This window comes from Neolamprologus multifasciatus, chromosome 22 (assembly GCF_963576455.1).
Source record: "Neolamprologus multifasciatus chromosome 22, fNeoMul1.2, whole genome shotgun sequence".
Taxonomy (NCBI): Eukaryota; Metazoa; Chordata; class Actinopteri; order Cichliformes; family Cichlidae; genus Neolamprologus; species Neolamprologus multifasciatus.
In genome coordinates, this window is record NC_140459.1 from 29,436,528 (window position 1) to 29,508,616 (window position 72,089).

Genomic DNA, 72,089 nt, shown 5'->3' on the forward strand with positions numbered 1-72,089 from the left:
AAATCCTGCTGCTTGTTCTGCTTGTTATTTGGGCTGTGGGCAGCTCCAGCTGACCTGTGCTGACCTCTGGCTGTATGTGCTGCACACACTGAGCCGATGCTCTTCTTTTCAGGCTTTGCTTTCGGCTTCCTCCTCCTCCTCCAGAGGTCACTGAGAGAGTGCACCTGCGCCCCGGCACGCCCAGAGCGACACATACATCCATGTTAAAATTCAGAGAAGTTAACAGTGCTTAGTCTGTGTGTGTGTGTATGTGTGTGTGTGTGTGTGTGTGTGTGAGAGAGAGAGAGAGAGAGAGAGAGAGAGAGAAAGATGTGGGGTTTGATGTTTAGTCGAGCGAACCCCTTCATTGTGAGATGCGCGGACAGGTTGAAGCCTCGACAAGCTGTGTGCCGTCTGTTGAGCGTGCGAATGTGGAGAACCGGCCCTCTGACAGTGAGATAATTAGAAACGTAAGCATCGGGCCGTGATTTCGTTCAGTCTCCGGGAGGATTTGCAGCCATTTCCTCGCTGCCTACCTTTGTCTGATCACCACTCCCTCTCCCCTTCGTGTCCTCTGGCACCCTGCTTGACCTTGTATTATTCTAATTATTCTCATTACAGTGTGGCTTTCAAGACCTCCTGCAGCAGGTTCTGTGCTAACATCGGAGTCTCGGCCGACCTTGGAAACAGCAGGAGGATGATGGCTCATTTAAACGCGGCCATCCTCGATTTGTGCGCGCGTGTGGGAGGACGAGGCAAGGGGGCGGGGAGGGTGGGTTGCGGGCTCACTCTGGGAGCTGGTTTGTCTTCTGCACAGGTAATTAATACGCTTATTAACTCCTCTGCTCAGATTATACTCAAAACCACAAGGAGAGAGTGGTGGGGGCGGAATATCTTAATGGAATTCGTGCTGCTTTAACTCACAGGGTTGAGCTTGATGGAGGAAAGGGGGGAGAAAAAAGTAGTTAGGTTTAAAGGTGACTGAATCACTGAATCATTTCACTGAGTGTGCTGTGTTTATGGCAGAGGTACGCATACGGCACAGTTGGACACGCTGAAGTGTGCTTAACCTGTAAATGAGGACGAGATCTTGTATTTCACTGGAGAGTGACGAGGGAGCTGAAATGGGCCAAAAATGGCATAATCAGTGGGTTAGTTTGCCAGGCAGGAGAAGGTAAACAATATTCAGTGCTGTGAAAAAGTATTTGCCCCCCTTCTTCATTTCTTGGGGGGGGGGGGGGGGTTGCATATTTGTCTGTACCTAAATATTTCAGCTCATCAAATAAAGTTTGCTACCACACAAAAATACATTTATTAAGGGAAACAAGATATCCAAACGTACCTGGCACCGTGTGAAAAAAGTAATCAACCACAGTTTTTTGGAGAGCTGAGTTCAATTTTTCTAGCCACACCCAAGACTAATTACTGCTAGACCTGCTAAATCATGAAATCACTTACATAGAACCTGTGTGACAACTAAAGTAGGCTAAAAGATCTCAAAAGGCAAAAATCTGCCATAATCTAAATAAAGAGCTGAGAAAGTTATTAACATCTATCAGTCTGAAAAGAGTTACAAAGCCATTCCTCAGGCTTTGGGACGCCAGTGAACCACAGTGAGCCATTATACACAAATGATGAAAACCTGGAACAGTGCTGAACCTTCCAAAAGTGTCCAGCTCACTAAAACTACTCCAAGAGCACATCGACGACTCATCCAGGTGGTCACAAAAGAACCCAGAACAACATCAGCACTGCAGGCCTCACTTGCCTCAGTTAAGGTCAGAGTTCATGATTCAACAATAAGAAAGCGACTGGGCAAAAATGGCATCCTTGGGACAGTTCAACAAGAAAACCACTGCTGACCAAAAGAAGACAAAGGCTCGTCTCACATTTGCCAAAAAACATCTTGATGATCACCAAGGGAAAAAACTGACGGGAAAACAAATGCTTGAGTTCCGTTACACCCAGTAGCGGTTTTAGATACGGGCGACACGGGCGGTTGCCTGGGGCGGCATCGTAGTGTGGGGCGGCATCACGGGCATCGGCAAAAAAAAATGCTCGTACTCATGCTGCCCCGACGTCATGCCAGCGCATATTGGGAATGTCACAGGCACAGTGTTGCCAACTCCTTAGTAAGGAAAATCGCTATTGGCTGTCCTAAAAGTCGCTAGAAGTCGCCAGATGACGTCATCACCTAATTTGCATAATTTGTCATGCTAATGTAATTGTAACCTACGTTGTTGGAGAGAGAAATAACATCGTGGAAGAGACATAAAGTGAGTAAAAAACGTCCTAAATGCAGTTAGAATTTATTTAGAACTACAAATTAAATTTCTTTTAGCAATTATTGTTTTTTAATGTCACAATTCCAACCCTGCTCCTTTATCTGGGCCTGGAACGGCAAAAGTGACCCGAAATTGGCACTCTAGTGGAGTTAATTTGTGTGTGAGAGTGTGTGTTTAAGTAGTTTTAAACCTTGTGGTCCACAAAACAGCATAACAGTAAAGGAAGAACTGACTGCATTACAGTCAATGTGGGAGCAGAGGCTTCGCTCATGCGCGATTCATTTGCCGTTTGGACGCACAGGTGTGAACGTCTCCTGCCCTGATAGCAGCTGGGGAAGGACTATCCTCTCCCTGGGAGCGCTTTGGCACGGGTGAGGCGCCCACGGCAGCACCGCTGCTTGTTGAGAGTAAGAGCGATTTGCGTGTTCACGTCAAAAAGTCGTCATAAATAAGTCTCCAATAATACCAGAAAAAGTCGCCAGATTTGTCGCTAGTCGCTTAGAAAAAAAGTCGCTAAGGGGGTCTGAAAACTCGCTAAATATAGCGACAAAGTCGCTAAGTTGGCAACACTGCACAGGCACCGATAGGTTTTTTATCGCCCATTTGCTGGGAGTAAGGACGCCCTCCGTTTGCGAGGTGCGCCTACTGCTTGCGGCACTGGGAGGAGAGGGCGGGGCGGCGGGGGAGTCTCTGGTGGCTGGAGCAGCATGTAATAACCAACTCGCCAAATAAAACAAAATAAAAACAAACCAACAAACACGAAAACACCAGACATTATGATACAGACTTATAATTTGCACCGATGTTTTTTCGAAATTCTATACGCGAAAAGTGAGCGCGAGAGCCCTCGGTGCGCCTGCTCGCTGCTGAAGTCAAAGTAAACTTTATTGTCATCTCCGCTACAGTCCAGTATATAGAGAGACGAGACGACGAGGCTCCAGTTACAGCAGTGCAAGTAAACAAACAATAAATATAAGAAGAGTAAGAAAATAAATACACACTTTAGGACTCGGGTAAAGGATCAATAACAATTTAAAATTTATAATTTACAGTTTGAGTTTACACACACAACCCGTCGAAAGGGGGGGGGGGGGGGCTGCTTCCAAATAGAGCACATTTCATTTATAATGTTGTAAATCCAAGCCCATTATATATTCATGATTTGAATCCTAAGTGTGAAATCTCAGAAATGCACCCTAGACAAAGTGAATCTGTGAACTAAGGTGTAGGTGTGTTAGATCATGTTGTTGTGATCCTCAAGTTGGGGGATTTGTGTTCATACTGGAGTGCAAAATTAAAACCAAGATGGACAAGAAAAGTTCAAAGCCATCAGGTCCTCAGTTTAGAAAAAAGAGAAAAGAAGAGGAGGAGAAACGAGCAAAAGATACAGGTAAGCAGATGTGTGATTGGATAATGGCAGGTCACCCTGAACCAATCAGAATCAGAATACTTTATTAATACCTAAGGAAATTATGTGCGTTACAGTTGCTCCGAGAAGAAATGGTAAAAATAGCAACAGTAACAGACTAAACTCCAAACAATACAATATGTTATAGATTTTAATATTAATTAGTCATTGTCAGTTGTTGATTTGTCCTGTTCTCATTGTATGATGAATTATGATGGCTGTTTGGTAGCTGTTTGCATACTATGAAAACTCTCTCTCTCTTCATATGTGTGTGTGTGTACAACAGCTTTATGTTAATGTCCTTAATATGTTTTGTCTGTATGTATGTGTGTGTGTGTGTGTGTGTGTGTGTGTGTGTGTGTGTGTGTGTGTGTGTCTTGGGGGTGGGGGGCACCAGAGGGAGTGTTCGCCCAGGGCGCCAAACAGGCTAGGACCGCCACTGGTTACACCCACTATAAAACCAACGCAGCATTTCGTAAAAGTAACCTCAGTCCAAGAGTCAAACATGGTGAAGGTTGCGTAATATTCTTTTGCTCCCTCAGGACCTGGATGACTTGCTGTAATTGGTGGAACCATGAACAGGAAATCCTGAACAACAATGTCGAACCATCAGTTTGTGCCCTGAAGCTCAAGCTCACTCGAACTATGCAGAAGGAGGATGATCTAAAACACACCATCAAGTCCACCTGTAAATGGTTCAGATAAATGAAGTGGAGGTTTTTGAGTTGTCTAGTCAAAGTCCAGACTTTCATTTTGAGATGCTTTGACATAACCTTAAACATGCCATGCTAGTAAAAACGCTCCATGTGGCTAATTAAAACAATCCTGCAAAGAAGAGTTGTCCAAAATTCCTCCACAGGGGTGTGAAAGACTCTGTCATTGCTAACGTATAATTACAGGTCTTTTGTCAAGAGTGGGAGAACCAGTTATTAGGTTTAGACACAGTTACTTCTTCACACAAAGCCAGGTAAGTTGGATAGCCTTTTCCCTTCAATAAATCAAATCATTATTTAATCACAGATTTTTTAAAAACAGTTTATTAGTGCCTAACATTAAATATGTTTGTTGATCTGAAACATCTAAGTTTGATAAATATGCAAAAAAAAACAAACAAACCCCAACAAACCAAGCTGTTTCATGCCGAGCTAACAGAGGCTGCAAGGTGCACCTTGCAACACGACTGTTACGAGGTGCGAGTCCAGATAGCGAAGAGTTCGTCCACAGAGTGAGGGGTTAACTCGATTCCATTTGTATGTGCAGATCACTTATTTGCATTATGAAACGTGAGCACTGAAGGCTGAAGCAATCCTACTCAAAGGCAAAGAGGCATCCACGTTGGAATTGAATCGCTTGCTTTGCATTGCTTTTGAAGATGACCGTTGGTTGGCAGGGTCCAGTTACCTAGGTAACGATCAAATCTCTGGTCACCACAAAGCTGCAAATTGCTTCCTGTTTGGATGACCCTTATGAACTAAAAGCAGTTGAAGTGAAGTCACTTTGAGGTCCATTTGAAAGTCGTGTAGACATCAAAGTGGAAGAACCTAAAATAGCTAAATTTAAAGCAATGCAGTACAAGACCTGACAGCAGGTTTAGTGGGTATGAAGACTAAATGACAAAAGGCTCAAAGAATGGATAACAGATGCCATACTTGTTTCTCTCGTCCGTGTATATCAGCGAGGAATAACAGCATTAAAACCATTGATCTAATATTTTTTGAGGTCCCCTTGTGCTGCCAAAATGGCTTTGACCCATCAGGGCATGGACAGAGGACCTGTGTTAGCTGATGCTAGTAGCCCATCCTTTGTACCTCATGCTTGATTTGATTGGTATGTGGGGAGTTAGGAGGCAAGGTCATCTTGGGTGTGTTCCAATAGATTGCAGATTGCTGTAATTGAAGTCTTAATTTGTATAAAAGCACAGAAAAACTTGTTCATGTGAAACACTGTTAGTCTGTTAATGCTTTTGTCCAGATTTTTCACCAGGGGAATTTATGGACCTCTGTTTTGTTTTTTAAGCATAACTTTCATGTCTCCGAGCAGTCCATGTCCATGCTTTATTAGTCTGTTTCCTCAGTGAAATAACAGGGCACACAGACTTTCACATTCTGTTCTCACCACATGACCCCTGTAGAAATCCATAGAAAATATAGTTTTTAGTTGTTATTTGCTGACTTTGCCAGTAACACAGACTTTACTGAACTGCCATTCCTGGATGAGGGAAAGAAGCTCAGGGGATTTGATGCATAGAGCTCCACAGAAGTCTGCAAGACATTGCAGCAACAAAATAAAGCTTTCTTTAAATTCATCGAAAGTACAGCCTTGGCCGCTGAGGCTGGATGGTCCGCCTGGCCTCACTACTGTAGGAAGCACTGCAGGTAGCTTTGAGAGTCCATTGAGAATGCAGAGTTTGAGCCGCCCAAGGCCACATCAGACCTCATCAGGCCAGCTGTCTGGATCCAGGTGTTGTTTGAGTCGAGAGGGTTCACCCTCTGCTTCGCCCACAGCTCACGTTGGGTGTATTTTTACTCAAGGTATGTGTGCGCATTGTTTGTGTGCTCCTTTACTAAAGGCCAAACAAGACAAATTCGACTTGACACCCGAGCAGGACCGCGTAACCTCGACGTGAGGAGGGGGTCGAACCTGCCAAACAATCAGGTTAACCAAAATGACAGCACAGTGATGGAGGACTTGATATGGGAAAAGACAGAAAAACTCCCCGAGGGATTTGATTGATGGTCTTTTTGTTGTTCATGTGAACTGGCGTTAAAAACAAAAAATCTTTGAGGTGAGAAACAAAGTGTTGCCGGTTTGTAGTCACGAGTGTATATCAGCTCAGCGATTCCCAGATTATACAGAGGGAGATGCTGCAACAGCTTCAAAATATGACTTTGTGGAGAAAACTTTGAAAACAAAACAAAACAAAAATCTCAGTTTCTTTGCTTCCAGCAGAAACTAATCCTTTACCAGCACTGTTGCCGCGGTTCTGTCCGAGTGTGTCATGAACCCTGCTTTCACATTCATAATCCCGTTTGCTGATCTTTATATTTTCTTGAGCGTTTGGGAACATTTAGTTCTTATCATAATTTTGTCTTAGTTTTAGAGCTTATTTGTTCCCTCAGTGTCAACAGCTTGAAAAAAGAAAGCGACTGGACTTCTTTAAAAGAAGAAAGAAAGTTGCTTTCTGTTTTTTTCGAGCTCTGAAGACTGCCTTGCCCTGGATGACTGAGTAACTACATAGACTTATTCCGTCGGTATTCCCCATCTTATCCTCTTAGACATTTTCCCCAAATCAAATTTTATGTGTCTATGTTTCCCCATTTACTTACAGCTTTAAAGTTCCTCTTTTATTTTGATATTTTTCTGTCTTTTGTGCCTTTGGTTTTGCTTCCATGTGTCTCCTTATCCGGACTGAGTTAGTGTTGGGGTAGTTACTCAAAAATAGTAATGTATTACACATTACTCCTTACTTACAAAAAACGAATTCAGTGAGTTACTTCATTATTCACTGGTGAAAGTAATTTGTCACACTACTAGTTACATTACTATCTCGTGACCAGAGACCATGCAGCGTTTAAAGCGTGGACGTACTGACATTACTTGAAGTTTTAGTCTGTAAAAAGTGACAAAAACATTAGCGCCTGCTGTACACTCTGTGTGGGAAGAAAACAGCGAAAAATTAAACTTCAAATCTGAGCAAGCACTTAGCACGCCACCACGGGAATGTGAAATTCACAGAGAAACCCCCGCTGCAACACCGGGCGAACCTCCACCTGCCCCACTCCTGCTAAACAGGTGACAATAGATTTAAGAGCGACAGGACTGCTGCTGAATCTTTGATTTTATTTATTTTTTGCTGCTTTACTTGCATCTATTTGAAAGAGTGTAAACACAAAACATTATTTTATTTTGTATGCTGGAATATATAGAAAATAGGTTTAAATGTTAAATAATTTCTTCAAGTCAAAGACAGTTGCATATAATTAGATTTTTTGCTTAATGCAATGTGCATAAAGTTAAAAGATGAAAACTAATAAAACAATTTTTAAAAAGAGACTTTATTTATTTGATTACATTTTATATGATGGATTATGCAGAAAAAATAGACCTGGGCTGAAAGGTCTCTTGCTTTATTACGTATTCAGGTTGTGTATCATGTCTTTTAAAAGTAACTAAGTAACTAATTACTTTCAAAAGTAAGTAATCAGTAAAGTAATGGTATTTACTTTTTGTAATCAGTAATTAGTTACTAATTACTTTTTATTACCTGAAACACGCTGTCCCATAATTATCAGTTAACAACATAAAAACACACAAACACAAATCACTATCCCAATGCTGACACACATACACTCTTTCTTGCTCCCACCGCTCCCTCCCTTCTAGACCACTTTCTTCTGATTGGCTGCCTCTCGCAAACAGGTTTGAACTGACCATGACAAGCACATCCCCTCTCTGTGACATCACAAAGAGCTGAAAGTAGAAAAAAACCCTGAAACCAAGCTTTTAGAACAGTCTGAGGAAGGAGCTCTCAGCTCACAGGGATTACGCGCACATACACTGACCTCATTAGTTGAAACTTTGGTCACGTTTAATGTGAGCATCCATCACTGCAGCGGTATACATATGAAATAAAGCAAGGAAAGGAATAATGGGTCCCCTTTAATAACTAGGGAGTGAGCCGAATGTCACACGGATGTGCTTCTTTATCGTGGACGGCTGCAGAAAGCTGAGTCAGAACATGAATATTGTTCTTGGGGAGCGAGCAGGGAAATGTCTCCTCCCTGCAATTACAAGTTTCCATGAATAATTTTTAGCAATATGTGGAGCGGAGAGGTGATAAATTGCATTCCTCTGCATTCGGTGCGTGCATGAAACACTCAAAGCAAACGGGGTAATGATGCAGGGAGGGTGGTGGTGGGGTTGGCGGTGGAGGTGGCGCTTTCCTTTTTCTGATTTGTCTTCAAAGTTCTGTCTGAAGCATGTGTCATTAGCTGGGAAGAACCCGATCGTGTCATTTACACGCACATGCACACACACACTTCATATATATGTATATATACACCACGTAAGGTAGTATTTGATCCCAGATCTTTAGCTCTGGGGAACACAGTGGTTTTTTTTACTGTTTACATGAACACATGTCCACACCCACACACATATATACAAGCGCACAGCCACACACGCTCACGCCTCGATCAAAGGGATCCCTGAAAAGAAGAAGCTCAAAGGCAGGGCTTCTCTTTACCCCTCTATTTCACCTTAAAAGAATACCTGCTTTGAAGAAGCACCATGAAGAGGGATGTATCATTCACAAACATTTAAAAAAAAACTGAATGTGGGATGAGTTACGGGTGCGTTTGTGTAAATGCCCCGAAGGTAGAAGGCAGGTGAAGGGTAAGAAAAAAAGAAAGAAATTCTCAGTAGTCATGACATTTCATTACAGAGCTTTGACAGTTAAGAAAAGGCCTCTGATCTCCATCTACAGCCAGCCTTTGAAGGCCTCGATGCATTTCTAATTATTAGTGCTCTAAACCAAGTGTGAAATCCTCTTTTGGTTTTGGAGATTACTTATAGTATTTGTGCATTTGAGATGCTGTTCAGTGAAGAGAGGCGGGAGGGACCACGGTCTGAGATATCAAATGGGCTGAGAGCCCTGTTTGATGTTGCTGTGTTACTGAGGCAGCAGAGTCTGACCGTGACCGTCCAGCTGTGGAGGGTCAGGAGAGCCTGAGTGGAACGCCAGAAGATGAGTCTAAAGCAAAATGAGTGTAAAGCATGTCATATTTTAAAGGAAAAGAAGATATTTTGAAGAAAAAAAGACCCACTATTGGTTCTGGTTATAAATATTTCTGGATTCAGACTTGATACATGCTAAATGGTGAACTGGAAGGAATTCATGATGGTTTTTGGTAGATCGTTCTGAACCCGTAAAGCTCATCACAAAACCACTAATTATCTCTATATCCAGTTCCAACTCAGCGTAATGTCTTTCTGATGACACTGGAAAGGGCAAGAAAATCAAGGCAGGGATGGGCGTGATACAGAAACTGTTGAGCAGAAGGGATTCCCTTGGGGTTAAATGCCTCTACACTCTACCACAACTGCTTGTCCGGTAGTTTAATGGGACTGGATACCACAATCCCACTCAACTACTGTGGTTCTCTTTTGTCATTTCTATAACTACACAGCCACCACATCTACTTTGGCAGCCAGCATTCAGTTGGCAATTTGGATCAAACCATTTCTTCTAAGATGTAGTTGATAAAATGTATAAATCCTTCATACAGGGACTTTGGACAAGGAACAAGGAAAAGAGAGAAAAACAAACTTCAGAGCAGAAAACATAAATGCATATAATAAATATCCTGAAGTCCCATTAAAATTATACAGATCACTCTCTAGAACCGGGGTGTCGAACATCGGCCCAGCAAAGACTTCAGTCCAGCCCACTGGACAGCTTTGGAAAATGTGAAGGACTGAACAGAGTTTCAACTTTCAACTGTATTTTTGTAAGTTTTACATCTGTTTTATTCATAAAAATCATAAAGGCTGTAAAACCCCTCACTACGCACTACTTTTCTCAGACAGGCATGAACATTTTCACACTTTTCTCTCTTTTTTAAAAGTTCAAACCTTTGTAAAAATTAAAAAATAAGTCCAGTATTATAGAATGAAACCAAAGATCAAACCCTGTTTTCAGGCTAGCGCAGGTGCCTTTGACGGTGCAAAACGTTTCGTTGACATTGTTGGGTTTGTTGGGGAGAAAACTTACAAACATACAGTACAGCACTTCAGAGTCACACTGCTTGCTAGTGATTGAAGATTTATGTAAATTTGACCAGCTGAACGCATTCTGTACTGTACAGGAGACACGGCACAGAGGAGATTGATTGACAGTGGTCTACAGCCAATCAGGAGACAGAACACAATGCACTGTAAAAAAAAAAACCCGAACAAACAAAAAAAACCATGCAAAATTGCACAGAAAAAATCTGCAAACCAGCGAGGCCACAGAAGGTGAACTGCGTTATAGCGAGGGACCACTGTATATTTACAAAATAACACAGTTTTTGTCGTGGTCGTATAATTTTATTTTGTTGTATTTATTCGCGACACCTTAAAGGCCGCTCCGTGAAAATATCGTCTGACATTAAACCGGTCCGTGGAGCAAAAAATGTTGGGGACGGCTGCCCTAGGGAGTTCGCTCTTCAACTGTAATCCTGTTTTTCAACGGCCAGATTTAGCATCCAGTTTAATATCACAGTGAAGGGTTGAAGCTTACTGACCAAGCCAGCTAGTATTAGATTTAGCTGAAAGCGCCACAAGTCTTACACAAAAATAGACTCATGTCTGGTTTATACACACAGACAGATCCTTACACAGTGGCAAATATCAAATTGACAAACTAGAAGCTGAAAAACAGTGGGTGGTGACCTTGCATCCATCTTTTATATACAGTCTATAATTTTTCCTCCCCTGACAGCATGAGCCATGGGGCAGACTATATAGTCTGAGTATAGAAGATGATGTATTAGATAAGCCAGACACTTAAGCATTAAGTTCTCAGTGCTCATATTTAAACAGATACAGCAAAAGCCTTTAGAGTGTAGGATTTGTGGCGTCATCATTACCCTGGTTAAAAATGAAGTCATTCACCTTTTTCTATAACATACCCTCCGTGAATCAATCAGCTGGAAATCGACTTCATTAGTTGCCACTCAAAAATAATAATCCTGCTCTTCTGCAAGGAAAAACCAGCCACCGGCGGATGTTGACATAATATAGTCATACTAATAAAAATCTGCACGTAGGACCCGTGAGTGCAGCAATGACCCACTTCATTATTAATAGAATGAAACTGTGTTCACACAAGGAGATGGAGACTAGTAAATTCCATCACGCTGACAGTTAAAGTGTGCCTACAACACAATGAAATCTTCATTTCATCTGGTTTTGGCACCACCGCCCTGCCCGAGAGCCAAAATATCTCCCCCAGCCACTTTACTGTTTGCTTACTGATGACACAGAACCAGAGCTGAATGCAAACCGTTACTTAAAGTCCTCCCAAAGGTAATACAGGATATGAAAACTTAACGAGCCACGGGGCATTATGATAAGATATATATGTCTATAAACACCTTGTTGGCTTTTCATTTGGGTCCGATGAAGGTGGCCGGGTACCATAAATCAATATTGTACGTATACCTTTAGCAAGAGAGTGCTAAAGAGAGGACTCACATCAAAAAGTGAATAAAAGAGAGGGAAAGCCCCTGAGTGTAAAGCACGTTCTACATATATCACATACAAGTGCCCACCTTTGTGTGCACACACGCTGACAAATAGAGGGACTCACGGAGAAATCAGAACTTTGATGAAAACAACAAATGAAAGCCTTGAGTGTGAGTAAACAGACTCCTCTGCCTCCTGGGCTAAGAAATGGCCTACTTATTTTCGCCACAAATCACAGCGGTGAGACAGACATATCAGATATCATTACTCTTTAAAGCTTTAATCCGAGTGTTTGGGATGTTGGCAAGGTAGTAGGTTTACATTATTTTGAGTGTCAGGCAAAAGTCTTGTCCCCTGGCGGTTCAATCTAAAATGATGTAATTCGCACTTAAACTTGCTATTTTTAGTGCACTTGTGTGTTTATGTCAACTAGTACTGCGTGATATAATGCTCGAAAAGTTTATTAAAGGACCTTGTCTACTTCTCAGCCTCAGTAGCAGGAAGGGGAGGGACCCAGCACGCTTTTAACCATGTAGAATCAGGATGTGTCATCAGCATCGACAATTACTCTAATGCTAACTATCATCACAGATAAAAACACATTGTGTCTTGTAGTGGTGTTTGCTGTTTATACATCATCAGTTTCCATCTTCTTAGTAGAAAGAAGCTTACATTATCATGTACGGTCAGAGGCACGTAGAGTTGCAAATGTTCCCAAAAATCAAGTTTGTAGCTCAACATCTGCGCTTCCCATAAGTGTGCAACTTGTTGTGTTTGATTTGTACTACATTGTCCAGATAATGTACTACACAAGTAAGTAGTGTACATAGTGTACTACATGAAAGTGTGCTAACTTAAATATCCAAATTGAAACATGCTATGTATATGCTGCCAAGTGTTTAAATCTGCATTGCTTAATTTTGTGGCACTAAGGGTGGAAGAGAAGCAACTGACACATCCAGCACATACAGACTAAATTGACAGTCGCATTAGAGTTGGGCTTCTGGCACCTGATAAAGCCAAGTGTCCGTTCACTGCTCTGTGAGTTCAGTTCAGGACAGGGCTGTTAGCTAAGAAGCTAAAGTAACGTTCCTTAACACCTAACTTCTTTTCTTGATTGTCCACCATTTGGGACTATGCAGGTTTTCTTATTTAAAAAGTGCCCACTGCTACTGAAATACACTCATTAAACCATTCTGTGTGCATTATGTGATCATTAGTCAATGCCATCTCAAACTGCTGGTTACTGTTGTTCAGAGTTGGGAAAAGGTACCACTGCTGACCAAGGGTGTAACTTTGTGTTCAACACTGGGGGGTTAAGATCCCCACTCAGAAGGATAAGGGAAGAGTCTGGGGACAGGCAACCACACCATACTGCCAAAAGCATTAGGTCGTCTGCCTTCCCACGCATATGAACTTGAGGGGCATCCCATTGTTAATCCATAGGTTAGTCCAGTTTTTGCAGTTATAACAGCTTTGAGGCTTTCCACAAGGTTCAGGAGTGTGTCTATGGGAATGTTTGACCATTCTTCCAGAAGCGCGTTTGTGAGGTCAGACACTGATGCTGGACCAGACTTCCAGTCTGCGCTCTAATTCGTCCCAAACGTGTTTTATCAGGTTGAGGTCAGAACTCTTGCAGGCCAAATAATTTATTCCACGACACACTCGCTTATCCATATTTTATGGACCTTGCTTTGTGCACTGATTCACAGTCATGTTGGAACAGGAAGGGGCCATCCCCAAACTGTTCCCACAAAGTGAAATATTCCAAAATGTCTTGGTATGCACATGTGGACATGGGAGAACACCTGAATTCAATGATTTGAATGGATGTCTGAATACTTCTAGCGATATAAACAGAGTGCAGTGATTTGCAAATATCACGGATCCATATTTTATTCATAGTAGAGCAGAGGAAGCATATCATATATTTCAACTGAGACATTTTACTCTTTTATGAAAAATACTGGCTCATTTTGAATTTGATGGCAGCAACACAACTCAAAAAAGTAGGTATGTGGCCCTATTTGCCACTGTGCAGCATCCCCTCTGTTTTCAACAACAGTTCATAAACATCCGGGAACTGAGGAGACCAGTTACTGGACTTTTGGAAGAGGAAAATGGTCCCATTTTTGTCTAGAATTCTAGATCAGGACCTATGACAGGATCCAAATTACTTGGACATAAAGTACTTCTTTATTTACACCAAAATGAGCTAATACACTTTTTAATAGAGGAGGGGACAGTGATATATCTGAAATAGCACAGCAAGAGTGTCACATTACTTATTTACTGAAGCAAAAGATGTTGCAGAGAAAATTAAAGTTTTTGACTGCTGAGTCTTTGGCATTTCCCCCTGTTTTTGCAGTACCAGCAGAATATGTAAGTAGCCTCACTAATAGCTTTTCCTTGGACTCCTGTCTCCAAGTAGTAGAGCTCCAATTCTAATAATAGTCTAGAGGTATAGCATAATGATACACAAAGAGGCAGGCATTTTTCTTTAACAAAACAAAGGATTTGCATCAAAAATCAAAACAACCTGTGTATAAATTTTAACGATTTAGTGTTACTTCAGCATTTCTTTGGTTTCAATTCCTCTTCTGTAAACCATCAAGAAAAATAACCGCCCTGCCGAAAGGATGGGGGTGTAAAGAAAAATCTTGCACAGAGGTGAAAGGGAGAGTTGTTTTCTGTGGCGGCTGAGCGGTGAGGGAGGGATGGGGAGTGTAGAAGGGTTGGGAAGAGGTGGGGATAGAGGAAGAGGAAGGGGAGTGGGGTGGTGTTACAGACCTAAGCAGGTGTGACAGTTCTGAAAGCTTTCATGGGGAAAAAAAGGTTTCTCTGGCCTTGTAGCGATGCTAAACTGAGCGTGACCCTCAGACTGAACCCAGCCATCTTTCTCGCTCACTCTCACTTGCTTTCGTGCCTAAACCTCCCAAGAACAGGAAAACCCTCCTCTGACAGTGTGAAGACTAAAGGATTTAAGTGTACAAATTCCTATTCTCCTTCTATTTGTCCTGCCACCGATTTCATTCTATCTCTATTTTCCCATTACCATCGTGGATGGAGGAAACATACTGTAGAGATAAAAGCTTTCCATTTACAATGGGATATCATCCATTTAGTGTCTCTTCTAATATGATGGTTTCCAACATGATTACATTTAATCAATATGCATTGAATTATATTGGTTTTATGCCAGATACCAGCCAGAAGACATTATTGGAGCATGATATGGGAGGTTTTTAGCAAGCAGCATTTTTCTAGGAATTTGTGTGGCAAAAAAACCAACAGTCCACTGCTCCATACTGAAATACATTTTGACAACAACATGACTTATTTATTCTAAATTCATGGTCTGAGAGGATGGATCCTTTAGTATTCCTCTGAATTCTCATCAACTTCTAACAGCAAGTCACACGTTTCACTAGAATCTCAATAACTATATGGAACTGCATATTCATGGTTCTCAGATGATGTATCGAAGTTCATTTGGTAACCCTGTAACTGTTTCTCCGGTGCCACTGGGAGCTGTATGGAAGAGGATTAGGAACACTAGGGAAAAATGTGGGGATGTGTTTTTTTCAGTCATGCTAACATTTACCCAAAAGCACAGCTGTGCTGAAGTCCAGCTTCACTGAGGCAGTAGTCTCCAAGTCCTGTTATACTGCAGTTTGTAAAAACGGCAGTGAAACCTGCCATAAGGAGCTGCTAAGAATTTCATTAGTTTGACTTTTAGTAGAGTTTCAGACTCCCATGATGCTCCAAATGCTGTTTCACATGCTCTTCTGCCCTAACACGGATGAAACTCCAGGGGAGCGCTGAATTCTTCCCATTTTTACGAATCTGTGGGGCATGAAAAATGGTCAGATGGAAAGATGTGGAATAGTGATGGCTTATATAAGCCTAACCCCAGTGTTTACCTCCTTCCATCTGCCCCTGTTTATCCCAGACTGTGGCCCTGTATGTTAGGGGACATGGGAAGTCCACACGAGCAGAAGGCAAGAGCACAAGCTATCCGATTGGAACTCCTCCACCTGCCAAGAGAAGTAACTCTTCCTTTTATGAGCCAATTGAAATTCAGCTCACAGGCGATCCATTCTGTCAATGACATGAGGAGTCAGGACAACCTTGCAACCCCCAACACTAATAACACTGTAATGGTCAGAGATAGATCAAGCTGAGCGCTGATAGTTAGAGCAGGTCTTCGGCCTCTCATAAGTGTTGACTGCAGTCAATTTTTGCCTTCATTTGTTTTGAGCAGATGCATGCCTGGGTACACCTGCGGTCGATTGTAATAGTTTTCAGTCCGGCGGCCGACTGACAAATGATCTGCAATTTCAGCTATTCGCTCAGAGGATCTACCCAGGCATAATGCACACCACTGTATGTACTCAAATAACCAATATACAGGAAACCGCCTTCTTTTACTTTGCATGGACCAGTCAGCTGTACCCTCTGACACCATGTGCTCCACAGAATGGCACTGGGTTCATTACCGCTTCCAGAATCAATCCTTGAGCTGTTTCTCCCAGACATTAGGCTCACGGCTGCTTTTCGCTCACACATAAGTGTTTTTGAATCAATAGACAGCTGAGAGGAAAACGTGTAATTCGACTGAGAAAGGGTTTCTGTTGACAGACCCACTTTAAGCTGCACAGAGACCCGCTCCTTGTCGTTGTCGTCACTGTCACTAAGGGGCAGTAGAGAGCCTCAAATGAACGCGGCACATCTTCAGGGCACACTATCTTCACTGAAATTCTGTTTACTAATTAAACACTGTGGGTGTCATCATCTATTATTATCCCGTTCACACCACTTAATATACAACCGATGTTAAAAGGTCCTGTACAACAGCACATAAGAGATAGAATATTTCTATTGCTACATATGTATGACTTTAACTGCACAGACTGTATTCTTCATGTGAGAAAACTATAATATCCACAAGACAGATTGAAGTATTGTGGCTTACTTCTACAGACATCACAGCAAACATATGAGGACATATTTTAAAGCATGTGGCCACTCTTGAGCACCTCTAGTTCAGCAGGCCACCCTATTGTATCTCTAAGTTTCCCCTAATTTAAAGTATGGGGTGGAGGGTGTGGGGGAATTGAACACCTTGCGGGCAGTCTAGACGTTTTTATTATGACAGTAACTCGCTCCAGAGCGGGCACACCCATATCACTATCGAAAATCTGATAGTGGGATTGTCGCTCCTGGAGGCGGCGCATCCGAACAGCACACAGTAGGCGGGGTCAGTCCGGAGAAGTACGTCCCTCTGAGCTCACTTCCGTCGGTTTGAGTTGGCTGTTCTTCCAGCGCCTCGCAGCTTTTGTTCTCCCGTTTCCAACTAGCCAGCGCTGCTGAGAAGAGGGAATCAACCAGTTGGGAAGCGGCAAAGAGTAACGGACCCGTCGGTCGCACAAAAACGCCACATGCAAAGCGCGGTCTGCAAAGAGGATACGCGGTTCTCCGTAGTTACATAATTGGACTACTTTTTCCTCCCCGTATACTGTTGGGTTTATTTTTCTCCACGCTTTATTTTTTGCACCGAAACTGACTGCCCCCCCCCTACACCTCCAAACTCAACAAAATGGAGAACGACGACAAATATCTCCCCGAGCTTCTGGCAGAGAAGGACAGCCTGGACTCGTCGTTCACGCACGCCATGAAACTTTTAAACGCGGGTAAAGTACTGTTACACTGTCTTTATTTTTGTTTTGTTGTGAATTTTTCCACTGTACGCTTTATCCTCTGGAGTTGAGGAGAGCGGCGCCATGTGTTTGCGGACGGGACGTGAACTACCCCGTTCACCGCTACGCGGAGACGAGGTCCTATTCATGGCTCAAAAACAAAGAAAAATACGTGTGGGCGTTAAAATCTGTAGTTAGTGAACGAATAGTATCTGAAAGAGTAAACCGCTTAAGGCTATCGCTACACCACGGAGGAGCTACACTTTTCAGTTATTGCGACTAATATCCGCTTCCTCGCGTGCAGCTTTTGTCGCACCTGCTGTTTTCTGTAACTGTCGGTGCTCGTGCGAGTTTAAACTTGGGCACGCGGGCTGTTTCCGTCGTGTGCTCTCGAGTCCCTGTTGATATTATTGCGCAGCAGCCTGTGAATGTGCGCTAGTGTCCAGGAGCGGGGGTCACCTCAGTACTTTAAAGCCGAGAATTGGCCTAGCAGAGGTGACAAAGAGCCTTTAACCGCGATGCTTGCCGATGGCCACTGCTTAAGTGTCCTTGAGCAACAAAACTGCAGCCATGGCCGCCCCGGGACTGCTGCCTTGCAGCTGTGCTGAAGCTAGGACAAGTGGACACACACACCTACCTAGTAGTACTGTGTGAGTTGGTCAGCTATCCCTAATACAAAAAAAGATGTTAAAAGCTAGCTATGACTGCTTTATATAAACAAATGTGATTATTTAGTTATGTCAGCCATTGGCCATGTGCTCTGTCAGTAATTGTGAGCCATTTTCTAAAACTGGTTTTATTTTATTTATTTGCTTAACTCAGGTAGCCCTGGTGATAATGAAGTTGACCGTTTGGCAAACGTGATTTGGCGAATCTAGGCTGCGTGTGTGAAATTTGGAAGCGTGGACTAACCAGGAAGACAAAGTGTGTCAGGGTGTGCAGTGTGGATGGGTTCCCTCGGTGAAACATCTACTCAGGCTTCTCCTGATCTGCAGCTGGTAGACTGTGGTGTAAGCTGGCATGTTTGCACATTGAAGGCTCGGGAGTTGTCACAGTCAGGAGGGCGGAGGTGGTTTGAGATGGGAGTACTGCAATGGGTGCTGGAGGGAGAAACCAGGTGCTCGGTCACAAGGAAGAGGTTACAGAGGATGCTCGCAAATACTTCGAGTTGATTTGTTTCCAGTACAGATTAGAGTTGGACTGTTTTGATTTTTGTTAAAGAATAAACAAGGTCCAAGATGATTTGGCTGATCAGCTGTTTGGGGTGACATAATCACAGCAAAATTGTCAACAGCGAGAGAATGGGCTACGATTTGTTTGATAAATGGCCGAAACTATTCATCAAGTGTTTGCCTTTTAATGGCTCGCTAAGCTGTTTCACTGCTATTCAAATGAACACAAATGTGTAGAGTGAAGCCGTCAACGCACTCAGTGGAAACTGCCGTTGTTTGGCTTTCAGTTAATGTGGATTTGCTTTGCAAAGACTTACAGAGGTGTGTGTTACAACCACAGGAACGGGCTATAAAGTCAGACGTGTTTTCCCCTCAGAGGGCCACAAATCATAGAAGTGATACTGCGCTTTACACAGTTGGGACCAGATTTGTATGAATCCAACTCTAAACAGCTGATGAGTGTATGCACAACTGGTTTTTAAGATCAGGTTTGAACTCTATCCTGGTGGTGCTGAATCCCTAAAGTCGGTGCTTTCTGGTTCACGTAAGCGCACATAAGTGCTTCTCATCATTGTGTTGTATGTTGCCACTCTGACTGTTTGGTTGCCTGAAACGATCCCTCTCATCTTCCAGAAATTGACAGAATCCAGAAAGGTGAGACTAAAAAGGAAACTGAGACATACCTGGACCTTTTCACGACGAAGAACATCAAACTCAAGGAGCGAGTGCTCATACCTGTCAAACAGTACCCGAAGGTGAGCTTTCTTTGTCTCCCCTCTTTTCTCCCCCTCCTCCTCCTGTCCTCTCCCGCTTCCCAGCGAAACCCCTCTTGATTTAATTTATCCTGCAGCTGTGTTTCAATTACACAAAGCCACGGGGTTACTTGGGAGTCTCAAATTACTCCTCTCAACCCTGATCTTTAAGCTCCAGAGTATAATTACAGCCGATACTGGCATGTTTCTAAAATCTCACTAAAAGGGATCAAAATGTTAAAATGAGTATAGCTGGGATGGCTCTATATTTCAGTGTAATTCATACTGGTGCTCAGATCTTTTCCTGTTTCCATCCCGAGCCTTACTTAGGTTTATCATTTAACCTCAGGTGCATTCAGCCATATCGGTTCAATCCATATCTGGCTCAGACGTAAGGCTGCATTGATTTTAGGATGAGTGTTTGTGATAAAGGCTGTAATCTGTCCTGTAAAACTCAGAGAGCATGCTGCAGCTGCACAATGCATCATGCTGCAGCTGCACAATGCATCATTTGCATGCTGCTAAAAAAAATAAATAAAATAAAAATAAAACGATTAAGTTGCCAGAGTCAGTGTGGCGTCTCTTTTATGGCCCATTGTGTAACTTCTGGTGTTCAGTGATCTTTTTGAATAGAGCAAACTGCTTTATAAAGAATGAGATCTGTAGGTGCTGCTTCGTTTTCAGCGTCGGATCGATGAGCTGTAGGAGCATCTCCTGTTCTGTGAGGGTCTGATGACTGTCTGATCTCTCAGAATGGGGATGGACCAAATTGGATGGACTCTTGTCTGCTCCACTCCAGTGAAGCAGTCAAGAGGCAGGTGAAGTGAGATAATATTATTCAACGCATTATGTTCCTGCAAGTGCAGCGAAAGCTTCCAAACTTTTAAGCCGAGCCAGCGAGCGACAGAAGCTGTCAGAGAGGGAGAGAGAGCCCGGTTTTGTTTTATTGTTGGTTTTTTTGGACCAGTCGAGTTGTGATTGAGTTTAAAATAATTGCAAACTTGCATTTCAGACATTGGCATTGCAGGTGTGTAATGCATCCAGTCTGCTGACCCTTTAGGGTTTTGAGGTGGGATAGGACTGATGTACTCCAAATGCAGGACAGGTGCATCCCTAACACCGGCCTTGGGTTTTAGTTGCTCCGTCACACTGCTGTGTCGGGCACGACACAGCTAATGAGTGATTCCGATTATTGGAGCTGCTTTTACTACTTCAGGTTGAAGCGAGGTTCCTTTGGGGCGGCTTTTTGCTAAACGTTTCTGGCAATGACAGCTAATTGCGGGACGCATCATACACACGGTAATTACTTTGTTGAAAGATCGAGGAGGTAAAGTTCTGGCTCACTGCATGGATGATTGCAGTGAATAGCAAACGGCAGTATTACAGCCCTCGGGGGCTCATATCGACTTTGTCTGTTAAATCTACTACTTAAGGCTGCAGTATGTGCAACAAGAGCCCTGACAGACAGACGGTGATTGCCTCTCCCTCACTCTCCTGGTATTAAACTCGCCTCTGCCGTGATTGTCAGGCTAATTTTGTTCTGCTTTGTTTTGCTGTTAGTTCAATTTTGTGGGGAAGATTTTGGGACCTCAGGGCAACACAATCAAACGTCTGCAGGAGGAGACTGGAGCCAAGATCTCTGTGCTGGGCAAAGGATCCATGAGAGACAAAGCCAAGGTACACACACATGCTTACACACATCTGGTCTTATGCACCTGTGGGAAGGTTACCTGAAGCAATAACACATCTGGCCTTTGCTTGAGCGGGATGACAGTTAGTGAGCCCAGATGGAGTCAAGTTGCTGGATGGCTCAGCTGAACATTAACACTCAGCCAAGGGCATTCAAACGCTGCACATCTGCTCCAGAGTCTTCAGGATAGCCCACTAAACCTGTTATCTACCAGTTTGATGTAATTATCAAGCTATACAAAGGAAGGGAATACTGCATCTAACCCCTGTTGCCCTCCGAGGTGGAATAAATGTGATTTTTCTCCTTGCATTATTCATTAAATGTTTGAACTGGCTTCTTCTCACTCTCTATGATGGTTTTTCTTTCAGGAGGAGGGGCTGAGGAAAAGCGGTGAGCCCAAGTATGCCCACCTCTCCATGGAGCTGCACGTGTTCATCGAGGTTTTTGCGCCTGTGCCCGAGGCTTACCTGCGCATGGCCCACGCCATGGAGGAGGTCAAGAAGTTCCTGTTTCCGGTGAGTTTGCCAGTTCTGCTTTTGGCCATCTGTGAACTTGCCTGTGTGTAGTTTAGTAGAGCGTTTTGTGCCGTTTATTAATTGCAAAACTGAGCCTGTAAAGGTCAGCAATGTGGTAAACACTCAGCACCTTAACAGGGGGAAGTGATGTCGGGAGATTTCTTAATTTTAATTCGTTGTTTAACTTCCCTCGTCGATGGTGATGAGTGCACGCAGAAGAGTCAGAGTGAGAATAGTTGAGGTTAAACATGACTTTGCCATGAGAATAGAGGCATTTTCGTTGTAACTTAAAAGAAGATGCTTAGTTTTGTTTTGGTTTTTTTAATTATGGATTAGCGTTCCAAAGATCACCTCACACAAACACTGTTTTGAATCCAGGAATTGCTTCTTCTCTCCTGTATAAGTGTATTTTATACTTGTATAATTGAAACAGTGCTTCCTTTTCTCAGTGATATCTGAGCCCTTGTACAGGCTGAGCTCTGGCTGCAGTAAACAATTATTTTCATTGATCTGGGTGCCCATTCTTTTCTTAAACATAATAAATGCTATTGAAGATGATGATGGTGCCATTTTGCTGTCTTAAATCCCAGGTAGATCTTTGAAAAGGGTTTTGTCTCATTCCCTAACATGACTGTCTTCACCGCCATACAAGAGAGGGAAATATAAATAGTCAACCCAGTTAAGCTGGAATTGGGGAATTAATTGGTATTACTTCTTGAACAACAGGAGATTAATTGAATCACAAAGTAGTTGCCTCTTAATTTTCAACTAAGTAATTGGCTAATCGTCTCAGCTCTGATTTGAGCTGCATGCACGCAGTCAGCAAGTTTTTCTTCAGGCCCATTTGCACACAGATGTAGGAGATGTCAGTTTCGTAATATGACTTTATTTTCCGCTTGGTTTTGATTCAAGATTGGTTTTTAAGCTCGTTATTGATTGAACTTTGAGCAAATCCTCACAAATGCCTTTAAATCTGAAAATAACACTCACCCATACCCACTTTAATGCAACTTCATGATTTCTTTAATTGCAGAGGTTAGAAGTTGTTTTGAATTGTAAATGCAGTTTCCCCACCGCCAAGCTGGGAAAAGTTTGTGAAGCTACACCGAAAGTGTTCTCGTGGTAATCGAGTGAAATTCCGTTTCAGAAAGGTGGAGAGAGTCGCAGCGTGCTGGTTAGACAAAGCTTTGGGAGGAGGGCCTGCTAGGACAGCCAGAGGAGATTGAGTGGGTATTTACCTGGAGCAAACACACTCTGCGGCACAGTCCAGGCACGTAAAGCAATCAGCTTAAGAGGAGGAATTGGGCCGCTTTCACTGTGTCAGCAGGGTTGCCCCCTTCATGTGGCTTGCCTACTTTTCTGCTTTCACCTGAGTCTCATTCTTCAGAGAGGAGAATCGGCCTGGAGTTGTAGAGCTCCGAGACAGATATGTGGCCGTATTCACTGTGCGCAGCCCACGCCTGCTTTGTTGGTTTTATGCTGAGAGATTCTTGAGTGCCGGCCAGCTTGGTCTGCTGTCGGGCCCAGCTGAAGCCCACAGTCCTCTCACAATGGCTCTCACCAAAGCAGGCCAATAGGCCCAGGGGTTTGTGAGCTGCCTTACATTTTTTTTAATTAGTGTGCAGGGCACTATAGAAAGAATAATTTGGATCAGAGGGTAGATGAATGGGCTGATGAACCAGCTGCGGTGTTGGTGTTGCTGCGTTATGTAAAAATCAGCCGCTTACAGAAGCTGTCGTTACAGTTTAAGACCATAATCTGTCAGGCGTGACGGCCTTCATTTAGAGCAAGACTGTGTTTTAATAAATGACTCAGATGGAGAATGGGTGGATGTAATTTGTTGCTAAAACTTCTATGTATTGCCTGTACTTCTGCTTAGGTATTCCACAGGGATGTTCCTGGTGACTAATTTTCTTTGGGTGTGTGTGTGTGTGTGGGGGGGGGGGGGGGGGGGTCAGATTGATGGAATGGTCTTAAAGTAGGAAAACGGAGCATGGAGGTGTCTGAGTGCATGTTGATTTACAAGCCATTTGAAATTAGAGCAGGGCGATATGACCAAAAATATTTATCACGATATACATTTGAAAATTTGCCATAACAATATAACTGACTATATAATTGACACTAGACAAAATACTTTACAACTCCACAACTTGATTAGTGCAAAAAGAAAAAACATCAATGTATTTTCACTTAAACAAGCAGCTGTTTTTTATGTGCATGAAAGTTATATAAAAATTTAACAGTGCAAATTCCTTGCTGACAGTTTAACCAAAAGGCATTTCCAGTGGAAATTGGCCGACATATCCTCAGCATAACCATGTATAATATCCACAAAACTTAAAAAGAGGTTATACACACACAATACGGTAATATTATGTTGAAGCACAGTACGTATCACTCCGCGAGGCGCCTGCCTACGACAGCCGTAATGCTCCGACAATCCATCAAGCGGTGCGGCTTCGTAGCTTAGCAAAGTCGTACTAAAACATTTGACAGATTTTCGAGCGCCGTGTACATAAAATCGTTTCGAGGTCAGTAAACACAACCAGAATTCATACATAAGGCACACGGGATTATAAGGGGCACTGTCTATTTTCAGGTTGCGTCCACACGTACCCGGGTATTTTTGAAAACGCAGCTTTTTCTATGCGTTTGCACCTTTCGTCCACCCGTAAACGGCGTTTTCGGTCACTGAAAACTGAGATTTCTAAAAACGCCTGCCAGGGTGGATATTTTCTAAAACTCAGTTTTTGCATTTACTTGTGGACGAGAAAAACGGAGAAAACGCAGTGTCAAAGGTGTGCGCCTTTTTTGACGTCATACTGTGCGCCACGTTATTGTTTCGGTGAAATGAATTTGTACAATACTGTTATTGTTAATTTTACTCTCTGTGGTGTTTAAATGCTTACATATACACACACAGTTACTGTCCCTCCACACATACGACTCGGTTCTGCTTCTATGCCCCATCTTTGTTTACTATTTCCCACCGAGGCTTCTAGACTTCTGATTGGCCAACATTTCTGCACGGTTAGGAATATATCGCCACCTGCTGCTTTGGCATGTTCCTAGCAGCGTTTTCCTTCATTTCTGCCTTTACGTGTGGATGGGATTATTTTTTAAAACGAAAACGGAAAATCTCCGTTTTCAAAAATACCCATGTACGTGTGGACGTAGCCTCTGAAAAATCAAAGGATTGATTTTAAGTGTGCCATATTTTCCACATAACACGGTAATAACGACGGCCCACTAGCATGCTCTACCAAAAATAGTGCTTTGTTGTGTATCTGACGGACGAAAGCTAAACCAGTTCCACACCACTGAAGTTGCAGCATTTTTACAAACCAATTCTCGTTCATCTGTTTCATTGAACGATCTGCTTTAGCCCTTCTCATTCTCCGCCATGTGCGTATGAAAGCAAAGGCACTGCGCAGGCATGTTTTACCCATATTCTATTGCGATATTTCATTTTCTTATCGTTGTCCAACATTATACTGGTATTACCGTGAACGGTATGATATAGCCCAGCCTTATTTGAAATGTCATTCTCCTATAATTATTTTAAATTGGCACAGGTGCAGGTGTAGTCGTATGTAGATGTGTCAAACAGCAGCTTCACTGTCCGTGCAGGTTTGAAGCTGCATGCATGTAAAGAACACAGTTAACACATTGCTGCATTGGAGTGGCTGTGTGCCAGTTTACTCTGACATGCAACTGTTTGTGTTTTAGATCACAGCAGTTATGGTGTCATACTGGTCCACAAGGCTGTCAGCTGTCTCACTTCTCACCTTGTATGTTTGTAACTTCCTGTCAGAGCGAGAGAGGAGGTTGCTGCTGCAGCCCAGGCTAGTGGCCTGAGGGCTGAATATCGGCCATCTTAGACATGAGAGTTATTTTATTAGAAAAAATTAGTAAATTATCACAGGGCTGTGAGAGACTCACTAAGGCAGTGAGTCTCTCACAGCCCTGTGATTTCAGCAGGGTTTGTCTTCTTTGTTCTTCCTCATCCTGTTTATTTGTGTATATCTGCACATCAGCCAACGTGAATGCAGAAGGATTTCTCTCTCTTCTATTGATCGTAACGTCTACAGATCCTTGATTAAACTCAACACCTTGTTGGGTAAAGACTTTGCATCCTCTGCAGCATCAGCTGGATTGCTCCTCCCTTCAGATGAATTTCTAATCAGTCAAATGCTCTGCCTGCTTTTGCTGCAGTTAAGTTGAAAGCTGATGTCTGCATCTCATATTCCAGTAGTTTTTTTTTTTTTTTTTTTGACATCATTAGAGCTCTGTCACTATTCCAGTCTGGGGAGTGATATGAAAAAGAATTGATTGGGTCACAGTGCAGCTCTTGTGATTGCTCCCAGAAGAAAGGCGGAGGATTGGGCTACAGGATTTGTGCTGCCGAGACAGGCAGCTTGGCTAATCCACCCCAAGTTATTGTTTTTGCAGATAAAATAAGGTAACTGCTCATGCAGTCACACCAGACTTGTCAAGGAGTGTGCAGAGAAGTGATTTACATTTTGTGCATGATGGAGAGACACAGGAAGGCACGGAGTGTGGATGGATTCTTTCCAACCTCTAGCCTCCCACATCCACATCCCCCCCTCCTCTCTTTAACACTCTGAGTCACTGGCACTGAGACTTTTTCTTCCAGTCGCTCTGTTAGCTGTTGGGAGGGGTGGCGTGTTTTGAGCAGCTCGGAAATGATTTCACTCTTTTATTCATCACTCCTCTTTCCACGCTGTCTCCTTTCCTTTCTATTTTTTTGTGTTTGCACAGTCATTTTTCCATTTCTTTTCTCTTTTTTTTGTCTTAGTATTATCGTCCTCACTGTGTGTGTTTGTGTGTATAGGATATGATGGATGATATCTGCCAGGAGCAGTTCATGGAGATGAGCTACCTGAATGGAGGCCAGGATCACGGAGCTCGAGGCCGAGGTGGCCTGCCAGTCAGGGGCCGCGGTGTCCCCCCTGCAGGAGCACACAGGTGAGGAAGTGCACACAAACGTATGTATGTATGCACATACATACATTTTTATTGTTGTTGTTTAATTCTCAATGATTTGGAATGCTTGGGGTCATCTCAGACCCAGCAGGCTGCCCGGCTCTGTATGCCGTCAAAATCCTAAGTTTGATACCACATCTTAATGGTTAATATTAAGCTACAACCACCTACCAGTTAGCTGAGCCTAGTATTTAAAAAAGAAACATATAATCAGCTATTCTTACCCTGCCAGGAGTTTAAAGATCACAAATAAATAAAAAATTTAAACAAACTCATTTTCTTTGCTGGTATCAGATTTTTACATTTTTGCCAAGTTTCTCTGTCAGCCTTAAAAATCCTGTACCAGTTGGGCTCTAGAATTGGGTTGCCTTTTGCCCCTGCTGCTGCCTTTATGCAAACCTACCTGTCTGGTCTTTTATTTTATTTTATTTTTTAAATATTTATTTATTTTTAAATATGAAGGCAATGTGAGCAGGAAGCACAAATATGTTGAGGGATTGGCTGCGTTTGTTCAGTAAGGAGTTACTTGTAAAGAAAACTATTTGCACTACAAAAACTAACGCATATACTTTTATTTTGTTTAAAAAAAAAACTATAGCAGAAGTGCAGCCATGTGTCTGGTCAGATAGGAAGTACCAATTTATTATGTGTTCACTGAAAGGCTTCAGATAAGAGTTCTCACTTTTGCAGTTTTGTCTTATTATACAATATTTAAAATAAAAATAACATCCACAAATATTTCCAAAGATGTAGTTCTTTTTTTTTTGTTCTACTCGAACACTAAAGTGGCCCTCCAATGAGATGACGGTGCCAGCAGTGGCCCTCAGCTCGTTTGAGTTTGAGCCCTGCTGTAGATCATCACGGCAATAACCCAGAGTTCTTGGTTCCAGGGGCAGGGGAATGCCGCCTCGTGGTGCTGCCGCCAGGGGAGGTGTGACTCGAGGTGGCCCAGCCAGAGGTGGCGCAGTGAGGGGTGCCCCAGCAGGCAGAGGAGGACCTCCCACAGCACCTGCCAGGGGAGCTGTGGCACCCCGTGCCAGACTCATAGCTGGAGGACCTCCCCAGAGGATGGCACCACCGCCTCCACACCAGCACAACCCCGGTGCAGCTGCTGAAGGCTATGACGAATATGTAAGTACCACTGCCAGTGGAAATGAATTTATCCTTTCACATTTATTTTGTAGGTTTGTTATTATCACACACAAACGTCACTTCTAGTGTTGTATTTGATGAGCTAAATATAAGAAATGTGCAGAGACGCCTCAGTTGTCTGTGCAGACGTTATGCTTTCAGGTTTGACGTTGCTAAATTTGACCTCTCCACTGCTCGTCTCATCTCAATGAGATCTTTCTTGACGTTCTGTTAACTTTGAATTGCTTGTCCGTCGTCATAGGAATAAGTGATTTCAGATGCTCGAGACATAAGGGGAGCGTGTCTGCTTTAGTACAAGTAGAGTTCTTTGGGGACATCTTGACATTCATGAACAAGACTCTCCTTAAATCTCACCCTGTTTTTTCTTCTTTTTCCCCCCCTTCTCTCTCTTTCCCTCTCTGTTTCCTTCCCTCTCCAGGGCTACGATGAGAGCTACACAGACACGGCCTACGAGTCTTACGACAGCTATTACAGTCAGCCGCAGGCGTGAGTGAATCAGACGTCTCTTTGGTTTTCACCTGCTTCTCACAGAATGCACACACATCGCCTAGCTAGTTTCACTTGAAATGGGATTTGAGAGCAGCAGTAATACTTTTTAGCCACTCTGCACAAATTCAGCGTTGATAGTACTTTGTGTTTCATGCTGCGGATGCCAGTGTTATTTAGAAGGACCAGCCGGGACTCAGACGTTCCATAGTAGAGAGCCAAGCTTTGATCTTATTCGTAGAAGCCAATTAGCGTCCCCCTAGACATTACAGTCAGCTGCTTGATGTTTTTCAAAGATTAAAAGTGATTTTTCTTTTTATTCTTTTTTCCCTGTTTATGACCAACAGAGAGCCAGAATATTATGACTATGGACATGGGGAGACCACAGAGTCGTACGAGTCCTATGGTAAAGAACAATTTTTTTTATTACAATAAAAGACAAACATCCTTATTGAATTGATCCTCTGTATATTTGTTATTGCGTGTTGGTGTCTGAAATATGCATGCACGTCAGCCCATAATGTCTCTGATTGTCTTTAAAAACAGTAAAAAAATGAATAAATAAATCATCAGCCAGATTAAATTTTCCAAAATGTGCATTTTGTCAGCTAATATTGACTTTATTGATATATATCACTGTCAGCTAATAGAATGGCACTGATACTGAGATCTGTCAGCACCAGTGCCATTGTGTCACATTATTTTCTGCTGCCTAAATGTTAAACATGTTGTAATGAAGGCTGAAAAAGACAAAGCTACTGTATAAGGAAATTATTGGCATTGCCAGATTGTTATTTTAAAGATCTGAAATTGGACAAAATTTCACAAAATTGATCATCCACAATGTGATGGGACAGTTCTTCACCCTGATCCAAACTGACGGCTGTATTTCACAGTTAAATATTCTGTAACGCTAAAGTCATACTGTAGAGTTTTTGACTTCTTGTTGATGTGTTGTGACGTATTGTAAGTGCCGTGCACGGTCAGATGTAGGATTTAGTGCTTTTCCAACATGTCCGATAAACTGAACGGTGCCACAGGGCAGCTCTAATGTGCGCTCATTCCAAAGGCTCTTTGTTAGAAATGTTGAATTATTGATGTGTCTATTTTTTTCCCGCTTCCTCTCCAGGCCAGGATGACTGGAACGGCACCCAGCGGACAACTCAAGGGAAGGCCCCTCCCCCCTCTCGAGGCGGCAAGACGACTTACCGGGAGCACCCATATCGACAGTACTGAAGCAGACTCGCCACCCTTAGTGTCGCCCTGACAAGCGCCTGTCTACCACGGCAGCTCTCGCTTTAAGAAGCCCGACAAAAGTAATTGTCTGTTTTGTCTTTGGTTTGGTCTTTTCCTACGCCGGACTTTATACAAGAGAGCAAATTGGGAACTGAAAATCGGAACTGGTTTTTGAGATTTGACCGCGAACTCCCTCCCCCACCCCTTCTTTGTCGCACCAACCAACCATCCAACCAACCAACCAACCAAAGCGGCTTTTAGATGGGTCAGAGATGAGAAGTTGGCGTTCTATATAGTTTTTCTTTTTCTTTGAGTTTTTTTTAAGTTTTGCTGTCATTTTTTCCTCTGACCCTTTTTACCCTCCTCTGGCTTTTTTGCATTGTTGATCGTTAATTTTTAATTATTTTTATTTTATTTTTTTAACTGTGTGGGAGTAGTCGTTTCTAGTTGAATTAGTGGCTCATTATCCACTTGTCTAAGGAATCCATTTTAATTGTTTTTATATACATATATATAAAGAATCTGTTGAGGGTCAGTTGCAGATTCCCATTTAGGCTACATTTCAAAATTCTGTTAATATAGCCAAATAAAAGACCTTTTAAACGTTCAGTTATGTAATATAGAAACAAAAACCCAAATCCTTAAATGAAGCAAAGGCTAACTCAAGTACAATTCATTCTTGATTATGGTTTGTTGTTTAAATAGTTCTAAAACGTTGTCCATTTAGACTTAGGCAGCAATATTTGTCATTGTACTTAGAGTTTTGAAATATAGCCCTAATAGACACTGTTGAGATGGACTGTCCTCATATCCTCAATTTGTTTGTCATGTTTAAAAAGAAAAAAATTAATAATTTTAAGACTGAAGACAAAATGTTTGTTTAATGAGAACACGGACGAGACCTGGTCTCACCTGTTGTGCTAAAAGAAAAAAGAAACACACGGTTCAGGTCTTGATTTTGTGATCTGACTCTACATAAACTGCATGCACAAAGTACACAAAGAAGGATTGGGACAAAAATCTCCACATGGGTCTTCTCTTTCTATAGAGAAGGGATCCTGCAGCTCAATCCGAACTCTTGTACATATTTTAAAACATCCTAACTGTACTTATTCTGCCACTAGTATCTGTACCCTCTCCATAAAATGCATTATGCTACATGTGTAAGCTTGCCTAAATAGGTTACTAAATCTGTCCAAAAGATGTTTTGCAGCAGTTTGTCAATAAAGCTTAGTTTGTTTTTTATGAAACTTAACTTGCTTTATTTGTTTCCTGTCCTAGTAAAATTCTGAAATGGCCTTTTTTAAACCAGCAGTCAGATGTAGGTGTTTTCCTTTGTTTCTCATTCAAAAGCGCTTTTTAAATCTAAATGAATGTATTGACGTCTGAAGACTTTAACCCTACTAAATGATGTCTTGATTGATTATCAAAAGAGCACAACTTATTCTTTCTCTCTCTTTCTATACTTTTTAAAAAGGACCCAGAGGTAAGACCTCTAAAATAACCTGGATAGCTTCCTAATGTGTATAGAGTTCTAAAGCATTGAATGCCTGGGTACGTATAAGACTTTTTCAATCCTCCTACCTGTGGTCGTAATCCTTAATGAGAATTGCTTTTATAGCATCTGAAAATTAACTGAGTTCAAACCACCATTCAGGTCTAGGCTTCATTGTCATGAATGACAGCTGGCGCGATGGCTACTTTAGTACAGAGTGTAATGGCAGTGCAATGGAGAGGATGGTTATAACCTAGAGAACTCCACTGTAAAGGTAACCTAACCCTAAATGTTTAATTTCTTAGTGTGTTTATCCTTTGACATAAACTTTCTGGTAAATGCGTACAATTTCTTAAAATATCATTACAGTCATGGCATCAAAAAAGAATCGACTCAAAAGTAAGAAAAATGTAACTTCCAATATCATACAGTAGTGGATTTCATGTACCAAAATAACTGTGCTGTGTACTAACAAAATATAATAGGATAGTGTTAATGCAACTCTTGCTAAAAAGAACAAAGCCAAATCTGTCATCATCTTCTGTACAGTTGAGCTGCTGTTACTTTTTTATTTGCTGTGTAAAAGTTGCTTATTGTAATATTTCAAAAGGTTGTGCCTGTACAGAGTTATCTGAAAAAGAAAGCTTGAGTTGCATGAGCATATCTTCTCCTGTAGATGTTGCATGATCTGTCTCGAGTTTCTCCCAGTGTTTTTAGACAAGGTATTGATTTGGGGTTTGTCCTTCCTTCAGGCACGGCTATCGGTCACTGAGTGCCCGGAGACTGACGGTCGGCTGGACAGAGACCATGCAAACGTCAGGTTGGTTCGCTGCTACGCCTTACCCCTTTAAGAGCTGTGCTGCTGCACGCATCATCTAGAGCCCTGTTTTTTTTCTCTCTTGTATATCTCAGACAGCCGTTGATGCTCTTACATCACAGCAGGAATGTGCGTCTTTGCAGATGCTGTATTTGGAGACTGACTGATATTATTGGCTAAATGCAGACATTTACTAATATTTATGGTGTTTGGAACAACAAAATTTAAAAAGCCAGCAAACGGCTGATCTGAACAGAGCCAGATTAAAACAAATGACTGCACACAAGTCTGCTGGTTTCAAATGTCTGACAGGAGGAGAGGAAAAAATGCTGTGTTTGAATGTCAGATTTTTATAGGTAGTTAACAAAAATCAATGGCTTGATACACCTTAGTTAAAGGTTATTTTGCTGTTGACAAAGACTGAAGCTAATTATTTATTCATTTGTTATTCATTGTTACCGAAGCCTACATCGTTATTTGGAGGGGTAACTGTGAAATGGTAACTGATAAAAGGTAAACTGCTGATTAAACACTTGTGCATTTTTGACATGTTTAAATGACTGTTACAGAGTTGGAATTCATCCTCATAGGTTTAAAAAGCCTCTAAGTTTGTCTTGTGGTGGGTCCCATTTAAATCTTTGCAGGTTACATCAACTCTATGTATACACACATTTCTAATAAGGTGCACAAGTAAAGGGTTGGTTTTCTGAAGGATTTCATGAAGTACTGATGGCAAAGATTTAATGCAAAGTATTCAATTTTCAATTCGATTTTATTTATACAGCACCAAATCACAACAACAATTGCTTTATACTATAAGACCCTGCAATAAATACATACAGAGCAACCCAACAATCATATGACCCCCTATGAGCAAGCACTTTGGAGACCGTGGGAAGGAAAAACTTCCTTTTAACAGGAAGAAACCTCTGGCAGAACCAGGCTCAGGGAGGGGCGGGGCCATCTTATGAATCCCACTTTAGGAAAAGTCATAGTTTGAGTTAAAATAGGCTCATTAGCAGTATCACTTCTGTGCGTATCTCTCATATTCATGTGATTTGACAACTAATGAAACCTTTGTTACAAAATAACTAAGTTTGCTAATTGGTAACATATTTTACCCTTAGTAATAATAAATCCGCTGTCATGTGTATCACTTGTGTCAGTTGTCATTAATAGTTATTGATGACAGATATAAATGTTATTCTGAAAGGACTCTTCTTATAATATTTTATATCAGCGTAAGTGTAAGACTAGCCTGAGAGTGTCTACACAGTTTGTAGGTAATGTTCTTAAACATTCAAAGGCACTGGTACGGCCATTTAACTCCCCACCCCCCTGCACTGCTGCAATTGCCTCTGGCTCCGTTCAGCCGGTGTAACATTATGCAGCAGCAGCACGTTCATGATATTCACAGCATTTCAAAGGTTGGTTGATTCTGATGATTGCCCGGGCTCCCGTAAGTCGCCTCTGCTTCTCACAATGCCTGTGAATTGGTGTGTGGCCGCGGCTAGCCTTCAGCAAGTCTGAGCGAGTGAGGAGAGCTTGATGCCCGTGTCGGGGTGGTCTCAGGAAAAGTGGCTAATGAGGATCTGTAGCCTCACACACTCTGACTGAAGGAAAAGAGCAGCATGAGGACTCTGGCCATTCCTGAAATGGAACGAGAGGGGGAGAGGGGTTAGGCGGGGCGGGGGGTGTTTTTCTTATGATGTCCTGTCTGCACCTTGAAGGCAGGAAAAGTTGAATGATGGCTGGAAAAGTATTGCTCGGTGTTCAGACTTTGAGAAGCTGGCAGAGAAAGTGGATAACAAAGCATTTAAGGCCACTTTAAAGGAGGTGTTTTGACAGAAAGGTCACCCACTTGTTAGAAGAATGTGCTCAACATGACTATTTTTAGGAAGAAAATCCTTTCTTTAAAAAAAAAAATATATATATATATATATATATATCAAAATCCTCTCGTTCCAGCGGCTTCAAGTCCAGGCGTCTCAGAATTGTTGGATTCCGCTTCGTGTTTCTTTCAAATTGCTGGAAAATACTCTGAATCGGAGCGCTGCAAACACATTAGCTGTTGATTGAAATGGTAATGCGCTAATCCAAATCGGCAGTCTTGCCAATAATTATGTTTCACTTAAAATGTTGCTTAGTTACAGCAGAAGAGCTGTGCTGCTTGGCAGGAAAATGACCTTTTAATTATTGCAGCCAATGCTTAAAAATTGAATTAGAAAAGTGGCCTCGTATTTTTTTTTCCCTTTTTTCATTCTAAATTGCCGCAGAGCAAGAAACAAGGGACGACTTAGGGACATTAAGAATCAGGATTGTGTATTTACATGTCCTCTCATGCCAACATCTTTTTTTTTTTTTTCTTGTCTCCTCTGCAGTTGAAGCCGTGCACGGGAGCAGCTCAGCATGGTGTCGTGGTCAGACGGAGCCTAAAAGGAGTGGCCTCAAGGCCCAGTTCTGTTCCTGGCAGGGGTTGTGGGAGGTGATGGGGGTGGGTGGGGGAAGGGAAGAGGAGCAAATGGGTGGTGAGAGGTGGCCGGCTGCCATGTCATCCAAAGGAGCCAGCTGATTTAGAGGTTGGGGGGAGATGAGGAAAAAGAGAAAGGAGCCGGTTGAGACTGCAGCTGGTCAGCGAGCAGACTGAGAGTCTCCCATTTCACGTGGACTCTTTCCTCCTATTTATATATTTCTCGTCACTATCGAATTAGAACACGTTATTCTCGTGTTAATTATTTTCAAGTCTGGAAGACGCCCACTCGAAGCCCGCGCTGATTGTGCACACTTTTGCGCGTGGCTTCCGTAGACCACCCCATGGTCCGAGCAATGTAATTGTCACAGCCTAATTTACCATAAAATGAGCGCTCCTGTTATAGCAGGCTGTGAAATCATTTTAATTTCCTTTAACTGTTGAGTTTAACATAAAAGGAAACTTTTACTTTCCACCAAGGCGAGCTGTATCCGTTTCACCAGCCAGCAGTTTTGTATCCCGGCACTGAATTAGAATCCAGGCTCAAGAGTTAGAAATGATCGGTGTCTCGCTGAGGACGAGTTCACGAAACGCATTCTTGCCACCTCTCGCACGAGCCCCATGCGACGCCGCGGATAATGAATGCTAATGCTAAGCACATGCAAATGTTTCCTATTTGCATGTGCTTGCATGTACCCTCGCCGCGTATGTGAAAGGCTTTCATAAGCAGCGCTGGCCTGTTCTTTGCAGTTCAGCATCCAAGAATTAGAATTCGACGAGATGGAGTCGCATGTGAGAAAGGGACAGAGGGTGAAGGCAGACATTACTAACATCCCTGCCATCCATCCATCTCTCCATCATGCTTGTGTTGATTTGATTCCCCTCTCTGCCATTTTCTGCCATTATCACTGATGATATTACAGCTGCCTGTGGTGCTGAGTTACATTTAGAGGTCAAAACTGTACTTTCCTGTATTAAAAACAAATTTGTGTCCCGATCCGCTGGTCAGAGGCAGCATTAGCCAAGTCAGAGGCTCCATTTCGTTTATTGAAAAAGCCAGCAGCTCTGAGGATAGAACGTTAGATATTAGGATAGAAACCATCATTTGAGATGAAATGTCAACGGGCCATAGCCAAAACAGACCATTTTTCAGTCTTTATGTGCCATTATGTCTAAAATAATGATTTCTGCGTCTCCTGTAATCTAATGAAAGATGAGTGATGGTGTGGAAGCCGCTTCCTTTGTTTGGATCGATGGAACTGTCAAAAGTGTGAGGTTTGGAAGTAAATACTACTGTGCATTGATCAATAAAGGTTGACTTGAATATAAAAGAGCTGTGTATCGGTCATCTGCATAGGTGTAGCTTCTGGGAGGGAGGGGTGGGCACAGACATCACATCCCGCTAGTACGGGAGCTTCCCCCCCTCCAACAAACTAGTTTATTCCCAATCTGGTGATGTCACAATATCAGGTTACCATAAATGTTTTCAGTCAAAATTGTTCTTCTAGCGTTTCATAGAAGTTTTTCACTTCAGGATCAGGTTTTCACTTCAACTGGTTGGGTGCAGTGTGGTTACAACAACAGACTATACGAAGAGTGGAAGTCTCTGTTGCTGTCACCTGCTGGGTTTGAAGTCTGCATTTTTAAAGCATCAACTTTGGTGACTTTTGGAGTCAGACGGCATCAGATTTGGATGAGAGGTAGAACAACAGTTAACTGAAGCTAGCAAGCTTGGTTAGCAACCTGCCACCATAAACTGTACAATGCTACAGATTTATACATCCTAACTTCTGGATGTAGCAGGCCAATAACATGAGCATACAATTTTCACTAAAACCCAAACTTTTGTTTTAAATAATGACATGAAGGTGGTCAGAAAAAGGCCAACAGCTACTTAAATCATTCACATTACACAAGGTCAGACCTAGCAATCAGCAATCAGCTACAGCTGCCTGTGTCGAGAAAACGATTCCAACACTTCCTCAACTCGAATGTCAGGTGGAATAATTGCCAAAAAAATAACCCACAGTTAGAAGGGGTCAACTAAAATTAAGTTTTCTTTTTTTGTCAGCTCAAAAACAAAAAAAAGTTGCCCTTTTAATTTATTTTCTCTTTATTTTTATATATATATATATATATATATATATATATATATATATATATATATATATATATATATATATATATATATATATATATATATATATATATATATAAATAAATTATCACAGATTATATAAATAATAAATTGGGGAAAAATAGCAATTAAAATTATATAAGAATGTAAAAAGCAATTTTAAAAACCAAACCAAACTTGGTTAAACCAGCATAAAGAAATGTCACTGATACGCAGTACTTTAGTACAGCTGGCAAACTGCAATGACTCAGTCATGCCAGCTTCAAGGTGTAAAGACGCCTGTGAGTCAAGCAGCAGCGTGTTAGCCCAGAGATGGAGAGAAGCCAGGAAGCAGCAGAAGTGTCGGCACCAGGGTGGAAGAACTGGACGGCAACTATCTGACAGAAGGCGGCGTTTGGATCACGTTGCTGTTTAATGAAAGAAATAAACTATGAAAGAGAGATGTGCATTTTTACCCAAAACAGCTGCACTTCAGTAACATGTTCGCAACACACAGGTTGTAAGATGCACCAGAGGAAGCAAGGACATTAAACCTAAACATTGGGCCACTTCAACAGGCTTTATAGCAAATTCAAAGATGAACAGGATCTGAACTACATCATAAATCAGTATATATAATCACGACTATACACACTACATAGTGTAGTTCACAAACCTCAGGTAATTTTATTAAGATAGATGCTTGAGCATGGTTGTTGAAGAAATTGCCAAGTGTGCTTTTATATTACTTTAACTTTACCTAATTAAATAAAGCCTTCCACACATTGACCATTTCCTGTGCTTTGATTGGTGACAAAACTGCAGCTGTATGTGAGTTTGCAGGTCTGTTGTTCAAAGGCTGCCTCACCTTGTGTAAGTTAAGAGACTCCATTCTTCAAGTTCAGGAGTGTTGTTGATAGTTTCCTAACTAATGTTGCCCGTTTATGTTTTTCATACTTTGGTGAGTCAAGACGGTGATAAAATGGCAAAAAGACAAACTGCTCTCAGTCTGTAATTTATGATTGAACTGGGTAAAGATGGCTATTCCTTGTTGTTTTTAATAACATGGTGACTGATGGAACTGAAAACGTCCATTGCCTTTGTGCACTCAGATTTAAACTAGAACCTTGTAGATTTAAAACAGAAATAACTCAACAAATAGTTCAATTCTAAATGACTTAAATAGTGCCAAATCCCAACAACAGTCACCTCAATGTGCTTTATACTGTAAGTTAAAGGAGAAACCCCAACAATCAGATCAGACCCTAATGAGCAAACACTTGGCGTCAGTGGGACGGAAAACCTCCCTTTTAACAGGAAGACACCATCAGCAGAACTGTGCTCAGGGAGGAACAGCGATCTGTTGGGGGGTTAGGGGAGGGACTCGGGACAAAAGACACACTATGGAATACACCCAAAACAAAGGGTGACATAGCTGCTGCCGGACAGCAACTTAATCAGAATACAACCATCTGGCAATCACTTGAGTCCCTATCCCAAATAATTAATTGCAATATGTTGGTAATCTGTCTGCATTAATAAATTAGAAAGCAAAGGTTTGGCAGCTTATCTGAGAGTGCAGTCAGTCCAACTTGGACTGTGATTGTTTGGAGACAACTTGCCTCCCACCTGGCAATCTTCTTGCAACCAGTCTCCTACAACAAAAGTGCAATCACTGAACAACCACCGATTTTTTTCCCTTTCATTGCAAAGATGTTGCCAACCTACCTTTACTCTAGTGTTACTGAGACATTACTGTTGAAGCTGAGAGTGGAAGAAAGGCAGTGAGACAAAAAGACCTGTGTCCTTCAACTGTCCTTTTTGATGTGAGGAGGTAACGCGAGCACATTTACTAACCCAAGCAAAATACAGTCATCAAATTGTTTTGACCCCAACAAGAAAGAAAAGCAAACCCTGTCTGTATATGTGACCTGTGAAAATGAGTGTAGAAAATGCAGACAAAAATTTGCCAAAAAGGAAGCGAAGTGAATTTTCTCGACATTATACACAAGCAAAATGTGCATGTGGACATCTGTGATCTCCTTGCAGCTGTCTGTGTCACACACAGCCCCGTGAATACTGCCCGATTTTATAGTCAACTGGCGCTCTGTGATCACATGTGGGAGAACAAGATGGATGGAATAAGCAAGAGACAGGAGGCAAGACCGTCCTGTCTTATTCAGGGTGGGTGGATGTGTTAAAATGCTCTGAGTGTGTGTTAGAGGTGGAGATACTGTGGGTAGATATGTTGGACAGCTGGATTGAATCTTCTGGTCCTGACGGATTCACACCATCAGAGGAACATCGCACACTGATGCCTGTGAAGACGGTGACAATCAGCCTCCTCCAGATACACATCAGCTGCTGTTTCCTCAGCACAGGCAATAATCTAGGTGACTGATGGTGCCTGGAGTGAGATGGGATGAACCCCTGAGGGTCATTGATGTTTCAGGGGAATTGAAAATATGTAAAAGTGGTTTCTATAAGTCTGTGTCCTCGCGTTCATGTTAAATGGGTAGAAAAAGGCTCAGATGATGGGCCTCAAAAGTATACAACGGAGGGTAGTTGACAGGCACCTTAGGGCGCTTTACATTGTAACATAAAGACCCCATGATAATACAGGGTGGGCCATTTATATGGATACACTGTAACAACATGGGAATGGTTGGTGATATTTGTCCTGTTTGTGGCACATTAGTATATGTGAGGGGGCAAACTCCTCAAGATGGGTGGTGACCATGGTGGCCATTTAGAAGTCGGCCATACAACTTTTGTTTTTTCAATAGGAAGAGGGCCATGTGACACATCAAACTTATTGGTAATGTCACAAGAAAAACAATGGTGTGCTTGGTTTCAACGTAACTTTATTCTTTCATGAGTTATTTACAAGTTTCTGACCATTTATAAAATGTGTTCAATGTGCTGCCCATTGTGTTGGATTGTCAATGCAACCCTCTTTTCCCACTCTTCACACACTGATAGCAACACCGCAGGAGAAATGCCAGCACAGTCATCCAGTATCCGTAGTTTCAGGTGCTGCACATCTCGTATCTTCACACCATAGACGATTGCCTTCAGATGACCCCAAAGATAAAAGTCTAAGGGGGTCAGATCGGGAGACCTTGGGGGCCATTCAACTGGCCCACGACAACCAATCCACTTTCCATGAAACTGTTCATCTAGGAATGCTCGGACCTGGCACCCATAATGTGGTGGTGCACCATCTTGCTGGAAAAACTCAGGGAACGTGCCAGCTTCAGTGCATAAAGAGGGAAACACATCATCATGTAGCAATTTCAGACCAATAGCGGTGGTTTTGTTTGTTAACTTCACCATTCACATAAAAGTTTGCCTCATCACTGAACAAAATCTTCTGCGTGAACTGAGGGTCCTGTTCCAATTTTTGTTTTGCCCATTCTGCAAATTCTGTGCGCCGATCTGGGTCATCCTTGTTGAGATGCTGCAGTAGCTGGAGTTTGTAAGGGTGCCATTTGTGAGTAGCTAATATCCGCCGAAGGGATGTTCGGCTAATGCCACTCTCCAGTGACATGCGGCGAGTGCTACACTTTGGGCTCTTGCTGAATGAAGCTAGGACAGCCACTGATGTTTCTTCATTAGTGACAGTTTTCTTGCGTCCACATTTTGGCAAATCCAACACTGAACCAGTTTCACGAAACTTAGCAAGCAGTTTGCTAACTGTAGCATGGGAGATGGGTGGTCTCGTAGGGTGTCTTGCATTGAAATCTGCTGCAATGACTCGGTTACTGCGTTCACCAGATATCAACACAATTTAGATCCGCTTGTCACGTGTGAACCTCTTCGACATGTCAATGGCTGTGAACAAAGAGAAACTTGTAAATAACTCATGAAAGAATAAAGTTACATTGACACCAAGCACACCATTGTTTTTCTTGTGACATTACCAATAAGTTTGATGTGTCACATGGCCCTCTTCCTATTGAAAAAACAAAAGTTGTATCCAAGATGGCCGACTTCTAAATGGCCACCATGGTCACCACCCATCTGGAGGAGTTCGCCCCCTCACATATACTAATGTGCCACAAACAGGACTTTAATATCACCAACCATTCCCATTTTATTACGGTGTATCCATATAAATGGCCCACCCTGTACAGAGAAAACCACAACAGTCAAGCAACCCGTGGGTAAGCACTTGGCAACAGTGGGAAGGAAAACATCCCTTTTAACAGGAAGTAGCCTGCAGCAGAACCAGGCTCACGCAGGGGCAGCTATTTGCTGGGGTGGGAGGAGGGAGATGGGACAAAAGACTTTGCACTGCAGAGTAAGAGGTTAATAATAACTAACGATTAAATGCAAAGTGGTCTATAAACACATGAACATTCATGGTGGTAGCCACACTGTTCCAGGTGCTAGAAAAATAGTTGATACAGCAGCTTCCTTTGACCTTGCATGCACCTTTTCTGTTGATAAGTCACCCATTCACCCTCAACTTGCAAACATTTGCACTCAGATTGGATCAAATTGTGACAGAATTGAGATGCATGCATTCTTAAAGCAGATGTAAACGCAAAGACCCATAAAGTGGACATAACGCATCAAGACACAGCTGCATGTAAGAACCAGATATAAGAGGAATCTTTGTGACCAGCTTCGAGTCTTTCCTCTACAGCAGCTCGTCTGTTGGATCAGACCACATGGGCCAGACTTTGCTGCTCATGTGCATCAGTGAGCCTTAGGTGCCCATGACCCTGTCACTGGTTCACCAATGTTTCTTCCTTGGACCGCTTTTAATAGATGCTGACCAGTGCAGACTGGGACCAACCCATAAAAGCTGCAGTTTTGGAGACGGTGTGATCGTCTAGCTATCATAATTTGGCCCTCAAATCCTTATGCTCGCCCATTTTTCCAACTTCGAGGACGAAATGTTCACTTGCCCCCTAACATATCCCACCCACTAACATGTGCCATGATAAAGAGATAATCAATGTTATTATCTTCACCTGTCAGTGCTTATTATGTTATGCCGGATGGGTCTATATAAGGTATACAACCGTGATGGGCCACCTGTTGTGAAGCCTTGAGCTGAGCATTTTCACCATTGTTGTCCTGCTGTTTTCAATCTGGACATGATGACCAAGGGTGTGGAACTGACCGAGAAACTAAGGACAGTTAGCCTTCATACACACCCTGTGTCCTCATCTGTGTGGACACTAGTTGGGATCATCATTTATTAAATAAAGATCATTTTGGAGCCAGTTACAGTTGCAAACAGCATCTGTAATCATAAGCTGATCAGGAAAGCGAGCCAAGTCAGTTTTCCTGGAGACTACGTAACTGGACATGTTTCTGAAACCTGCAAGTCGCTGACTTTGATTTTCTGACCTGGAAGCTTGGTTCATCCAAGTTCTATCTCATCACCTCACAATGCTTTCATTTTTCTTTTTCAAAGAACCCATCTTAGGTGCATCTGCAGCTTCACCACTCAAACGTACTTTCATATTAAAATAGACTCACTTTTATGTAGGTCTCTCAAAGGCTTTATTAAGTAGAACGCAGAACTTTCAAGACTAAATGTTGGTGTTTGCATAGGGATTTTGTCCCCCTTCTCTCCTGCTCCGTGTAGTCTGCACAGGGCCCAGTCGTCATCGTGGACGGCAGTGCTCAGCGGGGGCTGGAGGAGACAAACTAGGCCAGCTATATAAAGTGGATGAATCTTACTTTTGAAATGGTTGCCATGGAATACTTACAAGATGATGCAGTGAAGGATGGGATACTCAAGAGCAAGGCTGCATGTCTGTTTGTGTGAGCGTGAGTGTGCATGTGTGTGAGAAAGAGCCTGGAAGAACATCTTGGGTTGTTTACTAATGAAAGCCAAAGAGAACATCCTCGGTGTGTATGCATATATCATTTTTTTTTTGTAGGAACACAGAGAGGAATGAAGAGCGCCTTTCCTTCTCTACAGGGGAAGCTATCCTCAGAAAATGCCATACCTGTCGTGTTTCCTAAAGAACATTTATCAAACTGCGACATTACATCTAAAGAGCAGCATGGCCGTCTTTTAGTGTAGTTTACAATCTGAAGGCTTGCGACAGCCAGACCTTTCACTAATCCCATTGATATTCAAACCTGCGTGTGTTTTGTGCAAGTTCGCGCAGCGTGTTCACATGTTGAATTCTTACATTTCCCGAGTGACAGGCAGAGATCAATAAGACTCGAGCTTTACTGAAGTCAGCTTTCTCTTTAATGTACAGACAGCTCAGGTACGGAGTGGAGGGGAAACAGCGAGTTCTCAAACCATTACAGCTTGTCATGTCCTCATGCTGCTTTGTCACGTCTGATTTCAATCAAAAATAATGAAGTTACTCGGCTTTGTCTCAGCCCAGTAGCAGAGCCGATTGTGCAGATGCATCCGTGCCTGAAGCTCGCTGTGAAGTAAGTTCAAGTGAAGTTAAAAGAGGGTGTTTAGAACTCAAAGTCACTGTTTATTACGAGACCTGTTCATGTTTTTCCCTGTTTGGAGCTGTCAAAAGTGTACCAGTAATGCTTCAGCCTCCATTTAGCCATTTCAGTCAGTTCCTCGACCAGAAAAATGAAAACTAAACTTGTTTGAAACGGCAGCGAGTCAGGAGCTTGACTCGAACTAAACCAGGCTCCGTGGCTATTTTGCAATTAATGCTAAATGAGCGCAGCAGTTAACAGAAATTACATGTTATTACCCAAAGTGTCAAGTGTAGGTCAAGGGATCCAATAAAGTGTGCAATTTTTCCTGCACCTTTTTAACACATTCATGAACCCAACCTGTACATTTAGCTGTGCTACCATGGTTGCAGTTTCCGATGGTCTGCGAGTGCACTGGGCCCAGGCGAGGTTCATTTTCCAGCTTGTTCGATGAGCGTGATCACTGCGTTCTGTGGCCGAGTGTGGTTAAACTGGTGGGCTTCATTTGGACTTAGGCACAGCATACACAAGTAGTGCGATCGCTAACAGCGTCCAGGCACAGAACTCTAACACTTCCTCAGTGGAAAATGCGGTGTTAAGTAATTAACAAATCTGTAATGCATGTGAGAATTCAGTGTCACTGTTTCTAAAAGTTGCTCCAAATAAGCGACAAAATGCAAAAAACGCAAACCTCATTGTACTCGCCAAAAATGCCCGTGTGAATGAGAGAGTGCACGAGAGAGGACTTGAGATGCCGAGACACAGCGAACCAGAGTCAGGCGTGCATTGTTCAGGGCCTGTGGAGGGCACGGTGCGAGTCAGCCATGTTACTGTGAGTTCACCGTTTAAGAACTACGTTTTTTTTACGTCTTGTAGTCACAAGCCTAGAAATTACTACTACTCTCCAGCATATAGTACTCAGATTACAAAGACTGGCTGACCATCTGGTCAGATAGCAGTAGGGGAAAACCAACGCAATTGTAAAATGTAACACTACTTTTCTTTTAAAATAGCAGTGTCAAAGGAATTTTTGGCAAAATAAGCAAAACAGCTGAAAAACTGAACGTTGTCCATTTTTGCTCAATAATCCTGTGATGGATAGTCCGTTTGCAAATATTGGCCATCCTATTTACAAAGGCAGACGGATTGCTACCAGGTTGCAAATCAATCTGAACTGTTGCAACATGTTGCTTTGCAACAGGGGGTTGCCTCGGCTGGTTGCCAACTAGTTTCATTCTGCTTATTGTCCTATATGAATGCAGCGAGCCTGTGCCTATATCGTTTTGCTGTCATTTTTGCATTTTGATGTTGTTGCTGCAGGATGGAAACTACATCCTTAGTTGTGGGTAAATTTTTGGAGTTCTGGACATCAAATATGAGGTTCTGGTGAAACTTTATATTTGAATGTTTCACAGGACCTTCATGGTAAGTAGTTACCGTGAATTTCTCCATGTGTAGACCCCAGCAGATGAGCAATTTTGGCTGATTTAAGACAGTTAATCATCAGAATGCTACTAATTTCGGTCATGCAGTGATATCCAACCACTGTTTTCCCTGGTGTGATTGCAGCTTCAAGCAACTCAGAGTTATTCTGGTGATTCAAAATTTCCCATAGGTGTGAATGTGAGTGTGAATGGTTGTCTGTCTGTGTTAGCTCCGCCGCACTGGCACACTGTCCAGAGAGTGCCCCGCCTCTTGTCCCATGGAAACTGGGTTAGGCTCCAACTTCCCCCCCCCCCCCCCCCCCCCCACACACACACACACATTTAAAGCTTATTTAATTAAAGCAGCTTATTCTTAAATCATGGGACTTCCAGGAAAAGCATTTCATCAACTATCAAGGCCATTTATATTTAATACTGCTTTCATCACATGCTTATGTATCATAAGTATTTAAAGGTAAACAACAGCATGTACAATCAGACAAGTGCTAGAGTAAGAGTTAATGGAACACCATCTGAAATATTTATCCTAAAGAGAGCAGCAAGACAAGACCAGACTTGGGAAGAACATAAAATATTACTTTATGCAGACAATGTAATGGTTTCTAACAGAAGTGAAAAACATCTTTGTTAATTGTTAATAAAAGAAATAGTACAGCACGGCGCAGTTTCAGTATATAAGGAGAAGAAGGCTGTGACTGTGAAAGAGAAGGCCGTACACTGAAGTACTCACAGATTATAATCACAAATATTTGGAGGAACTATCAGAAATAAATTGTTTCAGAGCTCTTAGCGTTCTCTGACATAAAATGCATAAATATCAAAACTCCAGTCTCTTCATCTGAACGTAGCATTTTACATGGGATAAAATCATAACACAGGTGTGAAAGTAAAGCAAATTATTATCAAGTTTTATCATTACAAAACAAAAATTCATGCATGCTGTTTAATACACATTAGCGAGCAGTTTAGTGAAGAATAGATTTTTGTTTCACAGCTTATTATAATTGCTATCTTGATCAAACTTTTGTGAGATATGTTCAAACACTACACAAATGTCGAGTTAAACAAAATGTAGGTATAATAGGTAGTATAATAGGTACAATAGGTAGTTTATGTATATTCTTATATATTATCCATCCATCTTTTTCCGCTTATCTGGGGCTGAGTCACGGGGGCTGCAGCCTAAGCAGAGAAGTCCAGACTTCCCTCTCCCCAGCCACCTCCTCCAACCTGTCCAGGGGAACGCCAAGGCGTTCCCAGGCCAGCTGAGAGATATAATCTCTCCACATGTCCAGGGCCTCCTCCCGGTGGGACATGCCCGAAACACCTCACCTAGCAAGCGTCCAGGAGGCATCCTTGTCAGATGCCTGAACCACCTCAACTGGCTCCTTTCGATGTGGAGGAGCAGCAGCTCTACTATGAGCCCCTCCCGGATGGCTGAACTCCTCACCCTATCTCTAATATATTATATACATAATAAGAAATATGGAATTTGAATTTTTTAAATTCCTATATCAGCCAATATTTTTTTCTTGTTTATTTTTTTGTAATATTGGAGGTATAACTTTGAAAATGAAAATAAAGTAACATATAAAAAATATGGGAAAAGACTTGTTGTTTGACTTGTTGTTGAAAAGTGTTGTTTGACTTGAATATACTGGTAACCTACAGAGTGTAGCTCTGCACCCACACATACACTCCCATACAAACACACACCTCTCTCACTCATTTCTTTATTTATTTATTCCACGTCTTGCAGTTGGCTGCAGGGAGCTCGAGTTGGAAATTATAAAATTTCGACTCCCTCATTTCTCTCCAATTTTACTTCAATTTCTTCCCCATTCTGTGCTCCCTCCTCTCTAATTTCTGCCTCTCCTCTCCCGTCTCATTGTGCTTTCTGCTTTCCTTGTTAGCTCTGCTCAGGTCTCTCACCTCTCATTAGCTTCTTCTCTGCTGACTGGAGGCACCTGTCCTCAGGTCCCACTGCGGATATCTCAGCCTCTGTTTAAATCAATTTCCATGTTAAATAGCTGCTGGAGGGACCTGGTGGGAGGAGGTGGGCTGGACACCGTGGTCGCGGATGGGTTTGGGGGGCTGGTGGAAGAGGTCGAGACGTTACAATGAACTACAACTCTTTCACACCGCTGACCCTCCAGGCTGATCCACAGCCCCTGTCGTGTTCTCTTTCACTTTCCGTCTCTCTCTTTCTCCCCCCTTCTCCTCTCCTGGTTTGGCCTTTTATCACTCTGTGTTCTCCCCTTTGGCTTTTTTTTCTTTTATTTCCATCCCCGTCCCTCTATCTCTTTTTTTCCCCTTTTCTTTTTCAGTCTTTGACTTCCATTCTCTCAGCACAGCCCTGGGCATGTTCTCATTTCAGATGAGAGCTAAAAAAGAGTTGTGACAAGGTGGTGTGTGTGCATTTGTTTGTGTGTGTGCATTAGGACCCTCAGTCCTACAGACAGGGGAGAGGGGGGTGCTTTATATATTAATCTCATCCTAACAAAAGCCTGTTTTAGCTCAACCAGTGTCAGCTGCATGTCAGCCATCTATTTAAACATGCATGGAAATCATGTTGGAGTTACTATACACGTTTCAACCATGATCGTGCCAATAAGAGCAACCGTGAGCACAAAGCCACAGCAGGACAAAAATACAAACAGAATACCAATTATACTACTACTAATAATAAAAAATAGAAATAGCTTGTATTCATTTTAATGTTGCACCTTTGTCTCTATCCAAGCTATAATACCTCACAAATGTAGTACTTTTTTTAAAGACTATTTGAACAGTGGGCTTGTGAACCATTAAGCAATCACATTAATTAATTTGCAAGATCAAAGTGAAGCTGCTCTTTGAAGCTATTTCTAACTCTTTAAAGGGTAAATTCACCTAATTAACAGCAAAACACATCACATCACACATATACCTGTAGTTGTGTCTAGTATACTTATACAGAACATTTACTTTTAATTTATTATCTCAGAATTCCAAGAAAAGCAGTGAATATTGTATCTGAGAGGCACATCATTTATAGCAATGTTACCCAATTACCCACATTGATGTACCCTACCTACCTGCAGTGCCTCACTTGTTCTAGTAATGACATGCAAATTGGAATTAGATTTATATTTGTGCAAGTTTGTTTTATACAAGGCTTTTAAAAATGCAAGAATTCTTTCAACAGCAGATTTAGCTGTATAGTACAGTCCTGGATACACTTTTCACTTCACCATAGTGTTGTTGTCTTTTTGTGCAGTTTCCATCTCCACTGTAGACCCACCTTTTCCCTCACATGAGCTGAAATCAGCTGATTGTAACACAGGAAGTTAAAAAGAAACAACTAGAAAGTTTGTTTGATGTTTATATGTGATTGTGTGTTACTTTGTTACTTTGTAACACATTACACCCAATAGCACTGATAGCAAATGAAATCAAAATTTATGCTAATAATTCCAAATAACTATCCATATAAGGTATTTCCCGATGGCTGTTGAGTGGTCAGTGAACTTTGGGCTTGAAAAAATAAAGCCAAACACTGAACAATTCTCGAGAAATGGCAGCAACAGGTAAGATTTCAAGGTTTGAGCCCCGAGTTAAAGCTTCCCATATGGAAAAGATATATATATAAATCTTATAAAGTTTGTATCTGTCTTGTGTGAAACTTGTATGAAAAGCATACAAGAGTGAAAACAGATATAAGATCCCTTGAAAATTATATAATGAAACTTGTATGTTTTGGATACTTACTAAAACAATATATGAAAGTAATGAGAAAGTGGCCACTTTCATGAATTCAATTCAATTCAATTCAATTCAATTTTATTTATATAGCGCCAAATCACAACAAAAGTCGCCTCAAGGCGCTTCATAGATACAGAGAAAAACCCAACAATCATATGACCCCCTATGAGCAAGCACTTTGGCGACAGTGGGAAGGAAAAACTCCCTTTTAACAGGAAGAAACCTCCGGCAGAACCAGGCTCAGGGAGGGGCGGCCATCTGCTGCGACCGGTTGGGGTGAGAGAAGGAAGACAGGATAAAAGGCTTTTCAGTGAGCTCTTTGGACATCCTGATAATAATGAATTGCAGTAGTCCAGCCTGGAAGTAATAAATGCATGAACTAGTTTTTCAGCGTCACTCTGAGACAGGATATTTCTAATTTTAGAGATGTTGCGCAAATGGAAGAACGCAGTCTTACATATTTGTTTAATATGTGCGTTGAAGGACATATCCTGGTCAAAAATGACTCCAAGGTTCCATGAGTAAATCATGCAAGTTTTTACTATTTCTTTTCCATATGGGTTTATCATGGCAGCTTTCGTATTTCAGGATGTCAGTGAGGCAGTTTGAACTCTTGTTGGCAGAATGGATACCACATCTGAGGAGGCAGAGAAATCATTTCAGAGAGCTGATCGACCTGAAGCAGCATCTAGCTGAGTGTCTGAGGTGTAATATTTATCTATTTCCATATTAACGCATATTTTAAAAGGATTTTAGGGGTATGGCTACCTTGACTGAAGGGTGTGCTAACACAATAACAGCCAGTCGGTGTCTGCCATGTTTGTGCTTTGTCCTATTTTCCATCACAAAATTGTATTTATTTTATAGCCAAATATCTATTTCTGTATTGATTCATTTGCACTGAAGCATTTTTAGTCCTCCACAGATTTTAATGTTTTGGCAAATGCAAACATGCACGTTGATTGTATGCTATGGAAATTTCACTGGATACTGGCATTTGAAATAACTGTAGGGATAAAACTTACTGTGGTGGATTTAAACGCACCGCTCAGCTAATGTTCAATATGTGTCATCATGCTCTGTGATTACATGAGCGAGCAGCCTTATAGTACCGGGCTAAGAGCTTGTATTGGTGTATGTGTGTAGAGGATACTGACAGCTACCCAAGCTTTCTCATGTAATGAATAGCCCAACAAGCATTCTGCGCTATTGTCACTAAGTGTAATTATGGTCTTGTCCCAGATTAGTGCACACACAATGCAAATTAGACGTTAATCGCCCAACTCTCTCTCTTTCTGTGTGTGTGTGTGTGTGTGATGTGTTTATGGCTGCATCTTGATGTTAGCTTCTATCATATCCTGCTGAGCACCCTATCTGATGAGATTAAAGATTAATTACTCCCCTTAATCCCCATATAAAAGAAATGGGCCTGGTTGCTTGATAAGCCCATCACCTAAAGATTCATGGAATGGTGAGTAAACTAGTATTAGACTAACAAACACTCATCCTTACTCAGATACACATCACACACATACACACACGCAGCGGCAATATAACAACTTTTGCCTCACGGGGAAAACTCATTCTAAATAACGGTGTGGCTACAATTTACAGCTCAGTCTCCAAAAAATCTGTTCCCATGCAGGTGAGGTAAATATCAAAGATGCTCTGATACGAGCAGAATCTGACAGAGCTGTTTAAAATGTATTGCTGCAAGTTTATTTGGCCGATGGTATTCTGTGGTGAAGAGCAGCCTGAGAATTTTCGTGATGTTGGGAACTTTCTGCATTACCAGCAAGTATTTCAAGGTCAGAGATGTCTAATCCCACATCTTGCCTGAATGGTGAAGTAAAGATTAAATTAGGCTTCACCTGCAGCAGGGTTCCAACTGCAGGCTCTTGTTGAACACGGCCATCTTGAGCTTGGTCTGAACATGGCTGTGATTGACATCTCCCCTGTGGATTTCTTCATCTGTTGGGGTTCCAAATCCATCCTCTGTGGGAAATAGCATACTTGGTAACCATGGCAGCAAACTTCGATTGGAAAAGAAAAATGTTCGCCACATTTTCATACATTCATAAACACACTGTTATGGGGAAATATATTTAAGTCAGGGCTACTATAGTCAAAAGAGGTCTGAGAATTACATCTGTGCAGAGGTGGCACAAAGATGAGGGGTGAGGAGGGAAGACAAAAAAACAGCACAAAACAGAACATCCACTGGGACTGAGGTGGAGATGTGCAGCAACTGTGAGCCGCCACTGACATCCACAGACTTGTTGTGATTGTGACTGAGCTTGAACTGGACTAATAACATTACAAATACTTTAGTTTGTGACATTTCACAGATATAATCAACATTTCCTTTCAGTTTCTCTTCTTGGTTCCCTCCAGTTGCTCCTTTTCAGACAACAAATCATTTGCTGGCACTTTTTAATCAGAGAATAGCACCAAGTCAGTAAACTTCTGGGATATTGATCTGGTCACTAAAGTAGCAGAGGGGGTTGTTAATCAGTTTCAGCTACTTTGGTGTCAATAAAATGAACAACAGATGAAACAACGAGACAACCCCTTAAACAGGAATGGTTTCACAGGTGGAGGGCACTGACATTTTTCCCTCCTCATCTTTCCTGACTCTGTTTTTCACCAGTTTTGCATTTGGCTTGGATCAGTATCACTATTGGTAGCATGAGGCAACACCTGGACCCTACAGAGGTAGGACAGGTAGTCCAAGGAAGTGAAAAAGTAATCAACATGTGCCATTGCAAGATATCGCAATGGCATGTACCAAGGTTTACTGTGCCACCAGCACTGGAGGAGATTCCAGGAGTCAGATAGTTACTCTAGTAGAGCTGGCCAGGGCTGTAGAAGGCATTTGCCATAGAGTGCTACAATTGGCGGGTCCACTACTAACATCCTGTGCTTTTCAAAGATGAGAGAGCTTTACTCTGAGCACATGTGAAAGACATAAAAGGGTTAGAAGAAGCCAAGGTGAACGTAAGCAACCTGTGACATTGTTAAGTATGACCAGATCATCTCTAGACCATTACTGACCCTGGGGAGGCATATCCACGGAGGGACGTACAACCCTCTGTAGGCTTGGCAGAGGTACCCTGACAGCCAATAGATATCAGGATGAAATCCTTGGACTCACTGTGGGATCCTACATTGGTCCACTGAGTCCAGGATTGCTCCTGGTGCATGAAAATTCCTGGCCTCATGTGGCGAGAGCATATAGGCAGTTTATGGAGGATCAAGGAATTAATGCCATTGATTGCCCCCACACTCACATGACCGAAATCCAATAGAATACCTCTGGGACTTTATGTTTTTATGCTTTGGCCATCCAACCCTGCAAGATTCCACCTCACACATTCCAGGAGCTCAATGATGCCCTATTCCAGATGGGAGAAGATCCCTCAGGACACCATCTGTCATCTGATGATGAGTATGCCATGTTGTCAGGCTTGCATAGAAACATGTGGGGGCCATACAAACCACTGTGTACCATTTTGAGTTGCTAGGATGAAAGTGAATCAAAATGTCCTGCTGCATAATTTTTTTCACTTTGTTTTTCAGGGTGTCTTTGAATTCAGCCCTCTGTAGGTTGATCATTGTTATTTCTATCAAACGATGTGGCGTCTTTTCATTCACATTAACCGCTCCAGTATAGATATCCAGCACGATTTTTTGTACCTGACCAAAACAAGAAATGAAAAGATACATTTAAAAGTCTAAAACATATATAAAAGTGGATTTAAATGATAATGATTATGATAAGTTATTCAGGCTCTGTTTTTATAGATACATCTCTTGTATATTTTTGGACATTTTGTAAGTCATTTGCCATTTATCATCCATCCCTCTCATCACAACCCTCTGAGCTCTAAATTATCAGCCTGAACCCTAACACTATCTGTTGCCCTATGTTATTATAATATGTCCGTTTTGTTATTATTAAATTGTTTTCCTGTGTCTTGGAAATCAGGGACCAAGAAGATAAACCTAAAAGAATTGGCCTTCTCCAAAATAGAGGGCCTAGATGGAGTTAAGGTTAGGATTATCACCCATGATGAATAAGACCTCAGACGATTAAAGTTGAGAGTAGTTTAACTTGGTACCGGCCACATGTTATTTCACCTGTCATTGCTATAAGTTGCTAATTCCTGCTTGAATCAAACTTTTCTGCACCAAAACTTCAGAAAATCCAAAAACAATGGGTTGGCTGTGGTTCAGGTGGTCGAGCAGGTAGTCTACCAGTTGGCAGATCAATCCCCATTGATCCAGTCTGGATGTTGAAGTATCCTTGGATAAATACTCCAGCCCAAGTTGCTGCCAGCACATCCTTGTGAGTGTTAGATAAAGTGCTTAGAAAAAAGTGCTGCATGAATTTATTTGTGATTGGATGAAAAAAAATGTGTGCAAAGTGTTTTGAATTCCCAACTTAACCGGAAAGGCGATACGATACATATGTACCAGTCCATTTACCATATTCCATCACATTCCTGCTTGTTTCTTCCAGTGTGTATGCTCCTTACGCAGATCTTTTCCACTGTTAAGTATTTTATAGGAGACAAAACGAATTGAATTTCCCTTGAAATGCAGTTGAGAATGCAGATTTTAGGAGTGATTTGCAAATAAACTCCAGCCTAGCTCAGCAGCTTCCACGGAGTACTGGATGTGGTTCGTGCTTTGTGTAATGTCGCTTAATAATCTCGAGCTGAGAAGGAATTAGCAGTCAGACCTTTAATTTCGATTGATGTGTTTTTATTGCTGGTCGAGGTGTGCGAGTCGCGTGTATCATCGTTAAGAGTGAAGCTGTGGTTAGATTGCAGCGTTGTGTAGCTATAGATGAGGGGAGGAAGAAGACAAAGGATCATGGTGCTTTTGAAGAAAGCTGCTATCCTCACAACATTCAGCCAATAAAAATTGTTGGTGTGCCTCATTATTACAACATCACATGCCTTTAGTATTAATTTTTTTTAACTTGTGGTATTTGTAGGAGCTTTAATCGTGTGTCCCATCCCATTGTTACAGATGTCAGCTTAAGACATAGCTGGGCGTGGCGGCAAAAATGCTTTCTGAAAGCCTAGTCCCATGTTTCCACCAGCAAAGCTGCGGCAAAGGAGATAATGAAGCAGCTTACAGATTTTTCCCACAATGTCAGGATGGCGAGGGCACATCGTCAGAAAGGAAAGGCGAAAGTGGTGAAGGAAAGGAAGAGGCATTTTTAGGGTAATGGCATGCAGCCTGCTCAATGCGTTCTGCTAAAAAAAAAGATGTGACTGCAGCTTATACGAAGCAAAAATAAATCTGTTGTATGTTTCCATGCACTAAAAGGTGGAGACAAGCTCTTGTTTCGCCACTCTACCCACCCCACCCCCCCATTACAGTCTGCTGGCTCTTGTTTTCTTCTCCCAGACCTGTCAGGCAGAATAGAGTCACATCTGCTCCCAGTATCTCCTTCAAGTCAGGGGGACACAGTTGGCAAAGCTGCAGCTGCTGGACAGAAATGTACAAGCGTGTGCAGTGTGTACACGGCAGCACACATGTGTCTGTGTGCCTGCGAGTGTTGATGGCGAGTAGTTAACCAGCACTTGTCACAAGGGACATCATTAGGCTTCGCTCAACAGAAACAGGGATAAAGATGGAAGCAGGAGGGGCGAAGGAAATTAGAACGGCATCCACTGCTGTCTAATTCCAGAAAGAATCGTTGACTCTCTGCTTGTTTGGTTGCTTATATGTGAGCAAGTGTATCTAGTTTAGTGTTCCTCCCTTGCTCTCTTCTCCTTTCACGCCCACGCAACTTACTTTTACTTTAGCAACAGATTGCGAGCTCCTAACTATGTTATACTGGCATCCTTTGCTTTTTTTCACCCAGCCACACAGGAAGTGATCAAGAGACATTAATGGCTGGGCTCAAGGTTGAAGTGAAAATTTAATTTTCATCCTTTTTTGTCCATTTTTCAAAATATCATTCATGCTGCATCTTCCATAAACTAGCATCCAGGCAATGTTTAAGAGGCGCAGTTGTAATAATTAGATTAAGGTATGACTGGGATGTGGAAGATGGTGAGCTATGGTTACTGCTCAATATTGTGTGTGTATTGTCCCACGTTACAGAAAAAAGCTAATCTAGCTAGCATTACCTGTCTCTCTTTTATTGGTCCAGGTCCAATTGTTGCTGATTGATAGCAAATGCATGGCAATAGTTACCTCTGCACAGTCTCTCACAGTCAGTGGGGAGTGTGTGCATGCCGCATGCCAATATCAGCTCTGCAGCATTTTACTCTTTAGAAGAAAACCCTATAAATATTAACATTACCATACTTTCACAGATTTTTATAATTCATAATCACTGTGCATTGCACAGTTGGGTGTACTATAGTAAAATTCCAATTATTATCATACATATGGCATCACTGCTCAATACAATAGCCAGTGCAAAATTACAAAATGATAATTTCTTTAAATCATAGCATCCAAATTATATCATCGTAAGCAAAACATGGACCTTGCCACTGGACTACTATTTTGAATCCCTCAGTTTTGGCATTAAACCCGTCTTAGTCTGTTTTCCCCCGTCATGTCCAGCAGTGTAGCAATCAGAATTGTTGTCTGGCCAAAAAATGCCAAACAGATTTACTTTCAAAACCAGCAGAGAAACCACAGCAACAACCAACGTGTGCATAAATAACAATGACAATATTACTGAAAATCACACAACAGGGAGCCATAGCCCCACCCCACAATACCTGAAGCAGGCATGGAGGAGACCAGGGCCCCAGTCATCCAGAGGCCCCCCAGAGCATGAGAGCCGCAGGAGGACCACCGCTGGGTGGGTGAGAGCTTCAGGAGGGTCACACAGCAGTCACAGTGCAGAAGTCCCAGTGGGGTGCAGCAACAAGTCTCCTGGCAGCTGGGTACACCAGAGCAGACCGAGCACTGGGCCTGAGACCCAAGGGCACCCCACCCCCCAACATAGCCAGGGCCCAGGCCCCACCAAGCAGCCGCCAGTAGCAAGCCGGCACACACCCGAGCACCCAGCCCCGCACACAGAGAACTACCAATGCACAAGGTGGGTCACCAGCCACTGGGAGGGAGTCCTTGATCAGGTAACCTGCTAGATAAGTGAGGCCTCCATCACACAGGCCTATAGATCAGTCAGTAAAGTTATGCATTACTTTACTGCAACACATTTCAAACTGCACAACACTTTAAAGGTGAACGATCTCTGTTTCCAGTTTGCGTCACACTCTTCAACTTCAACTTCTGGCAACCTTATAGCAGTCAAAGAAACTGCAAAGAGGGTTTTTGGTGGATACCTGTTCGCAGCCAATTTGACGGCCAAATGAGACCTAACTTTATTGGAAATATAAAATTCTCATTCCTGGTGATACCAATTGGGATATTAGTTTTGGCTTCCAGAAAACTGGCTCCATACATAAACTACTGACAAACCTGAACAGCCTACTCTTAAAGGCTGTTTTTTATTAGACTAAAACGCAGGCTTAATTAGCGAGGGGTGGGCATTACTGAGAGCCAAAGAATGCTGTTTTCCCTAAAAGTAGCTTTAAATTTGACCAACATTAAAAAAATGATCATTCTGTATTGTAGAAGATTACAAAATTGGTTTGTAATCTTCTACAATAGGAATCTTCCAGGAAAATAAAAAAAACTTGATTTTGTTTTCAATCAAATTAGTTGCCCCCTACTGGGCACAGAAAAAAGTGTCCACATTAGACTCTTTTTCAAATCTGAAGGCTATGTCTAGCATTTATATACAGTCTATAGTATATGTGCATCTAAGCAATTATGCATTCAACAAATACATAGTTCAATTCAATTCAATTCAATTTTATTTATATAGCGCCAAATCACAACAAATGTCGCCTCAAGGCGCTTCATAGATACAGAGAAAAGCCCAACAATCATATGACCCCCTATGAGCAAGCACTTTGGCGACAGTGGGAAGGAAAAACTCCCTTTTAACAGGAAGAAACCTCCGGCAGAACCAGGCTCAGGGAGGGGCGGCCATCTGCTGCGACCGGTTGGGGTGAGAGAAGGAAGACAGGATAAAGACATGCTGTGGAAGAGAGACAGAGATTAATAACAGATACGATTCAATACAGAGAGGTCTGTTAATACATAGTGAGTGAGAAAGGTGACTGGAAAGGAAAAACTCAATGCATCATGGGAATCCCCCGGCAGCCTACATCTATTGCAGCATAACTAAGGGAGGATTCAGGGTCACCTGGTCCAGCCCTAACTATATGCTTTAGCAAAAAGGAAGGTTTTAAGCCTAATCTTAAAAGTAGAGATAGTGTCTGTCTCCTGAATCCAAACTGGAAGCTGGTTCCACAGAAGAGGGGCCTGAAAACTGAAGGCTCTCCCTCCCATTCTACTTTTAAATACTCTAGGAACAACAAGTAGGCCTGCAGAGCGGGAGCGAAGTGCTCTAATAGGGTGATATGGTACTACAAGGTCATTAAGATAAGATGGGGCCTGATTATTTAAGACCTTGTATGTGAGGAGCAGGATTTTGAATTCAATTCTGGATTTAACAGGAAGCCAATGAAGGGAAGCCAAAACAGGAGAAATATGCTCTCTCCTTCTAGTCCCTGTCAGTACTCTTGCTGCAGCATTTTGGATTAACTGAAGGCTTTTCAGTGAGTTTTTTGGACATCCTGATAATAATGAATTGCAGTAGTCCAGCCTGGAAGTAATAAATGCATGAACTAGTTTTTCAGCGTCACTCTGAGACAGGATATTTCTAATTTTAGAGATGTTGCGCAAATGGAAGAACGCAGTCTTACATATTTGTTTAATATGTGCGTTGAAGGACATATCCTGGTCAAAAATGACTCCAAGGTTCCTCACAGTGTTACTGGAGGCCAAGGTAATGCCATCCAGAGTAAGAATCTGGTTAGATACCATATTTCTAAGCTTTTCAGCGCCGAGTACAATGACCTCAGTTTTATCTGAGTTAAGAAGCAGAAAGTTAGTGGCCATCCAAGTCTTTATGTCTTTAAGACATTCCTGCAGTTTAACTAATTGGTGTGTGTTATCTGGCTTCATGGACAGATAGAGCTGGGTGTCATCTGCATAGCAGTGAAAATGTATGCTATGTCTTCTAATGATGCTGCCTAGGGGAAGCATGTATAATGTAAACAGAATTGGTCCTAGCACCGAACCCTGTGGAACTCCATAATTAACCTCAGTGTGTGAAGAGGACTCTCCATTTACATGCACAAATTGGAGTCTATTAGATAGATATGATACAAACCACTGCAGTGCAATACCTGTAATACCTACAGCATGTTCTAATCGCTCTAATAGAATATTATGGTCAACAGTATCGAATGCTGCACTAAGGTCAAGAAGGACAAGCACAGAGATGAGTCCACTGTCAGAGGCCATAAGAAGATCATTTGTAACCTTCAATAAAGCTGTTTCTGTGCTGTGATGAACTCTGAAACCTGACTGAAACTCTTCAAATAAACCATTCCTCTGCAGATGATCTGTTAGCTGTTTGACAACTACTCTTTCAAGGATTTTTGATATGAAAGGAAGGTTGGAGATTGGCCTATAATTAGCTAAGACTGCTGGGTCTAGAGATGGCTTTTTGAGTAAAGGTTTAACTGCAGCCACCTTGAAGGCCTGTGGTACATAGCCGATTATTAGAGATAGGTTGATCATATATAAGATCGAAGAATTAATCAATGGCAGGACTTCTTTGAGCAGTTTTGTAGGAATGGGGTCTAAAAGACACGTTGATGGTTTGGAGGAAGTAATTATTGAAGTTAACTCAGAAAGATCGATTGGAAAAAAAGAGTCTAACTTAACATCAATGGAACTAAGAGTAGCTGTAGATAATATTAGATCTGTGGGATGATTATTGGTAATTTTTTCTCTAATGATAAAAATTTTATTTGTGAAGAAGTTCATGAAGTCATCACTAGTTAACGTTAAAGGGATGGTTGGCTCAACAGAGCTCTGACTTTTTGTCAGCCTGGCTACAGTGCTGAAGAGAAACCTGGGGTTGTTCTTATTTTCTTCAATCAGTGATGAGTAGTAAGCTGTTCTGGCTTTGCGGAGGGCTTTCTTATAAAGCAACAAACTATTTCTCCAGGCTAAATGATGATCCTCTAAATTTGTGACACGCCATTTCCTCTCCAGATTACGAGTCATCTGCTTTAGGGTACGTGTTTGAGAATTATACCACGGGGTCAGGTACTTCTGATTAGAGACCTTAGTTTTCACTGGAGCTACAGTATCCAGAGTCGTACGTAGTGAGGAGGTGAAATTATTAACAAGATAATAGACCTCTGTTGGGGTAGCGTTCAGATAGCTGCTCTGCTCTGTGTTGGTACAGGGCATTGACGATGATAACAGTGGCTGGATTATATTCTTAAACTTAGTTACAGCGCTTTCAGAAAGACATCTACTTTGATAAAGTCCACTCTCCACTGCTGCGTAATCAATTATTGTAAATGTAAATGTTATCAAGAAATGATCAGACAGGAGAGGGTTTTCAGGAAACACTGTTAAATGTTCAGTTTCTATGCCATATGTTAAAACAAGATCTAGAGTGTGATTAAAGTGGTGGGTGGGTTCTTTTACATTTTGAGAGAAACCAATTGAGTCTAACAACAGATTAAATGCCATGTTGAGGCTGTCATTTTTAGCATCTACATGGATGTTAAAATCACCCACAATAATTATTTTATCTGAGCTCAGAACTAAATTAGATATAAAGTCTGAGAAATCAGACAGAAACTCTGTGTAAGGCCCAGGTGGACGATAGATGATAACAAGTAAGACTGGTTTCTGAGTTTCACAGCTGGGGTGGACAATGCTAAGCATCAGGCTTTCAAATGAATTAAAAGTCTGTCTTGGTCTATCATTAATTAATAGACTGGTGTGAAAAATTGCTGCCACACCGCCCCCTCGACCTGTGCTTCGAGATTTCTGGTAGTTAGAATGACTCGGGGGTGTTGATTCATTTAAACTAACATAATCATCCTGCTGCAACCAGGTTTCTGTAAGGCAGAGTAAATCAATTTGTTGATCAATTATTAAGTCATGTACTAACAGAGACTTGGAGGAGAGAGACCTAATATTTAATAATCCACATTTCACTGTTTTACTCTTTGGTTCAGATGTGGATACTGTATTATTCTTTCTTTGTGATTGTTTAAGTTGTTTGTTTTTTGTCTTTTTGGAAGCAGACACAGTCTCTATGGAGATGGGTTTTTGGGGGGGTAGCAGGAGGAGAGAAGCTGCAGAGAGGCGTGTAAGACTGCAACTCTGCTTCCTGGTCCCAACTCTGGATAGTCATGTTTTGAGGGGTTTAATAAATTTGTCGATATTTCTAGAAATGAGAGCTGCTCCATCCAAAGTGGGATGGATGCCATCTCTCCTAACAAGACCAGGTTTCCTCCAGAAGGTTTGCCAATTATCTATGAAGCCCACATCGTTTCTGGGACACCACTCAGACAGCCAGCAATTTAAGGAGAACATGCGGCTAAACATGTCACTCCTGGTCTGATTGGGGAGGGGACCAGAGAAAACTACAGAGTCCGACATTGTTTTGGCAAAGTTACACACCGATTCAATATTGATTTTAGTGACCTCCGATTGGCGTAACCGGGTGTCATTACTGCCGACGTGAATTATGATTTTATTGAATTTACGTTTACCCTTAGCCAGCAGTTTTAAATTTCCTTCAATGTCGCCTGCTCTGGCCCCTGGAAGACAATTGACTATGGTTGCCGGTGTCTCTAGCTTCACATGTCTGAGAACAGAGTCACCAATTACCAGAGTTTGACCCCCGGCGGGTGTGTCACCGAGTGGGGAAAAACGGTTAGACACATGAACGGGTTGGTGGTGTACCTGGGGCTTCTGTTTAGGACTACGCTTCCTTCTCACCGTTACCCAGCCTTTCCCCAGCTGCTTGGGGTCTGCCGGGGAACAGCTAGCGGGGCCTACGCTATCTTCGGCTGCACCAGCTACAGGGGCCTGGCTAGCTAAGGGTGAGAGCAGGGTGCAAAGCCGAGTCTCCAATTCAGTAATCCTGGCCTCCAGAGCTGCAAATATGCTACATTTGTTACAGATATCATTACTGCTAAAGGAGGCCGAGGAGTAACTAAACATCTGACACAATGAGCAAGAAAGTGCAGAAGGGACAGGTGAAGTAGCCATGGTGCTAACGGGTCGGCTACGAGCTAAGCTAGCGAAACAGTACAGAGACAGTGAGTGAATACTATAAATTAGGTAGTGAGTACACAGAAAGTGTGCTTCGGATGAAGCACGTGAAGATTATACTGTGAAAAAAGAATGTATTTAAAAGTTGTTAATTAAACTGCTAAGCAAATAAGCTACTCAGAAACACCACTGTGTTTGAGCAGGAACAGGAAGCGATACTATACCACAGAGCGAGCGAGCGAACACCAAGTGACAGCGCCACCGACAGGAGCAATAGTGTAGTATTGTCATATATTTTATCACTCTACTGCACAGAGTACTTAAAAAAAAAGGAAAAACACTTACTTTCACACATCCATAACCAGAAACTGTGCAAAGATAGACTAGGATATTCAAAAGTAATGTGATGAACTATTAAACCTACTTTGTGACAGCTGGAACCAACCAGACAGGTTTCATGGGAAAAGTTGCTCTCTACAGTGGAATAAAGCACTTGTGCTTTGCTGCACCCTAGCTTCTACAGCAACAACCTGCCCTACAGTTCTGGACTAGAGAAGAAAAAAAAGGGCGTATACATGGGCAAAAAGAAAAAGGAGGACAAAAATAGAAGCAAATTGCCACAGATATAAGCAAAGGAGAAACAAAAGGGGCTAGAGTGAGTTTGCTCTCTTTGTAGTTCATAACAAAGCATCCTGAGCTCTACAAAGCTCCTCTACCCCCCTGCACTCCTTCGACTTTGAGTTGTGAGCATTCAGACTCAGGCTCCGTAACAGGCTCCAGTGCTCGTGTTTCATCCCTCGCATATGAGAAGGAATGAGGCTTTGTATTATAGCAGCACAGCTCACATGAATATTACTTAAGCCCACGCACACAGACAATGCATGGCCATAAATAAATAATACCCATCTCGCCATGCTCCGTAGCATTAAGAAGTGCAGGAGAAAGACGCTGGGAAGCCGGGGGAGAGGAGATCCAAGAGTAATAAAAAAGGAAGGGGTATAGAGCAGAGAGGAAGAGAGAGAAAGAGGAGAGCAGGGGGAGGAGGGGGAAAGTTGGCAGCTTCTGGCGAAGGCTGAGAGACATAGCATCACATTAAAGGCCAAGGCCAAAGACTCCTCAGACCGTTAATGAGATTCTCTCTCTTTCTAACTCTGCGTCCTTCTCGCTTCACTTTTTCTCTTTTCCCACTAACTCTTCCTCCCGCATCTGACTTTATTTTCTGTCTTTCTTTTCGCAGCATATTTGACCAAACTCTCCTGAGCCCAAACTCATTGTCCTCAGCCAAAACAAAACAAATATTTCATTAAGTTTGTCTTAATAATTGGGCAATGTTTTGGATGTTAGTGCTAATTAAGTGTTTAATAATGCATTAGCTTTTAATTTCTGCTCAGCTTTCTCTTCACAACATTGTTGGGTCACAGTGTGCTAGAAACTGGCCTGCTGTAAATCAAATCTGTATTTCTCCTGCAAAAACACGTCAAGGTAATGTCAAGTTAACCTCCAAAAAATAAAATACTTGATGGGATGTGCAAATTGTTAGCTTTGGCCAACACTTCCCCTGCTGGTGTTCTAATTGTTCTACATGACAAGGTTACTGGCCTTGCTTGCAATATGACAGCTTAGTGCAAATCACAGTCATGCATAAACTTAACAAAAAAAGTAAAGAAATTTGTGTTAACTTTTAAACATTGGAAAATGTGTTTATTTCCCTTTAAATGGTGCCACGTTTGCAAGAAATATGCACTTGGGGGTTAAACAGCAGCGTTTAGTAGTAGTAGTAGCAGTAGCAGCTAGCATGGAGGAGCTAGCATGCAAGCATGGACCCAGTTTAGCAGCACCTACCAATCAGGCACCTGTGGTACCAGAAGGTCAAAACAAGAGTCATTAGCAGAATAAGCTGTTTGGCACTGCCAGAGAAGGTTTGGCAAATTTTTAATGGACGCAACCCACATACTCCACTCTGCTGCTCAACCCAAAATTGAATTAAAACAATAAACTGGCTTTTCAACAGTATGAGATTTATTGACAAGAAGCACTGTTACAACATACACTGAAACACATATTTTGTTACTTTTAGTGCCAAGTTCATATAAAGAGAAATATGTGACATATAACGTAGCCCCCCCCCCCCCCGGTGATTGTTTACCGGTGGCCTAGTAGGTGATAGTAAGTTCAGATTCTGACTTCTAGGGTCTGGCGTTCTCTTTGCTGCTAAAATTTATTGTGTAGTTTTATAATACAGAAATAAAAGGGAATATTTGAGGCCTTCAGAAAGAAAAGGGTTAGTGCAGTGGTCCCCAACCTTTTTTGCGCCATGGACCGGTTTATGCCCGACAATATTTTCACGGACCGGCCTTGAAGGTGTCGCAGATAAATACAACAAAATAAAACTAGTACCGGTACCGAAAAAAAGAAGATTTATTCATAACACACGTGAAAAGACCCAGGAAAACCGAGTTAACGATAAAAACAATAACAAAATAACACTGAAAACTGATAAAAACCTTGAAAACTATACATTTCACACCTGAGCCTCAACTCTCGTGGCCCGGTACCAAACGACTCACGGACCGGTACCGGTCCGAGGCCCGGGGGTTGGGGACCGCTGGGTTAGTGGATACCTCTGAGTCTGGCAAGGCATTTAAATGGCTCTCTAAATGATGTGAAATAAATTATTCCAACATGAGGAAAATCATTTACAATTGGCACTGATCTCAAACAGCCTGTCCAAGACTGGCTGTCCCAGCAAACTCAGGCCAAGAGCAGACTGATGAGAAAAAAAATAAATAAATCTGTCTGCAGGTAGGATCTATGGGTAATCCTTGCAGCTGTTCAAAATTCATACGTCTAGAACCAGAAAGAGAATTTTACCTGCAAGGAGCTCTGCTGGGATAAACTCTCAAAATGAAAACTGGAGTAAGGTTATGGTTTCCCATTAAACTTGAGAGGCAATGATAATGTTGGAATAATGTTCTTTGAACAAATAAATCCAAAATATGTGTTTTTGATTTATTCAGACAACAGTTTTTGGTATTCCCGTCCCAAATTACAGATCATGGTTCATTTTGATGGTAAGAAATTGTCACGGCCCAGCGGCACGAGGTGACTGAGATGGACACAAGTGCAGAAATCAAACCGGAAGCGAGACAGTAAGTGAACAAAAGGTTTATTTCCCCCCACAATTAAACACAAGCAAAAACAAAATGACGCCACCACACTAGAGGAGCGCAGTAAAAACCAAGTTAACTAAGAGTGACCTAGACAACTCTAGGATGCAGCTGAACAGCTGAGCAGTGGGGAGGTGGAAACTGGACTATGAAGTGGCCAGGGCACTGTAATGAGAGGAGAGCACAGTCAATGGGGGGACTGATTGATTTCAACAAACTAGATCCTGAAAACTATTTGTTATAAGAAGCTAAAATTTCACAGCAATCATTAAGGACGTTCAAACTTTGAACCATGAAATTTCTATGCAGATTTCGGATGGTGGAGCAGAAAATATTCTACAAATTTACTGATATCAGATGGAATGACCCAGGTCATGGGAAAATGAAAAACATGTACATATTTAACAAAACTATTTTCTGAGTTTTAATCAGAGTTCCCCGGATATGTTCCCTGTTTTTGTTGCACAGCTTGTCATATTTGCTAAACCCAGCATTAAAGTTGGAAGAAAAAAAAGCTTTTCTTTATTTCTGTGGCTAAAGATGAAAAGTATTCCTGGTTTGTTTTGCAATATTGTAAAATACAACTATATATCATTCACAATTCAGTCACTAGTTGTCTTTTGAAATGTGGCATATTTTCTAGTGTTTGCTCGAATACTGGATATTTCTTTTGTATTTTAACTTCTCAATATCATTTCTTAATGTATCGCTCCCAAATTACACATCCTGATTCAGTTTGATGATACAAAAGACCCCTAAAAAATTCAGGATTTTATCTTTAGTAGTTTTTGACATATTCATGTTAAAACACTTTCGCAGATTTGTGAAAATAAGGACTGAAAGTGGGTTGAGGAAACATGAAAAAAAGGATATAAGCATTTGCTGAAAAAAGCAAAAATTCCACAGCAGTTGTTATTTATGTTCAAACTTTGGACCACTACGTTTGTATGCAAATCGGAGATGAAGACCAGTGCTGATTTGAGATGGAGTGACCCAGTAACTTTGTCAACTTTCTGCATCTTACCAAATCATAATGTCGCGTTATCTCTTTAAAAGTTTAAATAAAAGCAGACCTTTCAGAATGATAAAGATCCAAAACAAACAAAAAACCACCAGAAAGAAAAAGAAACCTCACAAGGGGTAAAAAAAAGTTCAAAACGCCATCTATATCATGTCGTCTCCAGTTTTGATCGGTGACACTGGTTAACGTAAACAAAGGGATAAAGTAACAAAAGGGGTTCAAGACCCCAGTATAGAAAAAAAAATGGCTGCTGTAACAGTGAATTTGGTGTGCTGCCAACAAGACATGCAGCTAAATCAATATGCTGTGAAGGTTAGACTTACAGTACTTAAAACCTCTATTGATCAGTAGGCCTTTAGGCTTCCATAATTCACAGTGACCCCGGTCCATCTGCTGGCATCCCTTAAGGTCTCTGCAGGGAGGAAGATTTGCACAACAATGGAAATACGCATGAGATTTGGTTACTAAGAAAACAAAGCGTGCATCCATTTTTTTCATCTACTTTTAAGTGTAATTAACCAATGAAGCTCATATAATTGCTCTTTTCTGATGTGAACTGTGAGGAGGACGGTGGGCCAGAGAGGCTGAATGGGCTGGATAGACTTCACTCTGAATCAGTGTCGATTGTGAAGGACTTAGTGGTGCACTATGAACGACGATCAGACAACAGCTTGCTGATACCATCCCGTTTTGTTCTGTAGCCTTGTGTGTGTGTGTGTGTGCTCTCTTTGTGCTGTGCTTGTAAGGCTGCAGCCACTGTGGGGTTTGTTTTGTTTATGCACCTCTGTGTTTTCTGGCTCATTTATGCTTTATTTTGCTCTTAATCTTAGTCCCTTGCATTACATTGGCTATTTGCACCTGCTGTGGTGGCTTCTTTTATTCATCAGTTTTGTTTGTGTGTTGCATTCCTTTCCTGTGACAAATGCTGGTATCGTCATGCCGATGAAGGTGGCTGCATTTGAAATGTCCAATCAGATCTTTGCAGGGGTGTCGAGAGAAAAAGAGTTGAAGGAATTGATTGTTGGTTTTGACTTAAAAGTTGCAGTTCTCACCTGGGATGAGGGTATTTCTGTTAGCTAATATACAGCACCTTCATGTGGCTATGCAATATTGTAGTCTTTTAAAGGACATTTGAACAGAATCGTCACTTTTCTTTGGTTTTACTCCTTGTTCTCTGGATGTTTCTCCTTATGTTGTGTCTTCAGCTGAGTCTGTCCTCACTATGTTGATGTCAAATTGTCTCTTTGTGGATGCTTTTACTCATTTGGCTCCTCTGTCCCCTTCCACTACAACTGATATCCAAACACCAGCAATGTATTTCAGTGTGAGAAGTGTCACCAGCTAAAGAAAAGAAAATTGAAAACAAGTCAGAGCAGCGGGCCATCAGATTTTACAGCTTCCTTATAAATAAATCCTGAAAATACACCAAAACACATGACTGATCATAAGCATCAGAATTCCTAACAAAGGTGAGATCTGCAGCTTCTTATTTCAGCTTACTCGCACTGCAGTGATGCACTGGGTCTTCTGCCAGTCACATCCTGCTAGAAAGCCTCAGTATGAAGCGCATTTCTGAAGAACTGTTGCATTAACACCTTGTTGGCTTTGCAACTGTTGGCACAGTTGCTATGATGGGGTTGCCAATACCGACAAGCAAGTGTACAGTTAGGACTGTGGTCTGTGATGCTTTAGAGCAGGGCCTGTGTGGAGATTTGAAGAATGTTGGTAAAAGAGGTGCAACACACTGCCGATAACGTACATCTTCTTCATCTGGCGTTCAGTTGGTGCTGAGGGGCCCAAAGTGTGCCGAGAAAATATCCACCACACAATTTCACCCTCACTCCCAGCCCGGACTATCGATACCAGGCATGATGGATTCGCTTTAATATTATTTATGCCTAATTCTGACCCTACCGTCCAAATTTCACAACAGAAATTGAGACTGATCAGACCAGAGACTGTCTTTCCAGTCTTCTGTTTTATCACAGGAGTGGTACTCGGAGTGGTCTTCTGCTGCTGCAGCCAATTTGCTTCAAGGTTTGACATGTTGTGCGTTCTGCATACATTGGTAGTTACTTGAGTTACTGTTCCCTCCCTATTAGCTAAAAGCAGTGTGGTCGTTCTGCTCTGACCTCTGACATCAACAAGGCTTTTTCACCCAGGGAATCAGAGAATTGCTGTTTTCCCATATTTTAGACCATTCTTTGATATACCTTTATTAGTCCCACAAGGGGAAATTTCATAAGGCTGCCGACCTATTGGGTCCTGTAGAGTTCTTTGTAAACTCTACAGACGCTTATTTGGGAAAATCACTACAGATCAGTATTTTCTGAAAAACTCAGACCAGCCCATCTGGCACCAAGACTAGATGTATAAGATATAATGTAAAAGATGTACAAAGCAATCCTTTTCACTAATCTAGAATCTGAATGTAGTGCCCCAAATGTTTATGTGTGTGTGTGTGTGTGTTTTTTTTTTAAACATTTTACATGCTAATAAATATTGGACAAGCCCATGTTACATTTCTCAAATGCCTTACTCCCACTCTTAATCTCCAGTTTTCAGCAGTGATTTGTCTGTCTTTGTCTACCTTTGACACAACATACAAATCCTTAAATGCCAGCAAGGTAGAAATCATATCAACTTTTCTAGAGAGGCTGACATTTAAAAAAGGAAGACATGTGGGCACACAGGCAGCAAGACATCAGGATCGCTGACATTGTGCAGCCACAGGTGCAGTTAGATGTGGGTGGACATTTTCTAATGTTTCTGTTTCTGCCACTCAGTATCAATGTTACTTTTCAGGAAGTCCTGGGTCCATGCAAGCAATCAATTAACAACAAAACACATTAGAACATTTTAAACACTCAGTACTTCCAGGAGATCTGTTGTCCAGACTTCACTTTATATTTGATTTACATTTGAGGTCTGTTACCCGATCTGGTGTAGACTATCAGATTACATGTTAGGTAAACAATTTAGTCATAATCAGCCGTCTCCGTCTCAGGACTTCATTACATCCCATTTCATCATACTTAATTATGTTATACAGTCCAACAGTTCATATAAAGCTCACATAGAAAGCATTCTACTTTTCTGGCCTCGTTAAATAATTTTCATGATCTCATCACTGGAAACACTTTTTAATATGATTGTGTAAACAGTCAACAAACAAGTCTAAGGAGCTTGGAAAGAAAAGCGTCAGGAATTCTTTAATTTTCCTTGAAGATGTTTCACCTCTCATGCGAGAAGCTTCTTCAGTTCTAAGAGCAGCTGGTGGAGAGTCACAGATTTTAAGCCCTTTGGGAGCGTCCCAAAGAGGGTTGTGGACCCCTATTGATCCTCTACCTAATCACATGAGCCAAACAGGTGTCGGTCACAATCAGCCAAGGTTTCGGGTGAACCCATTGTGAAACCTAGCCCCACCCTATCATGTGATTTACTGAGGTCAAATGGCCCTGGATTGAGGTGTCTCTGGGAAGGGATCTCAAAACTGGATTATGGATCCTTATAGATCACATCCTGGGCCATTTCCCAATAGGTTCACCCAAAACCTCGGCTGATTGTGACCCCCATCCTTAGACTACGATGACCTCGATGACTGAGAACCTTCATAGACATTCAACAAACAACAGTTTTGCTCTTTTGGGTGTTTTTATATTAATAATATTATAATTTTACCATGCTTGCCTGAAACAGCTCTTTCTTGTAAATGAGACACTGAGTCTCAGTGAGATCACCTGTAAGGTTAAATAAATCAATGAAAATGACTATGGATGTGAACATTAACATGCAGATTTTCACCTCTGTAAGTCTGCTCAGTTTTTCTGACTAATCTCAGTGAAATGTTAAAAATCAGTGTTTAAGTAAGAAAAATGTTCATTCCTGACACAATTTCCACATTTTTCATAAAGCTGGAACAACTTTGGAACCACTTTCCTTGCGGTGCTATAATTATCTAACAGTTATCACATTATCACCGTTATCGAGCTGGTAATGTGTGGTCCAATTACCTGGACCCGCACTTTGTTGGGTATGTATTTGTACACTCCACAGTGGCAATTACTCTGCGTCAGCAGCACTGCACGCTGAGCACACACCAGTCAATAACCAGGTTTGATTTGACATGTAGCGATAAGGCTGTATAAGAGGACTTGTGTGTTTTTGTTTGATAGGCCACTATGTGCATAGCGCTGCCTGACAGGGGCTGTTTAATTCAACTCCTACTACCATCACGGTCAACAGCACCAGGACGCTGTCTTTCAGCACCATTACACACACTAATGGAACTGCATGTAATATATCCTCCCTACGCAAACCTTTCTCCCTCCTCCACATGCCGTCTCCAACACAGAATTATCACTCTGCCTTCTCACTCCTCCCTCTCTTTCACCTGCCTCACTGAGTCTGCCACCCTCTCTCCACTCGTCCCCTGGTCAATCTCTATCTCTTTGTTGGAGAAAAACGCCCACCTGCTGTAGTTCCTCTTGAGTGCTGAGTGGGAGAAAGTACAGACTCCAAACCAACTTGTTTTCAGTCGTTCTGAAGTCTTTACCCGGTGCATATCATTTCCAAGTTCAACAGCAGACAATAGAGGGCTGACAAAGTGCCTGCAGGTAAAACAGTGTGTGTTTGGAAGTTTGTCTTCAATGCACTTTGCCTCCTTTTTGGCTTGTCAACGCGTTTCTCTGATTGTCTTATTGTCAAGTGTTTCTTTTTAATCATTACATTTATTAAGTCCCCCAAATTCAGTAACAAAAGTTTATTTCTTTGCACTTTTATAACATATAAAGAATACTAATATTCTCCTTAAGAGGACTGTATTGATTTGTACTTTTTCCAGTTACAAAAATGAATATATTAATACAGGTCAAGTCTGTTCCCAAGCATTAAACAAGATATGGGAGAAACACTCTTTGACCATGTTACCCTTGTTGCATAATATGACAATGTGTTTGAAACACAACAAGCACTGCAACCAGATGATCAGAGAGAAGTCAGCCAGAGCACAAAGAAATAACAAATGTCAGGGAAAAATGTTTATATTTTGTGGTTCTGAAGGAAGAAACACATGTACATTGGAATATTGGATTTTTAAATTGGTGAACATCTTAAAAATTCAATGTCTCTTTTAGCTGTAATTTGAAAGTATTGACAGGAGAGCATATTTCAAAGGAATTGTTAAGAATTTCTTTTTTTAAATTTTGTTGCATCATTTGCATCGTTCAATGGGTGCACGCAATTTCCAGGAAGCGATTCTGCAGAAGCAAATTCCAGATTTGAATCCATCAAAAACAGCCAAGACGAGCAGGAGAGTAACTGGATATGTAACGAGACGTTTCTATAAACCTGGATAATCATCAGTGTGTATAAATAAAACAGTTTTGGAGAGTTATCATTATGTAAGACCAACCAATTTTCATCCACTATATAGTTGGCATAAATGCTAATTAGCCCATTATTAACTTTAGTAGATGATCCAGTGCACTTGCTTTGCTTGTGCGTATAAATTGCCAGTGGTTGAGGATCGTGTGACCAAGTGAAATATGGATTTTCTAACAGCCAGCGCAGAGCATTTTATAATGCTTGTGTCCTTGTGTATGCTTGCTATCGCATCTTTGTTGGCTTTGACGGTAAATAAAAGTGCCAGCAGGCATTATGTCCAAGAATGGGTTCGTGCAGATGGGGTGTTTACATGTGCTTTACCTCTTCAACAGTGTTGACAGCCATTGTTTTATCATTATTTGAACAGTATCAACATACGATACATTTTTTAGCTCATAAAAACATAGACAGAGCTTTTTAAAATAGGTGTCCAGAGCGCCAACTAACACGTGTTATGTTTTGCCCACAGCAAACCCTGTTGGAAACATGTTACCACAGCCATGGGCCCGGTGGGATGCTCCTGGTTGTCTCTGTTGATTGATCAGTGGCATTGTTGTGTTAAAGGAAAATTATTGTATTCTCAAAGCATCACAGCGCTGATGATCAACAAAGTAATTGGTGAGATTTTGGAACATAGACCCACTGATAAAAATAGCTCCACTCGGGCATCGACTGGCGATTTGCCAGATCATCAAAGGTATGAAAAACAGCCCTGCTACAGTTTAATAATGAAAATGAACACATGGTGCCACCAACAGTGGTCAAAGATTGACCAGGAACTGGGTACTAAGTATCCTATTTCGCATGGTTAATTCTAGTCCAAATAAGTTAATCCAGTTTTTTCACAACTAATCTGATCACATGACTTCTCATGTTTTTCCTTCTATTTTTGTTTCAGTTGCTGTATTTCGAGATTCTAGCAGATACCTTGTTGGTCAACGAAGCACCAATAGAATCCAATAAACTGAACTGTGACCTCTCACAAATCCCACACTGGAGACTGGTCTTGAACTGTACAGGAGAAATTGTGCTTTTTGAGCAGTTCAAGCCAGGAGCAACCTACCATAGAAGACAAAGCCAGGATTTATCCGTCACGGACCAGCTGGTGAGATCAAAGTTAATCACCTCAAAGCTGCGGTGGTGCAGAGTGTCGGTCCTACTGATGCCATGTCAGCAGGTTACCAAGACACAAGTCTGACACAATCTTTAACCATCACAGACACACTAGGCTTTTTAAGCATGTTTGATTTTAGTCTGCACCTGTCACGCAGCACCAATGCTTATTGATGGCCTGCAATCAGCCCTCTTGGAAACACATAATAAGTATTGGTGTTACATAGAATCTTGTACTTTTAACATTTATCAAGCCATCAGCAACCTGTCCAGGGTTTGGGCTAGTGTTGGGTGGTTATATGCTATAGTCAGTGTTGGGGAGTAACGGAATACATGTACCTGTGTTACGTATTTAAAATACAAAATATGAGTAACTGTATTCCGTTACAGTTTAAAAAGGTGGTATTCAGAATACAGTTTACAGTTAGGCTGTCCCCCTCTATTTTTGGTAATTCCACGCCGGTGGACACCCAAACAAAACGCTCATTAAGAGGCTCTAATGTCTGAGTCTCAATCTTGCGGCCCATGTCACCTCTACTTGCAGCCCGCATGATGATGTGAAGAAATATTTTTAAAAATTATTATTCAAAAAATGATTTAATATGAAGCCAATAGGCAGAGTGTTTCAGGCATAGCCCTAAAGAATGTAGCCTCATGGGCAGTGTAGTCCAGTTGTATGTAAGCTATTAAGACTCGACTGTACACTGTGTTCGTGTTTTCCTCCGAAACAATAAGTTGCATTGGAGCAGCCTTTCAACACCTCGCTGTCTCTCGCTAGCAAAGTTGACCCAGACAACAAAGTAAAGCTAGTTTTCGGCTACGAGCCCGACACAGAATCCGACGTATTAGCCAGAGGTCCCTTTACTACGGTTCGGAGCCGTGGACCTGTTTTATATACGTGCGGAATAGTTTTCTATACGAGATCGCTGCAAAACGTGCAGCCTTACCTAATGTCCACCCTACTGTTACTCATTTATATTAAGATTTAAACATCTAGTTGGTATTGGTATGGCGAGTAACCTTCAGTAATAGTAATAAATCACCAGTGTTGGGGAGTAACGGAATACATGTACCGC

At 41.9% G+C, this 72,089-nt stretch overlaps 1 protein-coding gene across 2 annotated transcripts; it reads left to right on the forward strand.

The window, feature by feature from the left end:
• Positions 1–17,162: 17,162 nt before the first annotated feature.
• On the forward strand, positions 17,163–35,726 carry khdrbs1b (KH domain containing, RNA binding, signal transduction associated 1b). Of its 2 annotated transcripts, XM_085148798.1 has the most exons (11): positions 17,163–17,594; positions 19,406–19,527; positions 21,085–21,201; positions 21,583–21,729; positions 26,588–26,721; positions 27,630–27,870; positions 28,310–28,377; positions 28,725–28,783; positions 29,507–29,693; positions 31,861–31,928; positions 34,307–35,726. In XM_085148798.1, the coding sequence occupies exons 1-9, from the start codon at positions 17,501–17,503 to the stop codon at positions 29,611–29,613; spliced, it is 1,089 nt and encodes a 362-aa protein (XP_085004924.1). In that variant the 5' UTR covers positions 17,163–17,500; the 3' UTR covers positions 29,614–29,693; positions 31,861–31,928; positions 34,307–35,726. The 2 variants fall into 2 exon arrangements, with proteins under 2 accessions (XP_085004924.1, XP_085004923.1); XM_085148797.1 differs by having other exon boundaries at positions 29,507–31,928.
• Positions 35,727–72,089: the final 36,363 nt, after the last annotated feature.

What these genes read in the sequence shown, in the direction of transcription:
- khdrbs1b (XM_085148797.1), top strand. Translation starts at nt 17,501, where the DNA reads ATGGAGAACGACGACAAATATCTCCCCGAGCTTCTGGCAGAGAAGGAC. An exon ending in CATGAAACTTTTAAACGCGG is followed by an intron (nt 17,595 to 19,405) that starts GTAAAGTACTGT and finishes CTCATCTTCCAG; the next exon opens with AAATTGACAGAATCCAGAAA. An exon ending in AGAGTCGTACGAGTCCTATG is followed by an intron (nt 28,784 to 29,506) that starts GTAAAGAACAAT and finishes CTTCCTCTCCAG; the next exon opens with GCCAGGATGACTGGAACGGC.